Source organism: Leguminivora glycinivorella, chromosome 9, assembly GCF_023078275.1.
Source record: "Leguminivora glycinivorella isolate SPB_JAAS2020 chromosome 9, LegGlyc_1.1, whole genome shotgun sequence".
In the NCBI taxonomy this organism is placed as follows: Eukaryota; Metazoa; Arthropoda; class Insecta; order Lepidoptera; family Tortricidae; genus Leguminivora; species Leguminivora glycinivorella.
This window is the reverse complement of record NC_062979.1, coordinates 12,475,605-12,547,693: the sequence shown is the minus strand read 5'-3', so window position 1 is coordinate 12,547,693 and position 72,089 is coordinate 12,475,605. Positions and strand designations below refer to the sequence as shown.

General features: G+C 38.7%; 2 protein-coding genes and 1 long non-coding RNA gene across 4 annotated transcripts; 1 reads left to right on the top strand and 2 right to left on the bottom strand.

Annotated features, from left to right (window-relative positions):
* Positions 1–27,406: 27,406 nt before the first annotated feature.
* LOC125229851 lies at positions 27,407–30,724 on the bottom strand. The gene is made up of 2 exons (XM_048134790.1): positions 30,235–30,724; positions 27,407–29,133 (listed from the first exon to the last, which is right to left on the bottom strand). Exon 2 carries the CDS (start codon positions 28,808–28,810, stop codon positions 27,407–27,409), a length of 1,404 nt encoding a protein of 467 aa, XP_047990747.1. The 5' UTR covers positions 28,811–29,133; positions 30,235–30,724.
* Positions 30,725–63,226: 32,502 nt separating this feature from the next.
* LOC125229897 lies at positions 63,227–66,408 on the bottom strand. Its single transcript, XR_007177461.1, has 2 exons — positions 65,986–66,408; positions 63,227–63,505 (listed from the first exon to the last, which is right to left on the bottom strand). It is a non-coding gene; the product is annotated as an uncharacterized LOC125229897 (long non-coding RNA).
* A 1,585-nt stretch (positions 66,409–67,993) lies between these two features.
* On the top strand, positions 67,994–69,158 carry LOC125229658 (protein TRACHEARY ELEMENT DIFFERENTIATION-RELATED 7-like). 2 transcript variants are annotated; one of them, XM_048134547.1, is made up of 3 exons: positions 68,036–68,120; positions 68,367–68,442; positions 68,751–69,158. In XM_048134547.1, exons 2-3 carry the CDS (start codon positions 68,424–68,426, stop codon positions 68,996–68,998), a joined length of 267 nt encoding a protein of 88 aa, XP_047990504.1. In that variant the 5' UTR covers positions 68,036–68,120; positions 68,367–68,423; the 3' UTR covers positions 68,999–69,158. The 2 variants fall into 2 exon arrangements, with proteins under 2 accessions (XP_047990505.1, XP_047990504.1); XM_048134548.1 differs by lacking the exon at positions 68,367–68,442 and having other exon boundaries at positions 67,994–68,120.
* Positions 69,159–72,089: the final 2,931 nt, after the last annotated feature.

Here is a 72,089-nt window from a genome sequence, read left to right as displayed (position 1 = left end):
GTAGGTAAAGATGAAAACGAAATTGTAATGATTGAAAAGTAAGGTCTGTTACAAATAACTTACCAATTAGAAAACAAAAAATCCAATTTCACTTGTCTGATCACTTAGAATCAACTTTTATTAACACGCTTTTTAACACGCTTTTTTATTAGGTCGTCGTGTATGTAACTAACTATGTAATGGAATCTGCGGAGGCTAATTTAACCATCTTCCAAGGATCGTAGCGTAATGAAAATTGGCAGCTATATGTAGTTCCGATGACAATACAATAATATGGTACTGTTGAGCTGATCTGATGATGGAGTCGGAAGATATGAACTGGAACTACATGATGGAACATCGTATCATAGCCGTTTTTGGGTTTCTTAGAAAAGTCTTGTAATGAACTTTGACTACAATTAGGTTTCAAGGTCTGATGATGAAGCCGAAAGATATGAACTGGAACTACATGATGGAACATCGTATCATAGCTGTTTTTGGGTTTCTTAGAAAAGTCTTGTAATGAACTTTGACTACGATTAGGTTTCAAGGTCTGATGATGGAGCCGGAAGATATGAACTGGAACTACATGATGGAACATCGTATCATAGCTGTTTTTGGGCTTCTTAGGAAAGTCTTGTAATGAACTTTGACTACAATTAGGTTTCAAGGTCTGATGATGGAGCCGGAAGATATGAGCTGGAACTACATGATGGAACATCGTGTCATAGCTGTTTTTGGGCTTCTTAGAAAAGTCTTGTAATGAACTTTGACTACGATTAGGTTTCAAGGTCTGATGATGGAGCCGGAAGATATGAACTGGAACTACATGATGGAACATCGTATCATAGCTGTTTTTGGGCTTCTTAGAAAAGTCTTGTAATGAACTTTGACTATGATTAGGTTTCAAGGTCTGATGATGGAGCCGGAAGATATGAACTGGAACTACATGATGGAACATCGTATCATAACTGTTTTTGGGCTTCTTAGAAAAGTCTTGTAATGAACTATGACTACGATTAGGTTTCAAGGCCTGATGATGGTGCCGGAAGATAAGAACAGAAAAAGGGGGGGCTCGAGGGGGAAGCATGACAGAAAGATCAACGTAGTATTTAAAAAAAGTTGGGTGAGCGTTTTCTTGTGACCTTTCAGAGCAAAGGGGCTCGGGGGCGAAGCCCCTTCAAGAAAGAAAGATAAACGTTGTATTTAAAATAAGTTGGGTTAAGGTTTTCTTGTGATCCTTAAGAGCAAAGAAAAGGGGGGCTCGGGGGGCGAAGCCCCCCGCATGAAAGAAAGATCAACGTAGTATTCAGAATAAGTAGGGATAGCGTTTTCTTGTGACCTTTCAGATCAAACAAAGGGGGGCTCGGGGGCGAAGCCCCCGCATGAAAGAAATATCAACGTAGTATTTAAGATAAGTTGGGTTAGCGTTTTCTTGTGACCTTTAAGAGCAAACAAAGGGGGCTCGGGGGCGAAGCCCCCGCATAAAAGAAAGATTAACGTAGTATTTAAAATAAGTTGGGATAGCGTTTTCTTGTGACCTTTCAGAGCAAACAAAGGGGGCTCGGGGGCGAAGCCCTCGCATGTAAGAAAGATCAACGTAGTATTTAAGATAAGTTGGGTTAGCGTTTTCTTGTGACCTTTAAGAGCAAACAAAGGGGGGCTCGGGGGGCGAAGCCCACCGCATGAAAGAAAGATCAACGTAGTATTTAAGATAAGTTGGGTTACCGTTTTCTTGTGACCTTTAAGAGCAAACAAAGGGGGGCTCGGGGGGCGAAGCCCCCCGCATAAAAGAAAGATTAACGTAGTATCTAAAATAAGTTGGGATAGCGTTTTCTTGTGACCTTTCAGAGCAAACAAAGGGGGGCTCAGGGGGCGAGGCCCCACGCATAAAAGAAAGATCAACGTTGTATTTAAAATAAGTTGGGTTAAGTTTTCTTGTGATCCTTAAGAGTAAAGAAAAGGGGGCCTCGGGGGGCGAAGCCCCTCGCATGAAAGAAAGATCAACGAAGTATTTAGAATAAGTTGGGTTAGCGTTTTCTTGTGACCTTTAAGAGCAAACAGAATCTAGGAGTGATCATGGATCAAAACTTAAGATTTCATAATCATGTTTGCGATGTTGCTAGGAATTGTTTCTATAGGCTTAAGGTTCTTTATCAAGTTAGAAATTATTTATCCATAGACCTTAGAATCTCACTATGTGAATCACTTATATTATCTAAACTTAATTATGCTGACACGGTTATAGGTTCCTGTCTTTTATCTCACACAAAGAAAGTAATTCAGAGAGTTCAAAATGCCTGTGCTCGTTTTTGTTTCATAATCCCACCAAGAACTCACGTAACCCCGTATCTTAACAGAAGTGATCTGATGAACATGGAATCCAGGCGCTTTCTCCATTTTGCTTGCCTACTATTTGGTGTTGTAAAGTATCAAGCACCTCGATACCTGTATGACAAACTTCGATTCTTTCAGCGCCAAAGGCTTTCTATGCTTCTCATATGTCCTAAACACAAAACAGCAGCATTTCGGGGCAGTTTTGAAATGCTGGAACAACCTACCACCACCTTTTAGGCAACTTGCTTCTTTACTGTCTTTTAAAGTAAAACTAAAACGTTATCTTCTTTCTAAGCAAAAGTCAATGTCAGGGTGATTGAAGTTTTGTAATTTTTATAGCTTTCATCTGCATAGTTTCCAAATTGTTATTTAACTTGACTGTAGTACAAAATTCTTAAAATAAATATAAAACAAGAATAGCCACTTAACTTGTCCTTTCTCTTAATAGACTAATCGTCATAATTAATTGTTAGCGTCAAAAATTTTGTAAAGTATATATATGTATAAAATATAGGTATATAACCCTATATGTAGTAATTATAAATAGCTACGTACAACTACGCTCCCTACAGGTGTTCACGGAAGACCAGCGTCGGGTACTACTCCAGTAGGACCGGGCATTATGCTGAGTGTTCACCTTTTTCAGTGTAATTACCTACAGTGTACATGTTAGTTATAAATCTTCTTTTTTTTTCATCTCATTGTATATGCATTGTATAACTGTGTTTTTATACTGAAATAAATTATATTCTATTCTATTCTATTCTATTCAAACAAAGGGGGCTCGGGGGCTAAGCCCCCGCATAAAAGAAAGATTAACGTAGTATTTAAAATAAGTTGGGTTAGCGTTTTCTTGTGACATTTCAGAGCAAACAAAGGGGGGCTCGGGGGGCGAAGCCCCCCGCATAAAAGAAAGATCAACGTTGTATTTAAGATAAGTTGGGTTAGCGTTTTCTTGTGACCTTTAAGAGCAAACAAAGGAGGGCTCGGGGGGCGAAGCCCCCCGCATAAAAGAAAGATTAACGTAGTATTTAAAATAAGTTGGGTTAGCGTTTTCTTGTGACCTTTCAGAGCAAACAAAGGGGGGCTCGGGGGGCAAAGCCCCCCGCATGGAAGTAAGATCAACGTAGTATTTAAGATAAGTTGGGTTAGCGTTTTCTTGTGACCTTTCAGAGCAAACAAAGGGGGGCTCGGGGGGCGAAGCCCCCGCATGAAAGTAAGATCAACGTAGTATTTAAGATAAGTTGGGTTAGCGTTTTCTTGTGACCTTTAAGAGCAAACAAAGGGGGGCTCGGGGGGCGAAGCCCCCCGCATAAAAGAAAGATCAACGTTGTATTTAAAATAAGTTGGGTTAAGGTTTTCTTGTGATCCTTGAGAGTAAAGAAAAGGGGGCCTCAGGGGGCGAAGCCCCCCGCATGAAAGAAAGATCAACGTAGTATTTAGAATAAGTTGGCATAGCGTTTTCTTGTGACCTTTAAGAGCAAACAAAGGGGGCTCGGGGGGCGAAGCCCCGCGCATAAAAGAAAGATCAACGTTGTATTTAAGATAAGTTGGGTTAGCGTTTTCTTGTGACCTTTAAGAGCAAACAAAGGCGGGCTCGGAGGGCGAAGCCCCCCACATAAAAGAAAGATTAACGTAGTATTTAAAATAAGTTGGGTAAGCGTTTTCTTGTGACCTTTCAGAGTAAACAAAGGGGGCTCGGGGGCGAAGCCCCCGCATAAAAGAAAGATCAACGTTGTATTTAAAATAAGTTGGGTTAGCGTTTTCTTGTGACCTTTAAGAGCAAACAAAGGGGGCTCGGGGGCGAAGCCCCCGCATGAAAGAAAGATCAACGTAGTATTTAAGATAAGTTGGGTTAGCGTTTTCTTGTGACCTTTAAGAGCAAACAAAGGGGGCCTCGGGGGGCGAAGCCCCCCGCATGAAAGAAAGATCAACGTAGTATTTAGAATAAGTTCGGTTAGCGTTTTCTTGTGACCTTTAAGAGCAAACAAAGGGGGGCTCGGGGGGCGAAGCCCCCCGCATGAAAGAAAGATCAACGTAGTATTTAAGATCAGTTGGGTTAGCGTTTTCTTGTGACCTTTAAGAGCAAACAAAGGGAGGTTCGGGGGGCGAAGCCCCCCGCATAAAAGAAAGATTAACGTAGTATTTAAAATAAGTTGGGTTAGCGTTTTCTTGTGACATTTCAGAGCAAACAAAGGGGGGCTCGGGGGGCGAAGCCCCCCGCATGAAAGTAAGATCAACGTAGTATTTAAGATAAGTTGGGTTAGCGTTTTCTTGTGACCTTTAAGAGCAAACAAAGGGGGGCTCGGGGGGCGAAGCCCCCGCATGAAAGAAAGATCAACGTAGTATTTAGAATAAATTGGTTTAGCGTTTTCTTGTCACCTTTAAGAGCAAACAAAGGGGGGCTCGGGGGGCGAAGCCCCCGCATGAAAGAAAGATCAACGTAGTATTTAGAATAAGTTGGGTTAGCGTTTTCTTGTGACCTTTAAGAGCAAACAAAGGGGGGCTCGGAGCCCCCCGCATGAAAGAAAGATCAACGTAGTATTTAAGATCAGTTGGGTTAGCGTTTTCTTGTGAGCTTTAAGAGCAAACAAAGGGGGGCTCGGGGGGCGAAGCCCTCCGCATGAAAGAAAGATCAACGTAGTATTTAGAATAAATTGGTTTAGCGTTTTCTTGTGACCTTTAAGAGCAAACAAAGGGGGGCTCGGGGGCGAAGCCCCCGCATGAAAGAAAGATCAACGTAGTATTTAGAATAAATTGGTTTAGCGTTTTCTTGTGACCTTTAAGAGCAAACAAAGGGGGGCTCGGGGGGCGAAGCCCCCCGCATGAAAGAAAGATCAACGTAGTATTTAGAATAAGTTGGGTTAGCGTTTTCTTGTGACCTTTAAGAGCAAACAAAGGGGGCTCGGGGGCGAAGCCCCCGCATGAAAGAAAGATCAACGTAGTATTTAAGATCAGTTGGGTTAGCGTTTTCTTGTGAGCTTTAAGAGCAAACAAAGGGGGGCTCGGGGGGTGAAGCCCCCCGCATGAAAGAAAGATCAACGTAGTATTTAAGATCAGTTGGGTTAGCGTTTTCTTGTGACCTTTAAGAGCAAACAAAGGGGGTTCGGGGGGCGAAGCCCCCCGCATAAAAGAAAGATTAACGTAGTATTTAAAATAAGTTGGGTTAGCGTTTTCTTGTGACATTTCAGAGCAAACAAAGGGGGGCTCGGGGGGCGAAGCCCCCGCATAAAAGAAAGATCAACGTTGTATTTAAAATAAGTTGGGTTAGCGTTTTCTTGTGACCTTTAAGAGCAAACAAAGGGGGGCTCGGGGGGCGAAGCCCCCCGCATGAAAGAAAGATCAACGTAGTATTTAAGATAAGTTCGGTTAGCGTTTTCTTGTGACCTGTAAGAGCAAACAAAGGGGGGCTCGGGGGGCGAAGCCCCCCGCATAAAAGAAAGATAGCGTTTTCTTGTGACCTTTCAGAGCAAACAAAGGGGGGCTCGGGGGGCGAAGCCCCCCGCATAAAAGAAAGATCAACGTTGTATTTAAAATAAGTTGGGTTAAGGTTTTCTTGTGATGCGTAGGTCGCAGACGTGCCGCTCACGAGCGGAACCTGCCACCCTAAAGACAGCCAGCGGGCGAGGGATGCATGAGAGCGCCCCCGCCCAATAGGCTGGCTCTCGAGTTGGAGAGTGCGACCCTTGTGTCCAGGAAGCGCTCCCACAGTGAGGACCGGTCGGCTCATGGCCCGACCTGCGAGGGATTCTGATCCAGGATGGCCGCTGCGGGGCCGCGGATGCACTTTACAGCTTCCCGGGACCCCGCACACAAAGCGGTGAGAGGACACCGTGGGGTTTAGTGGGTAGGGGGGACTCTTTACAGCCTCGAGCCCCACATAACCGACCGGGTCGCCCACCACCTCAGACCCGGCGGTATGCGTGAACGCATTCCCCACGAAAAAAAAAACAAAAAAAAAAGTTTTCTTGTGATCCTTAAGAGTAAAGAAAAGGGGGCCTCGGGGAGCGAAGCCCCCCGCATAAAAGAAAGATCAACGTTGTATTTAAAATAAGTTGGGTAATGGTTTTCCTGTGACCCTTAAGAGCAAATAAAGGGGGTCTATCTTTTACGGATAACTTACTAGGTATAAACATTTTTATGATAATACCGTAATAAGAAGGTAGCCGCTGGTTATTATTAAGTAGCAATTAGCAATGAGTACACGTTCAGCCACAAATGGCATGTAAAATCCGCCTACTTGAAATAAATTTATGTATAAATGTTAAAAGTATTTCATTATTAATGACTAAAAAGTATAAAATAAATTAATAGTTTAAAAAACACTATAAAACACGCTTTTATAAATGCACGTAAAAGCCAAAAATAAATTATGGATCGTTCAAGTTGTCTCTATTTGTGAGCTGAAGTTTAAAAACTATGTGCTTTTAATTATAATATTTGATTGTAAAAGCGTGGGGCGCTGGAACAGGAAAGACTTTCTTGTAAACAAATACTAATCCGAACTTCCTGGCGAATGAAGTTGCATAAGAACATAACGTTTACATATGCCGCCTAAGGGTTACCAAAGAGAACCAAAGATATCTCGTCCACGAACAAGAACTCTGCATCCTGTCACTGTAGACACTTTCCCCTTTTGTACTTTGATTACCGGAAAAAAGCGGCGTTCTAAGTGTCGGTGACTGTCGCCTCTCCTCGCTACTAGCGCATATTTTGTCTGAGTTCGACAAACTGGTACCTACTTTGAACACTGACTTTTAATTGATTTGACTGTTTAATGTAGAACCTACTAGTCATGCTGCAACTCCAGTTAGCGCGTCAATCTGTGTAACGTCCTTCCCGTAGCATAGCATAATTTGATTTATCAGCAAGTTATACAAAAAGTCTTTCCTGTTCCAGCGCCCCACGCTTTTACAATCAAATATTATAATTAAAAGCACATAGTTTTTAAACTTCAGCTCACAAATAGAGACAACTTGAACGATCCATAATTTATTTTTGGCTTTTACGTGCATTTATAAAAGCGTGTTTTATAGTGTTTTTTAAACTATTAATTTATTTTATTACATAATTAATAAGCAAAAGTAAAGGTAGCTGCCTAAGTCACAGTATGGTAGGTACTTAGATTGTAGTCTGACATTCATATTCCTATAAATACCTCAGATACCAATTGCGTTTTCGCGTTAGAGTAGTAATAACTAATTAGGTAACATAAAATTAAATATTCATGTAATATACTTTATTCATATGACAAGTTGAAAAGTCATGTGCAAAATGGAACTAAAGTTTTTGCCCGTCCCTCGTCGCGACGGGTTACATGTTACATGCAAAGATCTGCTTATGAAAAAAACTGCTGCTCAGCAATGTCGTAAAAAAGGTCAGGGCGTTACTGAAAAAACCGGAATCGCGTGTTGAATTTTTTATCGCTCGCACTATCTTGTAAAAAGAGTGTTAGAGGGTTGTCTTTGCTCTTTACATTTTGAAATCGCACGCTTGGGAGTCGCCTCTTGAATTGAGATGTTTAACTTCTTCAGTTTCGACTTCTAAATCTTTATTTGCTCGGAGCCAGAATGCTTCGGGGCTAAGTGGCTGTCGTCAGCTTTACCTATTACGTTACCCATGACTAGGTAAGTACCGCGGGGTTTCCCGTATACTAAATTATTCCTCGTTTTTGGAAGTAGAAAAATACAATTAAAGGAATATTACCTACTAAAAATTAGAAAAGGGTATGTTCTTCTTGGATAGGTATATTCTTTAAATTAAAGTTCTCCGAATGGCGTTCCCGGGAATATTTGTATTAAGACGATACGGTAGGGGTAAATTTTCCATACAAACGCTCCCGACTATTTCCTCCCTGGTTTTTGAAGATAGAGCAATGATTTTTTCTACACAGATTGTTATTATTTTTATCTGTGTCGGACCGTTTTGATTTTTATGATATTCTGCTATTTAAAGACTCTAGAGCCAATCAAAAATGTCCAAAAACGGCCTTTTTCATTGTGGCCTTTTTCAGGTGTGATACTCAAGATTGGTAACAATTAACCAAAAAAGCTAAACATAGATTATTTCATTGTTATTCAGATTCTCAAATTTCGTTCCGATTGATTAAGTTTTGAAGGAGGAAAGACTCTTTCCGAAAGAGTCGAGAGCGGAACCTCGATTTTAAAGATTTTTTTGAAATATCTTTCTTAATGGACAATTTTTTTTCGATAAATCTTGTTAAATAACACTTGTATATTTAACTAAAATTCCCAAGTTGAAAGGGGGAATCCTTTCCATTTTAGCATTTTCGCTACCGTATCCCCTTGAATGAAGAATGTTCGCGGTAACGCCACATCACTTTTCAGAACACGCCGCTGCCGGAGATTTATCAGTTTCAAATCACCCAAATACACTACGAACACTACTCCCGCCGACGTACAATGTGCGAGAACTAAATTATGATTTCCAGCTTGTTAACCTAAATAACCCTAGGTTTTCCAAATAAACAGAGGTCTCGGCTCGCGGTAATGAGCAATAAATCACCCAATAAGTATGAACATCAAAAGGCGACGATTTCAAAAGGAGTCTGTACGTCAGAAAGCGGAGTGTAGCTAACTGGGGCAACCCAATTTTGTGCTAATTACACGTCAGCTTGTGTGAACGCACCTGTGGAACGTGGAAGTCAAGAAAGCTTTCTTTCTTTTACGACAAGACATTAAGATATCAATATCTGGCGTGGTGTTATTATTGATTGGTGCTTGGAGCGAGCGCATAAAAGTAGGACGTAGGTTTTACGAATGAGATTTTGAGTTACAATCAGCCATATTTTTTTAGTTTCGAAAATACGTAAGTATATAAAGGCAATCATCAAGCGTGAGTTGCGGATATCAGAGTTCAGTAAATAATTAACCGTACAGTAGAGGTAAGTACCTAGTTTTTGACGTTTTACAATATGTCACTCGATAGAAACGTCACGCAAAATGTATATATAATAATAATAAATAATAAATAAATATTATAGGACATTCTTACACAGATTGACTGAGGCCCACGATAAGCTCAAGAAGGCTTGTGTTGTGGGTACCCAGACAACGATATATATAATATATAAATACTTATATACATAGAAAACATCTATGACTCAGGAACAAATATCTGTGCTCATCACACTAATAAATGCCCTTACCGGGATTCAAGCCCGGGACCGCGGCGTAGCAGGCAGGGTCACTATCGGTCGTCGAAATATATTCTTTTCTGATTAATTAATATTGGCGCCATCTCACTTAGTCAATGTAGGTTACTTATTTTCTGCATAGCTGGGCATTAACTCGTTAATCCGTTAATCGTTAATTAACGAAGTTAACATTTCGATTAACGGATTAACTTTTAAGTTAACTTTAAAACATGTTAACGGATTCGTTAACTTCCGTTAAATTTCATCGGGTCCGTTAATCGTTAATCCAGCACCCCAAGCGGCTCGCTGCGCCGCGAAAACCACGTTCTTACTGCTACTGTAAAAGCCCGTAATAGTACGGCAAAACCTAGAATTTATCGGTAAAAGCAGATCCGTCGGTTATAAACAGTCTAAAGACCAATTGGCGACTTTGGATCACTTATTTGAGATCTTCTAAATCTTATTAGGCGTGCTAGATCGATCACTAACCTGGGAATAGGGTGCAATCATCAGGCATGACAGACAAATCGCGCAACCGACGCATCGAGTTAGAGTCCGGCGCGGGCCTTAGATTACTCTACTAAGTTATCGTGTCCCACAGCATCGAGTTCTGAAGATCTCAAATCTCAATCTGAAGAACCGACGCATCACGATCGCGACCGCATGAATGACCCAATAATTACCAATCCGAAGTAAAACCTAGGATTTAGCCAACCAACGGCAGTAGGTAAAAGCCCGAAGAGACCGTAATTATTACATTTCGGTTTTTTTTTACCGATTGGCGTCACAGGTTTTAATGGTTTTTGGTGGATACTTAGTAAATACAAATACATAATACTTACCTACAGTGAAGTCCTATTTTTATGACGTGTTAACGGATTATCGATTAACTTTAACTTCCGTTAAATCTACCGAAATGTATCGCTTTAACGATTAACGAAGTTAACTTTTTAAGTAACGGATTAACGATTATCGAAGTTAACTATTTGATTAACGGTGCCCAGCTATGATTTTCTGTAACCTTTCACTATCAGAAAACTACAAAAACTCATTGCAGATGTTTAGGTCTGATTCTGTCAACCTTGAAAATAGTGTCTTTTTTCCTCAAGGTCAAACCTGAATGCTTAATTCCTCCTCCTTGCATTATCCCGGCATTCGCCACGACTATTACTATTCAAAAATAATTTCCACGCGCTATTTGATTAAAGAGGTCGATATCAAGTAATCAAATTGTTTATTGAAACAGTTCGTTCCGTACGTGTTTTAGTTAATTGAATTTGTTTGTGTAATACATCCGATGCTCTTTCCCAAAACGCAAAGTTCGTTTCATTTGTTAAATCGATGGCTATTCGTAGTCCGGCGGCATAAAACAAAACACTGGAGGAAAAGCGAATGCATGAAGGTCACACAATTCGGTAGAATATAAAGAGAAGCTAGAAAACCATGTTTGTTTCGAATGCTTACCGAGCTCTGATGAAGTGGGTTTAGGCAAATTGGAATAAAGATCCAACTAAGGAACAAAATAGTATTTTATCAAATATTTTCTATTTGTGTCTTTAAGGAGTCACTTTTCTATATTTCAACGGAAAACAAAAAAAACTCATTGTATGTTAGATATTATAGTATTAACATTTCAGATTAGATAATGGTAATCAATCAAAAACTATATTTGTTAGCTTGAGAACTGATGCCGAGCTGGCACTCACGCTCACGCAAACAATTTACGACCAACGGAATGCAGTGTGAACATGCTCTTTGTTTACGAGTCGATTGAGGCAGCTTCAGTGCAACCACCACATCGGACTATCCGTCGACTTATTACTGTCTCTTGCCTTCGGTCGTTTAGAAAAGATCACGTTGTAATTTTTCGTAGAAGGCTTGTGAATGTAGCTCTTGTTATTGAACCCTAAATTAACATAATAAAAGTATCAAAATCAATGGATAGGACAAGTAAAAACCCATTGTTCTTTTACCTTTGAATGGTTCATTAACATTTTGTTTAACACGGTAGAATCTCAGTTAGTTACTAAGTGTTAACAAATATGAGTCGTTTATTAGCAAAACAATGAGGTAGGAAAGAGTTTTCGAATAAATTATTTTACATAAAAAATACGTAGGAGTGGTAATTACTATGGAGGCTCTAGCAGTCAGTCACACTAACACAGGCTACTTAGTATTTTCACTATAAAAACACTTTTGTTTTATAAACTCCTAATGCCTAGTTACATTTTTCCCTAGTTTTAACTAGGTACCCTATTAAAAACTTTTTAGGTCATGCGACATGACATACGAAAGCAAAAAATAACAGCTCACTCGAGTCGCTGTCTTTGTTTGCAGGAGCGCCGACCGACTCTTGCAAGCGAATAGTGACAACATTTCGTCACTACTTTTAAAAAAACTTGTATCTTCGTCTGTCAATGAAAAGAAAATTGTAGTAAGTATGTATGGAATGCATATAGACTTACTGCGTTTTAACTTTGAGGAACAGCGTGAGATACGAGATTTTTTAAAAGTAGTGACGATTTTATAATTCTACGTATTCTAACATTACTCCTTTGACGACAAGTGTGGTTTAAATGCATTCAAAGGAAGTGAAGTGTATAATATCAAACATCTTTGTAACCAACGAATTTCTACTGCTGATTTTTTGTTTAGAAAAACATTTATAAATATAATCCTTGAAAAGAACAGAATAACTAGTATACCTATGTGTAACGTATTTCGCAGATTTTTGTTGTTGAGCCATTCAGAATTTACTTTACGTTGCATATTTTATACCGTTAGCGTTGACATTCAAAAATTGAGGTCCGTAACGTACCAAGCAAGAATTTCTACCTAATTCGTATGTTCCTAATGATTAATTGACATATCATTGAGTTAAATCTTCCTTATTTCATTCAAATTTCGAGTAGTAGAGATTTTTAAAAACTCGTAGTCCTACTAAATAATAAAGTTAAAGGATCCTAAGGCCAGCTGGTGGTCTGGTGAAATGTGAGGCCGCGTGGGCACGAATATAAAGTACCTACCCAGTATCCTACCCTACCCAATGTCAGGGGCGGCTCACTCCGCGATCCTTTCGCCGCGCTACAAGTACATGCCGGCGGCCGCGAGTTCGCGGCCCATTCAGTGGCGACGACCTTCGCGCGGCGCAATAGAATTCAATGTCGTCTGCACGCGTGCGGTCCGTTTGTTAATGTAGGCATAAATTAAATATAACAAGATCATACCATCCCATACATTAAAATGCGACCGCCTAAGACCGCGCTTACACTCCACCACACATAGATGGCGCCACAAAAAAATGTCTTATAGCTTTCGATTATACTTGTAGATGGCGTTAAGTGTCACTTTTGACATAGATTTACGGCTCGGAATTGACACTTAATGCCAATCTACAAATAATCGGTGGCAACAAGGCATTTTGTGTGGCGCCATCTATGTGTGGTGGAGTGTAAGCGCGTTCGTAGGCGGTCGCATTTTAATGTATGGGATGGTATGATCTTGTTATATTTAATTTATGATGTAGGTAAGAATTTAGAATGGCGGCGTTTTGTGAACATCAAAGGAGTGAGCCTTCTGTACTTGTACTATTATATATTCTGTGCCAATGTCTACAAAGCAAGCCCGTACTCACGAATTATAAAATATATGAAATTTTGAAATCGAAAAATTAACGTTGATGTATAATGTCGGTGATCGTATGATCCAGAGGTCTTAAAATGCCTTCGTGAAACGTGGTATCATTTTGTCGTGCCCGGAGTTGAAAAAGTCTCACTGTGGGGGCAAATCATTATGTGTAGTAGCGGTACTGGGTGGCTAGCCGAATGGCACAATCGCTCACGAAACGCTCACGAAACGAAGCGCTAGTAGATATCTATCTCTATCGCGCTTGCGTATTGGCGCGACAGAGCCAGCGGCGTATCGCTTTCGTTTGGCGTCGGAGAAATGCCATTCGGCTACGGGGCCTGGGTGGCTAGCCGAATGGCACAATCGCTCACGAAACGCTCACGAAACGAAGCGCTAGTAGATATCTATCTCTATCGCGCTTGCGTTTTGGCGCGACAGAGCCAGCGGCGTATCGCTTTCGTTTGGCGTCGGAGAAATGCCATTCGGCTACGGGGCCTGATAATTTACGCTAGTTGACGCGTGATTGATGCGTGATTGTCGCTAGATGTCACTTAACAAACTAAACCTATACGAATAACTTGCATTTACTGATGTATGGAGTTCCCTTACTTATTCCTCTATGTACGGATCTAAATCTCGTTATCGCCCGAACGGCGTTGTTTGTTCCCAATAAATTAGGGCTGAATGTGAAAAGAATAAATACCGCGGACCCAACACAACATCAAACGAATGTTGTCGAATAACAAGTTTCCTTTTTCCTTTTACAAAAATTGCATCGCCAGCTAGCTACGAACGACAATTTATTGACACGGCCAGAATTGGAATAACCTTAGCCAATTTTGTGTATTTTTGTATGAAATGCAGTTTTTTATTATTTTGAAAACAAAAGTCACAAAAACAGACCATAATGATTTTAATTAATAATTTAATTTTCTACCTCCATATTGTTTAATCTGAATTTCCTTGATGCGTTGAAAAAGCTTTGCCCCTCACTAGCTCGGAAACACGTGTTTTGTCCTTCAATACCAGCGGGTAAAAACGCATTTTATCCACTAGTGGGTAAAGTAATTTGACCTTGAATAAAGTCAAATTAACTGCTTTAAAATTGATAAAAGCAGGTGAATCTAATAATAAAGATGATTTACCACCTGTGGAACTACTGGAAGCAGTGATAAACGCATTTTTTGCGTTGTAGTTTCCTCGCTATAATGAGGGGAAAAGTTTTGTGTTACACTCGGGTGCAAATGTATTTTACTTCTCGTGTGTTAAAAAACTCGCAAGTTCAGGATTCTATTCTCGAACCACTCGCTTCGCTCGTGGTTCAACTATAGAATCCTTTCACTTGCTCGTTTTTCAATTCCACACTCGGCGTTAAAATACAACTTTGCCCCCTTGTATAACAAATAACTATTCTATATTTTCAACTGGAAGAAATAGTTTTCTATAGCATCTAGGATACAAATGTTTTGGATCGTTTTATACAGTTGTACTTTCCTGTGCTTTAAAGTCCTGAATATTCCAGCATAAAGGAGGGCATTTTAAATATATTTTCTAGTTATACATTTTATACATATATACAAACTAGAGAAGAAACTGTTCAGTGTGCACGACTAGAATGTAAATGCCACTTATTCATGTGTATACAGCGGTCTTCTTCTAAATCCACCTAAAATATTTTCAAAGTTAGCAGACTATGCCTAATGATGATGATATACCACACACACATCAGAACTGCAGTTGAGTGTCCATGTTTTAAATAATAATGTACCAGGAAATTCAACATAAGTAATGGTGGTGCTGGTCATGCGGCGTCTGTGGCCGAAGATCTCAAGCGCTTCAAATATGCTACCCTTGGCAGCAGTTACATTTTTGCGGCGTTTGGTGTGGAAACACTGGGGCCATGGGGGCCAAGCGCGCGTCAGATGTACAAAGAACTAGCGGCGCGCCTTATTGACGTCACAGGTGACCAGAGGGCTGGCCAATATTTTGCTCAACGCATTAGCATTGCCATCCAACGTGGCAATGCGGCCAGCCTTCTGGGCACACTGCCCGGTGGCAGCGACTTTGGGCGAGGTTTTTTATTTATAAGTTATTTTAATTTAATCTAATTTATTTTATTATTCCTTTATTTATCTCTTTTCTTAGATTAGGTTTTTTACAATATGAGTATAAAAGTAAAATAAAATAAAACACTTACAAAACAATATAAAACACATATAAACGCATTATAAAAAACCTAACCTAGGGTGCCGCCAGCAGCGGGGCAGGGCCCAAGCTGCCGGTGGTTAGGGCTGCAGAGAGAGGAACCGTCGAACTATCCGCGCTGTGTCCAAGATCACCGCCTTCTGCATCTGGCCCTTGATCCAGCCACCTAGCGAGAGTCTCTTAAGATGTTGGTCGAGACTCTTCGCTATGAGACCGTTCGCTGAAACGACTATCGGAACAATGATCGTTGATTCAACATCCCACATGGCGGTTATCTCGTGAGCCAAGTCTACACTCTAAAAAAAAATTAGTTACCTACTCCTATCAATATTTTGATAGTCGTAGTCAAGCATTTTGATTCCAAACGAGCCTGATAAGATCTTAGACACATCAAATAAGGTAATTTTGATTGCTCTTACTTTTGCAACGTAACTGAGCCGATTAAGATCTTGTTCAATAATTCCATTAAAAATAATTATGCTAACTAAATTACCTTAGTAAGTTCAACTAAGGATTGAATCAACCAATGTTACATAGTTATGCCTAACAAGTTAATAATTGATTCAAGGTTTACAATGGTTAGGAATAACAAAACACCTAAGTTATTAGTTTAATCATACATTCCCTTATTGTTTTTAGTAATCGGCTTTATTTGAATTATATAAGATCGTAATTGTAATGATTAACTTAACGTCAACTAAGAGAAAACCGCTCTTAGTTGGTCTTCATTTTTTAGAGTGTAGGTACTTACTGGACTTGTCCTTCTCGGCTTTCACGAGATTCTCATCATGGGGGATGGTGATGTCAACGAGCACTGCCCGGCGTTGCAGTCGATCTATTATCACAATGTCAGGCTTATTGGCTACAATAGTCCTGTCAGTGATAATAGATTGATCCCAATAGAGCGTGGCACGACCATTTTCGAGAACTGGCGCAGGTAAGTACTTGTAGTACGGTACTTCGCGGTCCACAAGGCCGTATTGAAGAGCAAGTTGCTGGTGAATAATCCTGGCTACGAGATTATGTCTGTGCAAGTACTCGCCGTTAGCAAGATGAGAACAACCGGAAATAATATGCCTGAGTGACTCTCCGGGACGGCGGCATGCCCGACAAATGTCGACCGTACCGTCCTTCAGGATATATTTCCGGTAGTTGTTCGTCATCATAACTTCGTCCGCAATTGCACAGGCAAAACCCTCGGTTTCTCCGAAGAGGTCCCCGAATCGTAACCAGTTCACCGATGCGAGCAGATCTACATCGGGTCCCGTGAGGGCCTTGTAGAACCGCCCGTGTAGCTGCTTGCTCTCCCATACCGCCTTGCGGTCCGCAGTATTTAGTACCACAGGTTTGCGCCAGTTCTCTTTCGCCAAGGAGAGCGGCGTGAGGTTTCCGTCCACTGCCACCACATCACGATGCATCCCGCACTCGTTGTTAAGGAAGTAATTCCTGAGATTGTACACCTCACGGTTGTGGAGATCTTTGGCGTTTAGGAAGCCTCGACCTCCGCACTTCCGTGGGATGTACAATCTCATAACAGACGAGCGCGGGTGTAACATACGGTGTGTGGTAAGCAGTGAGCGGACCCTCCGATCCAGGGCGTCCAGCTCAGTCTGGGTCCACCGTAGTATGCCAAAGGAGTATGTGAGTAGAGGCATTACCCAGGCGTTAAAGGCGCGCACTTTGTTGCCTCCTGACAAAAGACTGTTAAGGACTTTTGTCAGCCGACTGAAAAAGCGCTCCTTCACCGACCGTCTAATGCCAACATCCTCAATACCCAACGACTGTGACATACCAAGGTACTTATAGGTTTCTGATTCAGAGATAGATCTGAACGACATCGTCTCAGAAAGTTGTAAATTTTCTGAATTTACAACCTCCCCCGCTGTACATGCATGACCGCACACTTATCGACACCAAACTCCATTCTGATGGCGGTACTGAAAACTTCTGCGGTTTTCAATAGCACCATCAGGTCTTGGGTGTTCGGTGCAAATAGTTTGAGATCGTCCATGTACAGAAGGTGAGAGATGACTTCACCCTCTCTCCGAAGCCGGCAACCTAGCCCAGAATCCCTCAGCAGCGTGCTGGGGGGATTCAGAGCTAGGCAGAACCATAATGGACTCAAACTGTCACCCTGGAATATTCCTCGCTCAATCCTTATGAAGTCCTGCGGGCCAGGGGGGCCATTCCTGCCTCCTGGTTGACGAAGGACTGTGGTCCACTGCCTCATACATGCAGCCAGGAAGGATATTAAAGCTGCATCAAGTTTATACAGCTCCAATACCCTTCTCAGCCATGAATGAGGCAGCGAATCATAGGCCTTCTTATAGTCAATCCAAGCGGCCGAAATGGCCCCCTTGTTCCGCCGAACTTGTTGGCAGATGGTCATGTCTATGAGGAGGAGCTCTTTAGTACCACGGGACCCAACCCTACATACATTTTGAGCGGGAGCCAGAATGTTGTTAGCGACAATATGCGCGTTAATTTTTGCTCTCAAAATGGATGTAAGGAGCTTGTAAAGTGTAGGCAAGCACGTGATGGGTCTGTAGTTTTTTGCTTTCGTGGTACTACCGGACTTATAGAGCAGGAAAGTAACACCAGTTGTTAGGGAAGGTGGGAGAGAACCAAGATCGAGGGCTTGTTGAAATTGCGTTGCCAAACGCGAGTGCGAGCATCGAAACCATTTTAGCCAGAAGTTGTGCAATCCGTCCGGTCCAGGACTTTTCCAGTTCTGGGCCGTACGGGTAGCACAACTTACGTCGTCGGGGCTGATGGTGATAGCCCCCATAGGCTCGATGCTCTCGCACTCGCGTTCGACAACGGTCATCCACTCACCCTCCGTGTGTTCGACGGGCACCGACCAGATGCTACGCCAGAAATCAGACATGGCATTAGCATCCGGCAGCCGCACGTCAGACACACGAGGGTCGGTTTCCTCCCACCTTCGGTATACTTTCCTTTGGTCGCTTTGAAAAAGACGATTCTGCTGGAATCGGTCCACACGCTTTCCGTAGCGGCGAATACGGCTTGCCCATGCATAGACTTTCTGCTTCAGGAAGTCGATGCGCTCTGTGACATTGGCCAAATAGTCGCGGGGCCTGATGTCCGTCCCCGCGAACGCCTGGTTCACAAAGCGCGTTACTCGGGGGCGATTATTACCCCCTCTGAAGCAGATCAGCTTTGCAATGAGAGTCCTAAACGAGTTGATACGACGCTCGATCCGTACTTGCCATGCAGGGACACCTTCGGCGGTCCTAGTTGCACGGTCACCGTCCGGAAACTTGACTCGAGCAACACGACACGCCGCGATGGCCCCGCAGTACATGATCGAGTGTGTATCATCTAGATCTTTACTAGTCCGCATATATGGATCTAGTAAAACATTTAAGGCTTCTATTAGCGCTAGATTGCGTCTATTCATGGGCAGACGTGGTAATCGTGGCCTAGGATTGCTTGTGGAGCGATACTGCGTAATCGCTTCTTCCAAAGACCTCCTCAGTTGCTCATTGGCAGGCTCACTCTCGCTCTGACTCGCGAAGTCCCCGCCGTCGTTACCGGAATCAACCCGCGGCGCCTCCGGTGCCAGGTCGGGTTCGGGCATCGGGTCCATGGCGGGCAAATCCCGCCCCGAGGCGGGTCCGCGCGAGTAGCGAGAGCCTCCTGGCGGAGCCGATCAAGTGTGGCGTCATCCAACCGCTTTGACCGCTGAATGACGCGCACCTGATCCGATAGCCGCTGCTCCGATACGGTGGTGGATGGCTCGAGTGCCTGAAACAGAGGCAGCATTCTCGAACGGTACGCGGATAGCCGGGTTCCCCCCTCTGTGGCCCCGTAATAGGCGCGCATGACATTCTCGTTTATTTGTCGAGTCCATGTCATGCGACGTACTACACCACCGGCAGCGGGAGCCGTGGGCGGGGCAGGATGTCCCGCAGGCCCCAAGCGTGCCGGTAGCGGTGGCCGCCCTCGTCGCGCAGGTGGTCGTGGCGGCGGCGGCGGCGGCCCGCTCTCGTCGCTCGACTCGCTGGTGTCGGCCGCGGTGGCGAACTCGTCACTCGACGGCGGTTGCGAGGAGACGGACGAGGCGGGCGAGGGTGGTGGGCGTGCGTTTACTCGTGGTGACGCTTGTAGAGCTCGTGTTTTACTTCTCGTAATCATTTTTAGGGTTCCGTAGTCAACTAGGAACCCTTATAGTTTCGCCATGTCTGTCTGTCCGTCCGTCCGTCCGTCCGTCCGTCCGTCCGTCCGTCCGTCCGCGGATAATCTCAGTAACCGTTAGCACTAGAAAGCTGAAATTTGGTACCAATATGTATATCAATTACGCCAACAAAGTGCAAAAATAAAAAGTGGAAAAAAATGTTTCATTAGGGCACCCCCCCTACATGTAAAGTGGGGGCTGATATTTTTTTCATTCCAACTCCAACGTGTGATATATCGTTGGATAGGTATTAAAAAATGAATAAGGGTTTACTAAGATCGTTTTTTGATAATATTAATATTTTTGGAAATAATCGCTCCTAAAGGAAAAAAAAGTGCGTCCCCCCCCCTCTAACTTTTGAACCATATGTTTAAAAAATATGAAAAAAATCACAAAAGTAGAACTTTATAAATACTTTCTAGGAAAATTGTTTTAAACTTGATAGGTTCAGTAGTTTTTGAGAAAAATACGGAAAACTACGGAACCCTACACTGAGCGTGGCCCGACACGCTCTTGGCCGGTTTTGTTCTATGTACATGTTGAACTTATTTCTTTTGCAGCTTCAAGCCCAATTTCGTGATGGCATCATGTCATGTCCGGGGCAATATTTTCCACATAAATAAGATTAAAAAGCAACATGTAAACATAAAATGTAAGAAATTATAGAAGAGAATTTCGAAAACACGTCTGACGTTGACAGCGTCATTTTTATTTTTATTTTTTTATTATTTATTTTATTTATTATTATTTCTAAGCTTATTTTATAGTTGTTATGTTGTTTGTTTCTCAATAAAAAATTATAATTAACACATAAGTAATTGTAAATCAGCACAGTTTCTGCACATATTAAATTCATACGATTATTCTAAGAACCTGCAGACTCGGAGTAAACAGTAGCTCCCCATATGAAATATGAGTAATAGAAAGACGAGGGAACATAGAAACAGCTTTATATATAACAACTGTCGGCTTAGCCGAGGGGACAATCTGTAGGCGTAGCACATGATTGCCGCGAGAGTATGTCGCCGCGCGATAGATGACATGTCTCCTTCTAACTGTATTAAATGACATAAAGACGGGTAGTCTATCTCGCGGTGACATACTCTCGCAACAATCTTGTGCTAGGACCACTGTCCTGCTGCGTGTCGATCGAAACGCAGTCTGCAGGGTTAGCACATGATTGCCGCGAGAGTATGTCGCCGCGACATAGACTACCCATCCTTATATCATTAAATACAATCAGAAAAAGACGTGTGATCTATCTCGCGGCGACATACTCTCGCGGCAATCATATGCTAGGCCTACTGGGGCGGCTCACTCCGCGATTCTATCGCCGCGCTACAAGCACATGCCGGCGGCCGCGAGTTCGCGGCCCGTTCCGTGGTGACCTTCGCGCGATGCAATAGAATTCAATGTCGGCTGATGACGTGCGGTCCGTTTGTTAATGTAGGCAAGAACGATTTAATACTGGACTGACAAAGCCCATACAAAAAAGCGTACCCCAGAAATGTATGGGCCTTTTAGGCTTAAAACTAGATGGCGCTGTTTCGCAGCCTGAAAGTGGCCAAAATCATATTTTACCCAAATATTTCTGCGTGTTTTTATTTTTTATAAGAACAAGTGACATAATTCTTTATTTTAAAATCATGATATCACGTTAATACACATTTTTGAAAAAAATAAATGTGTAGCATCATCAGTGTAGTTATGATAGTATTTAATAGGTGGCGCTAAAAAATCGAGGTACGATTCTTAGTATACGTACATACATACAATCACGCCTGTGTCCCATGAAGGGGTAGGCAGAGCACATGAAACTACTCAGGTTTCAGTGCCACTCTTGGCAAATAAGGGGTTGAAAGAAAACGAAACTGTGACATTGCAGTGACAGGTTGGGGATTCTTAGTATGAAGTATGTAAATCCTATATATAAATAATCCTTGATGTAGGTAAGAATTTAGAATGGCGGCATTTTGTGAACATCCTTCTGTACTTGTGCTATTATATATTTTGTGGTCTGGCTGCCGCGCTTCGCGTCACTACAGCCAGCCTAGCCGAAATGACAATCGTTGATGCCAGACGCCGATCGAAACGCAGTCTGCCTCTGTCACACCAATACGGAACGATAGAGAAGAGATAGCTACGATTACGATATTATCGTTTGTGCATTTGACTACGTACACAGGAGAACGATAAGATACGATACGCTTACGAAGCGTAACTGATTGTCACGTTGGCTAGTTACCGGGATGCGGATGGATCGAATCGTTTGCGTTTTATTATTTAAATTTCGGTATTTGTATCTCGTTTAATAAACCCTGCCTGCTGCAGAATATACGGATAAATATTGTTGCATTCAGCAAAGGCAAACCTTAGCAGGCTTGATAGACTTATTTTTAATGAGGTTTGAAAAAAAATATAGTGTACTGTGTAAAATATATAAGTATGACTTGAGCGAATTCATTCGAATGACTTTTTAGTCCTATCAAAAATCAACCTATAAAATTAAAAACAGACTAGAGTTTTGCTTATATAGTCAATCAACTTTACTGTTGATATACATAAATAAAAAATGTATTAGAGAATTGGTCGTCCCCTTTCCAATTATCGTAGTTAAACTATTAGGTACCTACTCTTCATATTGTGCCATTTGGGTCATACAAGACAAGCGCGGATCCACCTTGTATGTATGTATGTAAGTTACGAAATTGTTAGTACATACATACATACAATCGCGCCTTTATCCCATGAAGGGGTAGGCAGAGCACATGAAACTACTCGAGTTCCAGTGCCCCTCTTGGCAAATAAGCTTAGGGGTTCAAAGAAAACGAAACTGTGACATTGCAGTGACAGGTTGCCAGCCTCTCGCCTACGCCACAATTTAACTTTTTGATTTAATTTTTTGTTAGTAACTTGTTAATAAATAACACAAATATCAACTTCTGACATCGAGTTCTGTTCTAGTGCACTAAATAATAATAAATATATCCGAATATTTATTCATTAACTGACACTACATCATGACTATCATGAGTAACCTGCTGTTACGTTTCAAACAAAAGCTGTCATTTCACTTCCAATTGTAAACAAAACGTTAATAAAAGCAGAGGAAAATTAATTTACATGCGGCTAATGCCGCGAGAAAATAATTAGTTCGCATTGGAACTTTAATATTTCGAGGCGTCAAGTCTAGCTGAAGCGACAATGGTTGACGCTACGTGGCAATCAAAACGCAGTCTCGCTCTGTCGCGACACTATATAAGAGATAGGGAGAGCTATCTAAGATACTTTTACGAAACGTAAGCGAATGTGACATGGCTAGATTTACCCAGGCGTCGAGCTGCAAGCGATATAACCAGCCATGCCAACTTTAACCCTATCATTTATAAAATATAGTTAAGATTTCTTAAGCGTAATATTTGATTTCCTTTTCGATATAACGATTCTTTACTAATTCTGCTCCGCATGTGGCAATGATGGGAACGGTTTTTACATATTTTGCTATTCTCATTGCCCAGAAATATTAAAATTATAAATATTTAGTATAAATAAAGTACAAAAACACCACCATACGAAATGGACGTACATTTCGTATTTAAAGGAAAGTACTAAGAGGATTTGCACGAATAAAAAAGAAATGAAACAAAATAGGCTTTCACATACAAATCTTTTAAAAAGGTAGAGTTCAAGTGTAGGCTTTAATTTAAATGTAGAAAGTAGGGCCTTCATTGTTGAACAATGTTTAAAAACTACTTACCTGCGAGTAAGTATAACAATTCCGTTTAGCATCGATTTTTGAACTGTGATTGACAACAAACTCCAAATCCTATATTCGTAAAACTCGGACCCACCTATTTCCCCGATTTTTGATTTGAAACCGTCTTTTGTTTGTAAGAGTTCAAAACTCGAAAATCATTGGACGTATTTATGCAAAATGGAACCAATTCACGGATGAATAATTTTGAAAATCGATCTTTATTGATTAAACAAAGAAGTAAACATTTTAATGAAGATTTCATGTGGGTTGGTTCCATTTTGCATAAATACGTCCCATTTGTACCTTGTACAAGTACGCAAGAACTTTACGAGGGTATTTTTTTTGAAAATCAATAAAATTTATAAGGAGGATAATTTAATTATCCTTGTTTCAGAGTAAACTTTTATTCTGAACATAACTACGTTACATGCCCAATTGAACATTTATTATATCTCGCGTAGGTATCAAGCACATTTGAGTCTGAGCTCTGAAATGAAAGAATGTCTGAAAATTCGCAGTATACCGGAAATTGTGCGGAAGCTCGCACCGGAAGTGCCGGTTTGGCTTAAGCACTCGGCCTGGGACTGCCAATTTGTGGCCCTCATCATTGCGCCACTTTTAAACTACACATTGTGACACTAAGTGAAATGAATGTTTTACATTCCAATACTAATTTACACTGATGAGCATTTCTTTTTTTTGCCACTTTTATGAAGAGTGATATTTTTGAAAAAAAAATGCTATTTCTACTCAGAATTATTAGCTTTTTCAATCCTAGTAGTTAAAAAAAATATCCCATACGATTTTTTCTTATTTTGTTACCATTTTCCGTACATGTTGTATGGGGTAACAAAAGAGGAAAGTAACAAAAATGTATGGAAATTCTGGGGCACTTTTTGTCTCCCAGTGAGATTGAAAGTACTCATGATTCTGAGTACAATTGACCTAAAATTCCCTAAAACAATCAAAAAATTTTTATTGGCAAAAAAAAAAAAGAAATGCTCTGATATGATGAGGACATTTTTAACCCCGACGCGGCGGTCTGTCTGTCAAACAGATGAACCGATTTAGATTTCGATTGTTTTTTGTTTGAAAGCTGAATTAGTCGAGAGTGTTATTATTATATTATTATATTTTTTGAAAACCGGTCGAGGGTTATTCCAAAATTTATTTTTTTAAATGATAATGACATTACCTATGTATGTATTGTGGATATCGTGTATTTCGCCCGTGCTTGCCCGTAGCTATATTGGAGCGGGCGAGACGCACGATAACCGAATATCATTTTTAGGGTTCCTTACCAAAAAGTATAAGGAGTGATGGAAGGAGTTATGGTGGTATTCTGCCCGTCCTGTCTTTCTATTTGTCACATTACTAAATGTACAAGCTTGGAGTCTTGTGTGTTAAATAAAAATCCGTGATGTTAGTAAAGCTTCTAATCAAAGTTCCACAATAGGTACTTAAAGTTAAAATGTATGGAAATTTATATAATAAAATAAAAGTGAAGCGCACATGAGCGTATCTCAGAGCTAAGTGGCTCGCTAGGTGAGTAGAGAGGCGCGGGGCGAGGCATTCGGACTAACAGGTTTGGAGGTCCCCGGTCCCCGCTTCCTCTTCTGTGGTAGACGCCGCAACATCCTGGGGGCCCTTGGAGGCGTCAGCCTTCAAGGATTGATGGTCCTCGTCCAAAAGAGGGCAGAGGTATCTTACACCTCGTTTGTAGGTACCCGTGGCAGTAGCAATTTCAGCTACTCGCGCAATCCCGTCTGCGCCAGGAAACAGCTTGGCTATTCGTCCAAGCCGCCAGTGCATTGGAGGGGTATTCTCTTCCTTGAGAAGGACCAGATCACCCAATTGAAGAGGTCGTCCTGGAACACGCCACTTGGCCCGTTGCTGGAGCTCGCAGATGTACTCCATTTGCCAGCGGCGCCAGAAGTGCTGTCTCAATGCCTCGAGCCTCTGAAACCTGTCTAAACGGTTTGGGTTTAGATCCGCGAGGGTCGGCGACGGCAGCGAAGTGAGCGCGCGGCCGATGAGGAAGTGACCAGGGGTCAAAGGTTGGAAGTCGTTTGGAGAGGACGATAAAGGGCATAAAGGACGACTGTTTAGGATAGACTCCACTTGATTAAAGAGAGTTGCCAGCTCTTCGTAAGTTAAATGAGCGTTCCCTAATATGCGCTTGAGGTGAAATTTGGCAGATTTGACTCCTGATTCCCACAAGCCACCAAAGTGAGCTGAGTATGCCGGTTGAAATTTAAATTTGATTCCCTCATTCGCTGCAAAATTGCAAACTGTATCTGAGTTTGATGAGAGATAATCGCTAATTTCTCTGGCCGCTCCTACAAAGTTACGTCCATTATCGCAAAAGATTTCGCGTGGTCGTCCTCTACGAGAGATAAAACGCCTTAGCGAGAGAATAAATGAGTCCGTAGACAGCGAACTAACTGCCTCTAAGTGCAGACATTTGTACCTAAAACAAACAAATATCGCTAAATAACATTTCGTAATTTTGCAACCTCTGCCATGCCTATCTGCAATCATAAAGGGTCCAGCGAAGTCAACGCCGACGCTAATAAAGGGAAAGTCAGGCGTTACGCGCTGAGAAGGCAGAGAGCCCATCAAAGGAGCAAAGGTATTGCCGGCTGCGCGGCGACAGGTGACGCATTGCTGCGACACGGTGCGCGCGAGCGCGCGGCCCGACACGGTCCACACAGACTCGCGAATGGCGACAAGAAGTAGCTGAGGTGGAGCATGCAAGAGACGGACGTGCTCCTGCTGAAACAGCAATTTAGTCAGTCTGTGTTTGGCATGTAAAAGCATTGGATGGCGTTTGTCAAATGCATAAAAAGAGGAAGACAGACGTCCGCCAACTCTGATGAGTTTGTCGTCTTCGTCGTAAAATGGGTTCAACGATAAAATAGGGTTTTTAGGGCCTAGAGGTTGCTTGTCACGCAACAATTTTAATTCTTGAGGAAAACTAGACTGCTGTGACAAAGCGACCAATTTTTTGAAAGAAACATCGAGCTCCTCAGGTTGTAGCACACCCGTAGTTTTGTTGGAAGAAGGGCGGGAATTGTGCGCAAACCTAAGTAAATATGCTACCGAACGTTGTAAGGTTTTTAATTTAGAATACCGATCGAAATCAATTAAATTATGGGGTTCAGAATCGCTCGTTATCGCGACGTTAACCTTTAGTTCGGGTAAATCGAGTTCCGAGTTGAGAGAGAACTGAGGCCAGTTATTCTGTGGCTCATACAAAAAACTTGGCCCGTTCCACCACATTTGCAAATCAGGTAAGCGACCAGCTTCGACTCCTCTAGATGGGTAGTCAGCCGGGTTTAAAGCGGTCGGAACGTGACGAAACTCACTGCCCTCAGTGAGTTCCAAAATGTGAGCGACGCGATTGGCGACAAACGTTTTTAATTTTGTTTGGTTCATTTTGAGCCATGCAATTACAATTGACGAGTCAGTCCAATAAAATTTCTGTGCGATCTGGCAGCGCAACGTCTTGGAAACAGCTGACGCGAGCTGTGCGCCTAGCTGGCAAGCACACAATTCCAAACGCGGCGTAGTTGTGGCCTGGACCGGTGAGACCTTAGCCTTTGCGCACAGCAACCTGACTACACAGTCGCCCTTATCATTAGTCGACCTTAAATAAATACATGCCGCGTATGCTACTGAACTCGCATCACAAAATACGTGCATTTCGATGCGATTAGGCGAGTCGCAAAGGACATGGCGAGGTACTTGGATCGAAGTTAAAGACGCTAAACCGTTAACAAAGAATTGCCAAGACTCGTTTATATGGCTAGGCACGGGAACATCCCAGTCAATTTTTTCAAGCCACAGTTTTTGAATTAAAATTTTAGGTATAATCGTCATTAAACATAAGAGGCCTAACGGATCGAATATTTTACACGAGTCCGATAAAATTGACCGTTTTGTGGGGTGGCCGACCTTGGCAGAATATTGAGTAGGAAAATGAATGATGTCTGCCTCAGAATCCCAGCCTACGCCCAACGTATGTGACGACGAGCTAATAATCAAGCTACCTTTATTATCGTTCGAGCCTTGTGAGTCATTTAAAATTGACGATAAGTTTGAGCGATATTTACGCAAGGGAAAACAGCCAGCGGCCAGCGCACGCTCAACTGAGTCTTTGATGTAACGCAATTCCTCCTCTGTGTGAGCCTGTTAATAAATCATCGACTAGAAAATCATTTTGAATGATAGTTTTAATTTTTTCATCTGCGCATTCCTCACCCAATTGCCATAAACAGCGTGTGCTCAAAAAACTAGCACTCGAGTACCCGTAAGTGACTGTATTGAGTCGTAAAGTTTTTAAAGGTTCAGTCTCATTGGAGCGCCAAAGAATTAATTGTAAATCGCGGTCGCACTCCTGAACCATGACCTGGCGATACATCTTGGCGATATCACCAGTCAAGACATATTTGTAGGTACGAAACCTCAAGAGAATATTAAATAGCGAGTCTTGAATTGTTGGCCCAACCATCTGTAGATTATTTATTGAATAGCCAGATGTGGTGGGGGCACTTCCATTGTAAACAACACGAAGCTTCGTAGATTCGCTGGAGGGCCTTTGCACAGCATGATGCGGCACAAAAAAAGAGGGGTCAGGAATGTCAGAGTCGGACACAGAGAGGTGACCTAATTCGGCATATTCATTAATAAATTGCTCGTAAGCCGATTTTAATTCAGGATTGCGTTTAAATCGCTTTTCTAATGCATAGAACCGTTTTTTAGCGAAGCGATAGGAATCGCCTAAACAGTCGGGTTCCGTAATTAATGGCAAACGCACGTGAAACCTTCCGTTATCATCGCGATATGTGTGAGTGACAAAATGTTGCTCACATTCTGCCTCTAAATCTGTAAACGGTTGGCTAGGTTGGGGCACTTGCTCCAGCTTCCAGAATTTGGTGAGCGAGTCGTCAAGGTCTTCATTGGTCGTGTACAAATGATTGCACTGCAAAGGAGAATTTAAAGACCTATCGTTGAACATCAAAAATGGGTTATATTTACTAACCACTAACCAACCTAGTTTTGATTTGCGCAAAACAAGCGAATCGTGCCCTAAATCAATTTGCTCGCCCCCTACCAAGGTCCAAAAAACATCACCGCCAATTAAAATATCTACGGGACCCGGTCGATTAAACTGAGGATCGGCGAGTTTTTTATTACGCGGCCACTTGATATTGGTGATATCAATAGGCTTTAGCGGCAAACTGCTGTTGATTTTGTCCAGAGCTAAACATGCGATGTCGAATTTTATATTTTGATCATGTTTAGATCGAATTTGAACGAAACAACGCTCGGGACTATTGGCTATAGGAACGTCAGATAATCCGAAAAGATTTTTATCACTGGGCAGCGGTGCCAGTTGCAATTTTTGCTTATAATCTTTTGTGACAATAGAAGTCATACTTCCACAATCTAAAAACGCGCGCGCCGTTACGTAACTATCAGTAGCCGGGCTATATATGTCTACGTACGCGGTAGGTAAAAGTACCTGGTCCGAATGCGATACGGTCATATTAGACGACAACCCGGGAGCGGGCGCGGGCGCGGGTGCCGACTGCGGCAGAGGCGCGTCTACGGGCGAATCTGCAACCTGAGGAGTTTCCCTATGCAGCAATGTATTGTGGCGCTTCTTACATGTTTGACAAGTAGCTACTCTGCAGCGATAAGAAGTGTGCCCCTTCCGAAGACAATTAAGACAAAGGCGTAACCTTGACGCTCCGGAGATCCGGTCTTCAATGGACAGGGACAGGAATGACGAGCAATCGTAAATACGGTGCTCGCCGCCGCAGAACACACAGGCAGGAGGAGAGGCCGCGGCCGAAGTGGAGGGGGTGGCTGAAACCGCAAAACATTTGGTGCTAGACTTCTCACGTTTATTATTAGGCGAGGCAGCAGGTTCGCGTTTATTATTATTATTCGTAATACACTTATCAAATTTATTACGCTGAACCGATTCCAAAACGTCAGCACGTCCCTTTAAAAAACGATTAAAATCGGCCAATGACGGCAAGTCGTCTTTTTGAAACGAATTATTTTTAAATTCCTCCCATTTTAAACTGGTGTTGCTGTCAAGTTTACTTACGACCATATGAATGAGAAGCGTGTCCCATTTATCAGTAGGCTGGCCCAACGTATTTAAAGCCCTTAGGTTTTTAGACACATGATCCACTAAATAACGCAGGGACTTGGCCGATTCACGACCTATCGCTTGCAAATTAAACAGGGAGTTCAAATGGTTGCTAATCAGCTGTTTTTTGTTGTCATATCTCTCGCATAGGAGACGCCAGGCCTCAGCGTAATTACCGTCCGACACTTCTAAATTACTTATTACTTGAGCCGCTTCACCTTCTAAATAAGAGTTTAGGTAGTGAAACTTGTGAATCGGCTTGACGTTGTCGGAACTGTGAATGAGAGAATCGAATGTGTCTCTGAACTCGAGCCACTTAAAATACGAACCATCGAAACTAGCGATTTTAATCACAGGCAAACGAAAATTTAAACCATTACATGTGTTATCGTGTCCACAGTTACTTTGAACCTCAGACTTTACGCTGGCGAAATCAGATCTTTCAGCTGTCCTATCAATGATCTTCTGGGCCGTGGCAATAAGAGAAATAAAATCATTTTCCATCTCTTCTCTTATGTCAATTTCGGCCTGCATATCTGATGTAGTCGAAATCTCTATTTGGGTTTGGACCTGGTCAAACTGTGTGAACATAGCGCGAAAACGATCCAACTTCAAAGAAAGTTCGTCTACATCCTTTGAGGAAATATTTTCCTGAGAATTTAATTCAGTGATGTAATTTTTAAATTTGGTGATACGTCCTTTAATTGACGTTCTAGTAGGGATCAGAGTAGACATTTTAATTGTTGAGATCTGATTTCAATTAAAACAGCGAATGAGAAAATCAAAAATAAATAAAATTGTATAAATACGTAAATTTGGCCTAAGTTCGCAGTCACAGTGGTTGGCTCGGGCGGCAACAGTGCTGTGCGGAATGCAGGAGTCAGCGGAAAGCGCGGCGCAGCTGTGCGGAGTAGTTGTTGTTGCCGGGCAGATGCGGCCGGGCCTTATCTGTAACACGATTGCACAAACACTTGTATTTTTTGTGTTTAGATTTAACTGCGCGTAATAAGTTAAACCGCTGTACACTACTCGTAGTAGGTAACTTAAAATTATAATAAGCGCATGAAATGAAGAAATGCTTTAGGTATAATTTATGATACCTAAGTAGGTATAGCGTAATTTTTAATTAAGATTTATGAAATGAACTAATAAGAAGGTCACTCAAATAAGCGTTTTTATGCTTCTTAAATAGTTTTAAATGCTTAATTTAGCTCAATAGGCTTTAAATGTGGCTCTAAAGCAGCGACTAGCAATTAAAGAGAATACGTGGCTAAAAAATGATTGCGTCACTTGTGCAAAAAAAAACATACAATTAACTTGAAGAATGGCAAAGCTAATTAATCAAGATGGGGGGAAAATACGACGGAAAAATAGGAAAATGAAGGAATGGTGCACTTCCCTTGCTAAACCTTGGCTGCGGCGTAATTTGACCGGCGGGCTTGAAGTAAGGGGGTCTGCAACTTCCACAAAATGGCGTCGTAAATGTCCGTTGTCTCTATGCAGTCCCACTGGCGTCGTAGATAACTGTAGTCCAAAGGGCGTCGTGGAAGAATACTGCGTAGACACTGGCTCATTCAAATATTTCCGCGTTGATGCTGTTGCCTTCTCCAAAGTAAAATTCCGTGACTCGGGCAGAAGCTTTCTTAGCGTGTTTAATCAATCTAGATCACGTCGTAGGGTCACCATGTACAAGCTTGGAGTCTTGTGTGTTAAATAAAAATCCGTGATCTTAGTAAAGCTTCTAATCAAGGTTCCACAATAGGTACTTAAAGTTAAAATGTATGGAAATTTATATAATAAAATAAAAGTGAAGCGCACATGAGCGTATCTCAGAGCTAAGTGGCTCGCTAGGTGAGTAGAGAGGCGCGGGGCGAGGCATTCGGACTAACAGGTTTGGAGGTCCCCGGTCCCCGCTTCCTCTTCTGTGGTAGACGCCGCAACACTAAATATCTCGTAAACTAATTTGGAATAGGTTAGTTATGAACATTATTATATGGATATCGTTCTGATGTAGGTTCGTTTGAATTGTCCTAATATACTTACATTGTGTTTTTTATACCACTGGGATTAGCCTCGCGTGAGACCTTGAGTTAATTCCACACGTGTGTTTAATAATGTTACATTTTGCCCCCAAGGGCGCTGTTAGGGAAAATGGACGCTTCATGTCTTGTTAGTGTCTTGTTTAAAGTTGTTCCATTGTTAATTATTAAAAATTACATATACAGAATGACCCAAAATTACGTTGAAAAGGAATAGGGAAATGTTTAAATAAACCTAAACCAAAATATCGAAGCTACCGAAAATATTTTACCGAATAAATACCGAAAGTATATCGAGGCTTTACTGGTGAATATATATATATATATATATATATATATATATATATATATATATATATATATATATTATTTGCTATTTGTATAGTTATTTATTATGTATTTATTAGTATATATTGCATGTTAGTGTAAGTTATAATTTATTATTACCTAGAATCCGTTTTCTGCGCCGTTTGTACTGTATGCCTACCATCTCCAATTCTCCTTCAACTGCTCAAAGGTTAACTGGAAGAGATCCCTTAAAGGGATAAGTTCGCCTTTGTACTAGTGATAAGCTCTTTTTCTTGTGTGTTGTATTATTTTCTGGTACAATAAAGTGTTTTACTACTACTACTACTACGTACTATATTTTATATTTCTACATTCACCATGGATATTTCAACAGCATTCATGTCCGTTTCGCAAGGTTTGCAATGTAGACCAATTCGAGGGCTTAGTGGTCAAACCCAATAAGTTGAGCAACTTTGTTTTTGCATTTCGATCTATGTGCAATTTCCGCAACGTTCTTATTTCTATGAAAAAAATATCTCGAATTATCGGGTTTCACCTCTAACCCACAATTGTGTAAAGACATTTTTTCCAGATTCATAAGCTTATAACGTTTCAGGCTACTTACGTAAATTCACCTAACTTAAAGCTATAAATTATAGTTTGTAATCAATCTTAAAACCCTAGCCCGTTTATTGATTAAAAAAATTAGGATATTTTAAAAGCTATACGTTACACGAAAGTCATACTAGAGGTGCAGCGGCATATTAATTTGTTGTCCTAATAATTGCGTTTGTACTTCAAAGCCAATAGACGATATTTTGAAGACGATTCGATTTATTTGGTCAAAAATTCGTGACAATCATTCGTGTGAGGACAGAAAAATAATTATACATACAAACGTTTGTCAACGTATTTTTGGGCCACCCTGTACCTAGGTGTCCTTGGTAGGTATATTAACTTATTTGAGCTGTCCCTTTAAAATGCTACGGCTTGTATGTATCTAAGCTACCATAATCTCGCAATATTAGAGGAGAAATATTTGTTTAGTGTTCACATAGTTTTCTGACGTAAATAACGAATGACTCGTGGTAAGACCACTTGTCATAAATTCGATTATATTCTTAATTTACAGCACAATAACCTTAATTTACATATATAGACAAACAATTAGTTATATTTTCTGAATATAGATAAAGACGGAAATACCTTAATAACAGTACGATGGGTCTGGAAAACAGCTGATAAAACCTTATTGTTACACGTATTCGAGTTCTGTTTTTTTATTCTATTTTTAAAGCCTTCACAATTACAACAAATGGGAAAGTTTTTAAGGATTTAGCCGGCATGCAACCAATTCCAAAGTTAATGAAAACATCGTCCGCTGTCTGAAAAGTTGGACTCCCGTAAAACATACCTGATTCTTTCTCGCTTTGTACCTTGCTCTTGTTGATCCTATTTCCGGAGCTTCCTTGTGTACTCTTAATTGAAAAATTGATTTATGTTTTCCTTCATGGAGCCAATACTTGTTTAAGTGTGAAAATATTACTCTTACGCTCTCCTTAGTTTATGTTTGTTCTTAAGTCGGCATGTTTTCATGTTTAGTATTTGTTTTAATAATATTTTCTTTTACAAGTCAGGGGGCCGATTTTTGAGTCTCACTGTCACTAAAATACCGGTTGAAAACGGTGAATTGCCTATTATTTTCAGTGACAATTTTCTGAATTCGAACGCCGTTAGACTCAAAAATCGGCCCCCAGATCAATGAATTATCTGTAATGATCAAATTCATACAGGTAACTAAATCCCACATTTTATTACTGGAATAACGGATAAAATAATATATTACGAAAAGATTCCTAGAAATAACTCAACAAAACATATCGTCATTGGCCTACGTATCATGGTCGGGTAATTTGACACAAAACGCAGGGTAATTTAATTTCAGACGGGGTAATTCGGCGGACGGAGGCTGGCAACATCACGTAATTCATAATTCAAAACAGGTGGGAAGGTTCCGTTGCCTAGCAACAGCATATGGCGGGAAAGGGTGAGCCGGCGGGAGACATTCATTCGTTCATATTTAAGCGGTTGACGTTTTCGGATATAATTTGACATTAATAATTTCTTGTAATTTATGCGGGTATTGCGGGTATTTTATCTTTTATTTGTATCTGCGTACGTGCTATGAGTAGTCAAAATGTTTTTCCTTCGTGTTTTCACTGAAACTTACGATCGTGGGATGTTATTTCAGTCAGTTTCAGTACATAAAGTACTAACGTTGTTCAAACTAGCACGACTAAGACGAACGTTTCCGGGAAAATACGATGGAAAAGATTAGGTACGCACTACATCTGTAAAATGTGACTGCAACGAATAGCTTAAACAGGTGAACTGAGAATAATTGGCCACTTTAATAAAAAAAATCGTTTGATTTGTGAAAGAAAAGAAGTTTAGATAGAATGTATTAATTTTTGAATAAATTATATAGATACAGGTAGGTAGGGAGGTTAGGTTGTTGATTAACAAAATCACACAAGCTTAAAGCGCATTTTCAGTCGTGCACAAGTACTCTATTGTATCTATCTCGTATGAAAATTTAATTTCAAATTATAAGAGATTTATCAAAGATTAGTATTGGAAATTTTACAAGCGTGAACTTCGAATAGGTCAACAAAAATTCCCAAAGTGGCAAGCGTACATGAATGAACATAGAACACACACGCGGAGCAAGCACGACAAACACATAACTCTTCTGTTTTAAACAGTAAGTTCGCGAACTAGCTTATTCCTGAGCACAACCTTAAAGAACCAGTTTAGAAAAAGATCTCCGATATACACCTGTATCTTGTATCTACCTAGATACGAGATGTTTATTCAGAAGGTTCCTATAATTTACGGGGTAATTGGTCATATTGAGCAATGTTGTACTATGTAACCAACTCAAAAACTAAATTACTTCTTTTATACAAAGTAAGTGAATCTTAATAAGAAAGGAAGAATATTTATATGAATGTTTCGCTAGTTAAATCTGTGAGGTATATTATTATCCATTTTATCCTAAACAAGAATTTAAAAAATAAATGAAAATCGGAACTGTTTACGCGTATTTTTTTGTAAAGACATTTTATCATTTTAACGATCTCTTAGAGTATGCCTTCGGAAATATGCATAGTATTATTTGTGTGTTAAATTGCTCTCCATTCAAATGTTTAAAAATTCTAAATAAAAAAACTCCGCATTTGCTAGAGGTCCCTCTGTGCTAACATTAACCTTTTAAGATTTTTTTAGGATATGCATGTGCTTATGCTATCGGATATACCTACAGTATAAATTATATACATAAATTCATATAATATTTAACACATGTAATCATGTGTAAATAATCAAAATAAAAACAGCGATGTCGCTGAAGCTCTTTCTATGAGTGATAGATGTGTTTAGCTTGGTATGTAATAGGAATGTGCAAGTCGGTGTTTGTGTTGGCGGTGCATGGTTAGTTCGGCCGCGCGCTGCGATAACACGGGGATAAAGAACTTTAACACTGTGTTATGCAAAACTGCTACATCATTTGAAATTACTTATTACATTTTTTATCAAATAATTTTGAAATTTTTCATTAAATTAAACAGGAGTTGACCTGGATACCAAAAAGACCAGGAGGCAAAACTCCTAAAATTATGTCATGTAAAATTGTGTCCAGAAATTGACCCTATTTTGATTGCTATAGGTACTAAAACCATTAAAATGCTTAGGCTCAATAGTATGCACGTTATCTTGCAGGATAATACCTAATTTAACAGGTCGACCGTTGCGTATGTATCTACCGGCATAATTACTTGTGTGGCGTCGAAATAGGGTTCATTATTGGAAACAGATGTACTGTCTGTAGGTAGTGTATATCTAATAGGTGGATTGTTATTTAGATATTAGAATATTAGATAAGATGGAGCGCATCGCCAGCAAACTGTTTTACAGTTTGGCGAAACTTTAATGATATGCTTGTGTACATTGTCTTTTTTGTAAAAAAAAAAAAAATAGCACCACGCATACGCTCTCACACACAAATCCATAGAATTCGCGATAGGAAATAAATTATGCATAAGCCCTGATTTCATTTAGTTTGCAATTTATGTACGAGTAGAATTGTATTTTTCTACTGAAAAATCACAAATTAGATAATTTTCATACCCATCATCATCCTCATCATCATCCTTGCGTTATCTCGGCATTTTCCACGGCTCATGGCCTGGGGTCCGCTTTGACTAATTTTTAACTTTAATTTTCAAACAAATATAATTTGATTTGTTCCTAATAGACGGCGATTTTATATATTGTACCATAATGAAATCACAGAAGTAATAATAATGATTTTTTCCCCTCACTAGCTCGGAAACACGTGTTTTGTCCTTTAATACCAGCGGGTAAAACGCATTTTATCCACTAGTGGGTAAAGTAATTTGACCTTGAATAAAGTCAAATTAACTGCTTTAAAATTGATAAAAGTAGGTGAATCTAGTAATAAAGATGATTTACCACCTGTGGAACTACTGGAAGCAGTGATTTATAAACGCATTTTTTGCGTTGTAGTTTCCTCGCTATAGTGTAAGGGGAAAAGTTTTGTGTTACACTCGGGTGCAAATGTATTTTACTTCTCGCGTGTTAAAAAACTCGCAAGTTCAGGATTCTATTCTCGAACCACTCGCTTCGCTCGTGGTTCAACTATAGAATCCTTTCACTTGCTCGTTTTTCAATTCCACACTCGGCGTTAAAATACAACTTTGCCCCCTTGTATAACAAATAACTATAATATGCGAATGTTTCTTCCAAAACCACTTCGAAAGTCTATTTTCCCCTCACTAGCTCGGAAACACGTGTTTTGTCCTTTAATACCAGCGGGTAAAAACGCATTTTATCCACTAGTGGGTAAAGTAATTTGACCTTGAATTTGAATTTGACTCTTAAAGTCAAATTAACTGCTTTAAAATTGATAAAAGTAGGTGAATCTAGTAATAAAGATGATTTACCACTTACCAGCTATGGAACTACTGGAAGCAGTGATAAACGCATATTTTGCGTTGCAGTTTCCTCGCTATAGTGAGGGGAAAAGTTTTGTGTTACACTCGGGTGCAAATGTAATTTACTTCTCGTGTGTTAAAAAACTCGCAAGTTCAGGATTCTATTCTCGAACCACTCGCTTCGCTCGTGGTTCAACTATAGACTCCTTTCACTTGCTCGTTTTTCAATTCCACACTCGGCGTTAAAATACAACTTTGCCCCCTTGTATAACAAATAACTATTATGAGCTTGTTAAATGTCACGAGAAACCTACTATGTTATTTACTTGAAGATATTTTAGGTAGTGAGCTCCACAATATTTCTTTGCCTTATTATTAAGAACGTAGCGGGACTTCTCACATTTATTACATTCGCAGCAAAATGAATCCCAGGCGTCTTGGAAAATGAAAATTTTTCAAATATCATTCCTGGAATGTGTGCAATGAGCAACACGGCCATTACGGGATGTGATTCAATTGGAAGGAAAGGCATTCGGACCTCACTCATAACCAGGTGCTCGGATTTATATCCGGACAATATGTTGTAAAAATCCGGCCCATTCTGTTTTAGGGACCGTCTAGCGTTACGGTTTTTATTTCGCGCTATCTGATGGTAATAAGTATTGTCACAGTATTGTAAAAAAATAAACGGACTCGCTCACACGATATATTTTTTTTTTACATTTTCCTTCAAAAAACATTTTTTTCCACAACCAAAAACTTATAGAAAATAGTTTTGATATGTACTTACAGTTTGAGCTCTTTCTAACGATTCCCCACTTGACCTAGTTACTTGAAATTTACAGTTTTGCCCCCCTTTCAATTTGGCCATTTTCTGTAATTAATATTAATAAATTAAAAAAATAATACTTTCAATTTGTAGCGGTTAACGATGTTCATAAGAATTCCAAATTTCAAAGCGATAGCATAAGTAGTTCTCGAGATATTTAATAATGTGACAGACAATTAGTTGAAATACGGTTGTACTCACGTTATTATATCGCTATTGCTGCGACATGTTTCGGGCCAATTCGGAGGCCCCTCTTCAGGCGTATAGGAGTTCACGCGACGGCTAGACTCCGCAAACACTCAGTTTACGGAGTCAGTGTGCGGAGTCTAGCCGTCGCGTGAACTCCTATACGCCTGAAGAGGGGCCTCCGAATTGGCCCGAAACATGTCGCAGCAATAGCGATATAATAACGTGAGTACAACCGTATTTCAACTAATTATTTGAATATGTCTCACGGAAGTTAACGTGTATAATGTGACAGACAGACAGACAGACAGACAGACGGACAGAGCGGCGCCATAAGGGTTCCTTTTGTACCTTTTTGGTACGGAACCCTAAAAATTAAGTAGCCATATGAAGTTAGAGATATTTTATTTATTGAGAAGTTCAACAGCGTTTACAATAAAAAAGTACAATTAGATATATACTTATAAGTATAGCCAATAACATGATAATTATGTAAACTAAAAGAGGGAAAAATCACTGTTTTGTGTGTGACTTGAACTTACCACCTCTAGCCCCGTAGCCGAATGGCATTTCTCCGACGCCAAACGAAAGCGATACGCCGCTGGCTCTGTCGCGCCAATATGCAAGCGCGATAGGGATAGATTAGCGCTTCGTTTCGTGAGCGTTTCGTGAGCGATTGTGCCATTCGGCTAGCCACCCTGGTCTGATCTGATTGCTAGCCCAAAGTAATGCTCTTCCATCTGAGTTATCAAAACACCAACCAACTAGTAGCAGCAGTTTTTTGTAGAAACAGAGGTCGTGGGTCCTACCAGAGACCACTTGATTGTATTCACTTTTAATTACACAAAACAATAATCGTACAAAATAAATTTTGTAATAAGTTAGTCTCTATATGTGAATAAATTAAAAATATGTTGAGATTAGATTTCGCATAGGCATAATTTATAAAACGACCCTTACTACGCATTAATATTTAAATATTTTTGATCCGTATAACCGGAAAGCTTTAAATCACCGACACTTGGTAATAAATTACGACCGGCTCTTATCCCGGTTACCCGGGTAAGTGCCATAGCATAAATTAAATTACTTATCGAACAGTATTCAATTAACCATTTAATTATTTTAAGTCCGATGCTGCCCTTGTTCAAATACTTGAAATGGATGAGTAACAAATGATTAAACTTTGTGAGTAAATCTTCATTAGATGAACTTGATCATCAATACCTGTATTATCTGTTAAGTTTAGAGTCATCATCTGAGGTATATTTCACCGAGATGAGAATTGGCGCTTTACACTGACAAGACTTTTACAACAGGTAAGCAAAGGCGATTGTGTAAAAACCAGAACAGTCGGCCAAGAAAGTGGTCAACCAGTTTTTACAAAAGTTTCTGTGAGCTCTAAGTCTAACGATCGCTAAGGTTGACTTGACACATGGCATGACGTAAACATCATATAATTATAGACAGAGCGATTGTCACTGACATAATATTATTGCAAGCGGAAATCGACCTTGTTGTCTCATGACGTTTAAACGAATCTCACCTGTAGGGTGGTAAACCACATTTTTGGTCGACTGTACCTATACTTAAGTAGAATACACAGCAGCAATGTCATTATCACTCCCATTTTCACTATTATGAGAATTTAGTCCCGATAATGCGTAGTCAAATGTGAAGCGCCAGGTGAACATTTTTATACAGTAGTGAAACAGTGGTCAGGTCAGACGTACTTATGTGAACAAAGAAAGAGTTTATAAGACACAAATATTCGATGGTCTGATTCTAATATATCCCAGTCTAATAAGTGTTTCTTTAAACATAATCGGTACCGTATCTAAGGTAAAATAGAAAGACTTTATTGAAAATCACATTACAGTATTAAAATTCGAATAAAAGCTCGGCCACACATGCGCGTTTTGAGAGCGTAGGCAGAGCGTTAGTGGAGCGCAATGATAGCGGTGCGCCGGACGAACGCTGGCGTTGCGCCCAGCGGACGCCGGCGGGAACTAACGAGCACGGATTGCGAGCGGAACGCCAGCGTTCGTCCGGCGCGCCGCTATCATTGCGCTCCGCTGACGCTCCGCTATCAAAACGCTTTATGTGTGGCAGAGGCTTAAGTGAAGCAAACAGCGTGATATTAAAAAGGGGCACGACTCAGCATAAGACCTCAGTGACATCGCTGTTATTTCTTAAAATCATTGATGGAATACGTCCGTGAATATGTTGTAATTTGTGAATGAAACACTGCCTTCTCATTCAGTGCATAATCTGTCGCACTTGATATAGTGTTTAATTGAAGATGCTGGAAAATTTAGTTAAACTCCCATCTAATACGCCAACGTCACAGTGGCGCCCAACGTGGGGCAACAATGTAGCCTAGCCATTTTAGTCCATTTTTAAGGTACTTTATTATGGAACTAACCTATATTATAATCATTATTTTTATACTAATAAACGTTTTACCTTTAACGACCTTAAATAAAATATAATTTCCTTGGTATAATTAGTAAATGTTTACAGGTCAATCGTTTCATAGCGTGCGGCGCTCGCAATCCATCATAGTTCGTTTTACTTTACCCTTGCTTTTTTATAGGGCCTCGGGTTAAGGATGTCGGTACGTTACACCGTATCAAGCCCAGACCTCACCTTGAAATCACGATTAGCACTGCAGCACACTTTAATTAATTAATTATGCCACTCGAAGTATTTAAGTTATACTTTAATTATTTATTAATTGCCAACCACTATGGTAGTATTAAGTAGAAGCCTAGATATTATATGACATAATTATAGAGTGCAAATTGGAGTGTTAAGGCGCGACAAATCTTACTTTATACAAATGTGGTGCAAAATGATTTGCCTTCGTACTGTTTCGGAAACGTACGACCGTGTCATGCTATTTCAGTCAGTCTCAAGATGTACTGACATTGACTAAACTAGCATAAAACCCTTTTCGCACTACATCTGTACTTCTTTTAGTGGCGTCCACAGTCATTATTTTCTAGCCATGTTTGGAACTCGAATTTTCGAATCGGGCGGGTCAAAACTCGCGCATTTTTGGTTCAGCGAAGTGTGAGTCATCCTTTATTTGTGTAATATTTCATCATTAGCCTTTTGGCTACATCACAAAAGGTTAAAGTTGAGGTCTGGTGTATATTATTCCTAGCTTTTCATAAAATAACGCTGTTTCGTCCCCTGAATACAGCCTTTATTGATGAAAAGACCTTTGGACTGATTTTCATAGCGGTTCATTGAGACAGAGTATTGAGTATTCCTACGACCTTTATAAACGAATATTATTTTCTTTTATGATAGTGTAGAATTGTAGATACTTGTACAGTCACCGGTATAAATTAGTGATGATTTTTGTACCTTGTCACATTAAAATCTTATTTGAAATGTCATACGAAGTTGTCAAATGATTAAAAGCGACAAGGTACAGAAATCATCACTTATTTTTGACGGTGACTGTACTCGTACTCATGTAGTACTGTTGGTGGAAGTGAAATTGAATATTTAGACCTACTCAAAACTGTTATTAATATAAGATAACACTATTTAATTTAGTTACTAGAGATCTATTGTGTTACACTCTTTATTTAGATTAGTTAACAACAACAATAATAAAATGAAATATAAAATATTGACAACTACAAAAACAAGCACGTAGTCTGGAACGTTAAATTAACAAGTGGCAATACTCGATTGATTGTTAAAAGATGAAAATCACTTATTCTCGCTAAGGCCGTTTCTTCGGAATCCTTGTTTAGTACAGGATCCCTGCTCCGTCCTCACATTCGAAGGCCCTGATAAGTCTCCGGGTGCCTCTCACTCTTATTGAAACTGCTCGAATAAGGAAAATTTGGACCTTTACCTTTAACCAAAACATTATTTGCGAGAATGTTTTTCCCCACTCGCAATTTAGTTACTAGTTTATTATAGATATGTAAGATAAAGTAAAGTAGAAATAGTAAGTAAAGCTGCAATCAAGCCAAATTGAATGTACGAGTATATTAAAATTTTAAAATATTTAAAATATTAAAATAAATTTTAAATCAATTATTTAAGAATGATTTACCTATACATTTTAAATATTCTCTGAGAGGGAAGGTAGAGCCCATAAAACTATTTTTTAGGTAAATCCTTATTACTTTTCAGATTAAAAATCGCATTAAATAAAATAACAAGAAAACGCCGTCACAGTGACGTTTTGCGATAAAATTTCAGGATAAACGTTATTTACGACTTGTTTTCTTAGCTACAGAAAAAAATATCGTCTTTCCATGACTAATTCTCTGATTATCTTGTAGAATTTGTGTAAGCTAAAAAGTATCTTTAGGAATGTATCTTCTAACGTTTAATAGGGAGCTTGACTGTAGTAAAAATAAAATATTTTATACCATGCACGAAATAAAGCATCAGATAATTATAAAAAAAACATGGACAGAAGTTATTTCATGGACAGAAGTTATTTCATGGACAGAAGTCAGGTAGAAATATATAAAGTTACTGAGTTGACCGTGACGTCACTCAATTGGATTTCATATAAATTCCATACTAACAAGTTATTCAAATTCGTTTTGACAGTTCTTAAAAAGAAGCTGATTTGACTCGGAGGCAAGTAGCCTATACCTAAGTATTATACATTGATTGAAAAGGATAATGACATGACCTTCCTAAAAAAATAATGTATATCGTAAAATGCCACAATTTATAGAATATGATGTAGATCTGGCCTGATGTTTTATCATTTATCGCGCGACCATGCTTGCCTGCCTGAATTACATTACATATGGATCGAATATCCTGTAATTTAAAACAATAGGACTTATTATTATATTACCACATCAGTTAAGCTTACTGTCCACGTACCATATTAGTTATGCTTATTGATTTCATAAGTCAACGTAGTTCCTGTATCGTACTTTACCTACTGCTTGTATTATTGTTTGTTTATAATATTTCACTACTTATCTACTTACTTCTGAAACAGAAATTCGGGGAATAACTTCAGAAGCAGACATTTTTACCTTTACCTGTCCTAAAAGGGTATACATCACTACATAGTATAAAACAAAGTCGCTTTCTCTGTCCCTATGTCCCTATGTATGCTTAAATCTTTAAAACTACGCAACGGATTTTGATGCGGTTTTTTTAATAGATATAATGATTCTAGAGGAAGGTTTACATGTAGGTATAGTACCCGTGCGAAGTCGGGGCGGGTCGCTAGTAATAGATATGTCTCAAATTATCTCCAAACTTTCCAATAATAAATATGGGCTTTCCTTGTACACAAAACGGTTGAAATATTTATTCGGTTTCTTCACTGTAGGGCCATCTATGGGAATTTGTGAGAAACTTTTTAATTAGACAATGTTAGTTTGGTATGTCGAACTTCATTGTGTGTTTAACCGTCGAAGTGGCTAAACTGGAATTCAATCGTATATTGATCCATATACTCATATGATGAGTTTACATACTTACCTAAATATTTAAGGGTACCTATCTATTGACTGAATCCTTAGCGAAAAGTTTGTTTCTTTTTAAGTTTTTTTTTGTTATAAATTCTTAAGTATTTATAGATATGTGTCTTACAGCTCAGTTCACAAAATCACTTATAAGTGCCTATGCAAATGCATTGAACGTTAAGAATAAATACATTATCTATGTAGTGACTTATGTGAAACGTAAAGTCCTATACACTAAGGGGCAAAAGAAAAATCTAGTAATTTCAGGCCCCGTAGCCGAATGGCATTTCTCCGACGCCAAACGAAAACGAAACGTAGTCTGGCTCTGTCGCGCCAATACGCAAGAGCGATAGGGATAGATATCTACTAGCGTTTCGTTTCGTGAGCGTTTCGTGAGCGTTTGTGCCATTCGGCTACGCACCCAGCTGACTTATTTGGCGGTATAATTCTGCAGCGAGCGAAAAACGTGCAACCTACGAAACTTCACTTCACATTTTTGCCAAATGGCATCATCACACGCGTTAGGATACACTGGCGACGTATGTCGCGCTGTTGCCAATCATGTTCATTGAAATCCAGTAACGTATTTAACAAGTAACGCAAAGATTTTTTCCTGTGTATCCCTAGCTTAATTCTCACATAATACGCGATGGCGTACGGCTACCACCCGCCGCGTGAGGGAAACGCGGTTAGGGGTGTCGCGATTCATTTAATAAGCAGGCGGACATTCCGCAAATATTGTTACAATGTGACCCACAACCCTGAATTATTGGCTTTTAGTCATGTGCTGAGTTCGTATTATTTTTAACGACGGCAGAACGGAAGAAGTGGTGTGTATAGAATTAGGTTGTGTGCTGGTATCGGTAAATATCGTCACAATAAATTCATATTTAGATATCTAATTATTAGGAGTACTATTTACACACCGTGTATGAGTAATATCATGAATTACAAATTATAGACTTCAGTACCGGGATGAGACACTCTTTAGATACTTGCGCAATTGATATAACAAGGAAACCCATACCTGATTAATAAATATGTTAACGTTCGTACTTCATACCTGTAGGTCACATGGATTTTCATAGACACATATTTACTTCCATAAATACTACCTTACATAATTTCGAACTGCAATGCTTATTAAAATGTTTAAGTATTATTTACGGTTATGAATATTCGAGGAAGTGAGTGCCTTCATGTAATTACTTTAGTGAACGTTTAATGTAAATAATTTTAGTGAATTAACATCAGTGACTGCCTACTAACCGAGAATTTTAAGCGTCCACATCTAGCGCCTCGCGAGCGTAGCGTCGGGCCAACTGTATGAAAAAAGACGTCGCGTCGACGTCGCGCCGACGCAGCGTCAGGCTTTGCCATACAGTTGGCCCGACGCTACGCTCGCGAGACGCTAGATGTGGAGGGACCCTAAGGTTCCAAGAAAATATATTTACGTGTTATTTTACGTGTCTTCCGAAGAGGCCTTTCACCGTTACCTACTACCTACTAGTTTCATTATCATTAATAAGGTGGTGGTAAAAATGTGATATATTATGAGCCTAACAAGGCGTACCTTTTCATTAAGGGGCACATGACACTGCCATTGCATGTCGTTGCGAGGTACGACAACGGTAGGTATGATGATGTTGCGGTTTTGTCTGTATCTTCGTCCGAAGCTGAGATGCGTGACGAATCGCGGCTACGTACAAAAATCCGTACGAAACTAAGGAGCTCGGTGTGATGTGTGAGACCTAATGTTTTTTTTTTTTTTTGATAAACATTACAAACTTTAACGTGCACTTAACTTTTCGCCATGATTTTCTGAATAGCTTATCGCTAGGCACCAGAACCCGTAAACAATAAAAACTTAGTTGGTTGCAGCCCTCCGGTCGGCTCTTACATTGCCCTGTCCATATCATATGACTAAAAATGTCATCTGTGTCTGGTGATAAATATAATAATATCATGAACTTTAAAATTATCCCCATCGGCATAATTTCACTCAGACCTGCGTTGTTGGTGCCATATTACAAGCTGATTTTAAATTCAATTTTGTTGGAGTTTTATGACTCTTTGCTACAGTATATTATAATAAGTAGGTAATACCTCACGTAACGTAAAACCAAAGGTGTTAAAATTTTGCTGCATTAATAGCAGTCATTATGTATAAATAACTTAAAAGAACATCTATACAAAATTCAGAAAATGCCAGTCACAGGTTCATTAGCTCCTGACATTATTTAAAGTACAAATCCTGTGATTTATTGATACACGAAATTGCAACTTATTTGGGCGTTCTCGTAAAAATAAAATATACGATTGTAGTTATATATTAAAAAAAAAAATAACGAATAGGTAACAAGTTAACAACATAAATTTAAACTATAAACTGAAATACACTAAAGAAAAAGCGATCAAGCCCACTGGTGGCGAAGCCGGGAATCGATCCCGGGTCTCCAGCTAACGCGGCTGACGTGATAAACCGCTACACCACCTCGACCGCCGAGGTACCTTCGCCACCAGTGGGCTTGATCGCTTTTTCTTTAGTGTATGGTATCTATTTCAGTTTATAATTTATATATAGTAGTGTTACTACTTAAAAAAGAACAAATCAGAAAATATTTAATAAAATAATTTGATTTGTTCCCTACATCGATAAATTTAAACAATAAAAAACAAGACCTTCAGGCAAGAATATGGTCGCACGATAAATGATAAAACATCAGGCCGTCCCCATCGCACTATTTGTAAATTCGAACAGATTAGACTTTATGAACAGCGATGGCGTCTTGTCCGTAAGCATTACCTATAAGACATAAATATTATGTTAAAATTAGCAGTATTTTGGCAGGGAAGCAAAAACGCTGCACTGCCTCGAGCGGCTGAATTTTATTGAGCAAATATTGCCCGAACGTGACTCCGACCTACCGCGACCTCGACATTCATTTTGTGTGCAGCTGTGTATATTTTTATGGGTAGGATAGGAATAGTTCTGGTGGTATTTAATATAATTTTACCTCCATGGAAGATTATTTAAATCAGAATTTTCAACTGCTACTAAAAAACATAGAATAGATAAAAAATAGATAAATACTATTACCCGTATAATATCTAATTGGACAATTTTTTTTCTAATGTTTTGAACACCTCTAAGATCTCCCTGTGTCCCTGTGTTCATTATATCATTCGTTTATAAGTGTAAAGCAACAGATCCTAAAATATCTAGTTATTATAAACTGAAATAGATACCATACACTAGAGAAAAAGCGATATTAATAAAATAATTTGATTTGTTCCCTACATATCTGGTTATTTGTAATTGTTACTTTGTGATAGGTACAGTATATTATAGATTCTAAAATGTTTAATATCGAATACTTTTTAATGCTCTGATCGAATAGTACTATTTCACGTTAAATACCTGTTCTGGCTCGTTGACAAATTATGTAGCTACCAAAATCAATATTTAAAACAGAAGGACCAAAAACGAAGTAGGACAAATTTAAAATGAGGGGTTCGCGACTAGCTTCAGGTTAAAGACAAATATTTGCTAGCAAAGCAAACCTCTCGCGTGACAGCATCCTCCGCTTCAGACCGCGTTTGCAGCAGCCTGCGTAAAGGCCGTTTCATAAAAAATTCACCCACATCCTATTCGTACGTTAAACCAGCATTCTCCACATAGAAAATACATACGGACCTAAATTTTTAGTACGGAGCATAGAAAGAAAAGAAAGAACGTCTTTATTCATGAGAAGTCCATATATGAAACTACAAATAGGTGGCGCTGCAAACCTCTCGTGGGCAAATTTCAAATCGCTAACAACGTACTTCACGCCATCAATATCGTCTAATTTCATGTCATTCATTCCCTTAATGGCTCCCTAGCGCCTTCGGAGAGATTTTGAACTACAATTTAAAGTTTCTTTTTTATTTCTATACTCCGTAACTTTTAGAGACCAAATAAAAAAAACATCCGATATGCAGTGCGGCCTTAATATTTTAACAGCCGACCACAGTTTCTCATGTTTTTCCTCGGCGGTACGTTGTAACATATTATTCATGAACCCGGTGACCGGGTGCGGGATCGCTTTACGATCGTCGATTTGGAAAGTGTCTGGTTCGATTCTCGATGCAAATTTGTTCTTTTTACTGCCACACAATAAAACCGTCCGGTTTCATATATTTCTTATAAGCCCGCTCGTACCAGTATACGTATACCTTGGTGTGTATACGCAGTGAAATTGTTGTTAAATGGAGCGTCACAACAGTGGATTACGGAACTTAAGTCTTTAACGTCAAGTATCCGGTGTTCCAAAATAAATATTTTAGGTACATAAATATGTACCTCAAGATTATCAGATATCGAAAACTTGTATGAATAATATTAAAATACTCGTAAACATAGCTATGCAACCCAAAATAATTAAATTCCAAGCAGATGTTCGGCGTTCGCTCGGCGGAAACAGAAGCCAGCTGCATCGTATTTTAGGCAAATGTAATCTGCCCCACGTTGGGCGCCACTTTTTTACTTACTAATAAGCACCGCGCTGTTTTAACGCGGTTGTGTTCTAATAAATAAAGTTCTTTATGAATGAAACAGAGAACCTGGGAAGGGAAATGGGTTAGGTGCATGTTACTCGGCTTTAGAAACACGACAACAGTAATGTACCTTTGTACATTCAGTCTAATGGTGATGGAAATTTAAATGTAAGATGAAAAACGCTCTTAATAGCTCGTACGGGAGTCCTGCATGGATGACGACTGCAACAGCGCTCGAAACGGAATGAAAAAGATAGACAGAAATAGCAAGTATTTTATTCACGAGCCGCCAGTAAAGCTATCAGACATGTCCAAACTTCGCTGAGTGCAGCTTGCTTTATTTCCGTTTGACCTGTCCCGTTCGACGCTATTCCTGGAGCCACGACCCAGACGTGTTCATTTCACCGACAAGCCAAATGCAAGTCCTGACAGCATGAGAGCTCTCGCAACTGCAGCGACACGGTACTGCACTTCCAAATCTGAATATTTAATGGCGGTTATTTTAGCGTGAAACTTGACTAATTAATATGGATAATTGACAGCACGTCGTCGCACTTCGCTAAGTGGCGGATAGATTTTTTCAGCCAGTGTTCAGATTTAAACAAAGTGAATTCGTGGACTTTTTCGCTGCAGGTTGTTTTACGATTGCACTGCGGGTATCGTATTCTTTGTTCAGTGTTTTATTTCGTGCATTTTCAAGGCAGGTAGTGTACGTGATATGAGCTCGACACAACTCGTGCCCTCCTCTTTTCATGAAATATTTTCCAGTTGACATTTTTACTCTTTCTATTCAATAGTTCACATGTGGTGTGGTGCAAAGCTTGTGTCCATTGATTTCCATTAACTATTTACTCGCTTCGTTTCTGTATTTTCTATGTTTACTAAACTTTATAGGTTCTCGGAAATGATCACTAATGGATACAGTGCTTTGATAAAACAAACATCCATACTAATATTATAAATGGGAAAGTGTGTGTGTCTGTTTGTTTGTCCGTCTTTCACGGCAAAACGGAGCGACGAATTGACGTGATTTTTTAGGTGGAGATAGTTGAAGGGATGGAGAGTGACATAGGCTTCTTTTTGTCTCTTTCTAACGCGAGCGAAGCCGCGAGCAAAAGCTAGTTTGGTTATATTTTAGAGAGAGTCAAGTAATGTATATTGAATAGCTTACTCGCCAGTATAAACAATTCATAATTATGATTACAGAGCAGTGGTCCGAAAATCTACACATGAAATTTTAACAATGTATTTGGACTCCACCTCTTAGAATGCGCCACTAGAGGCTCTTTGTGCCTGAGCCATCTCTAAGTTAACCGTAACTTAGATCTAGAGTCTCCAGAGAGTGGCGCTGAAAGCCCAGGGTTCACATTACAGAACGCGAAATATATTCATGCGAAGCGTGTAACATTTTTGCTGTATTAGAAATACTTATATTTATTTTATCGCTATAATCCACATGTACTATAAAAGTCGATATACTCGTACCACAATTAGTAATTCACAATATTATAAATGCGAAAGTATGTGTGTGTACTCTTTACGCTAAAACCACTGAACGGTAACTTAGAGAATTACAAAATTGAAATCGAGTGTCTTGAGGTCGTAATACATTTTCCTGACGATGACCTCAGGTATTTAGCTGTACCTATATTATAGAACGTAAATTGTGATATTTATATACGATGAATAAATAATGTTTGCGAGCGTCGGAGCCTGTACCATGAGTCTTTGACGTCTTAGAATATGCTACTCGATATCACGGAAAACGACACTTAAAGTATAAATATTGTTTGTTGAGAGCAAACAGCATCCAGAAACGATTACTTAGGTACAAGTAACCGAAATGCATGTTATCCTCCAAAAATATGCATTTTCCGTATTCTGAAACTCACGGTAGGATCTCGGGTCCAGTCGACGTCAGACGTTTGGAAGTCAGCAAGTAAACGCAGACGATATGAAGTCGACTCAAACTCGAACGCTTTCATAAAGCTTTTCGAGTGACGGGGAAATTAAACTTTTACCATGTTGTTTAGTCATTGTTAAATATATATTTAGTTATTTTTATTATTATTGTAAACTTCAGACAGTGAATTATATGGACTTAAATCCAGTAAAAATAAAATGAGTTCGGGGTTGGTTTTAGTTATTATTAAAAAGCGTGAAATATTAATGGGTTATTTAAACACCCATCAAATACTATATCTAATATAGACTACGGTTGGAAAGAGAAGAGTCGTGGAATGTTTAGGGTCATGTAATTTTTCCGCCTTTTCAGCTTGTACTCCAATTTGGAATTGCACTAAGCGCCTTATCTTGTAAGGTACAGCGGGGCAAATCTCGACTGGGGGGCAATAGTAACTAATCCATTTTTTTCCATTATTACGCTATGATGCTGAGTTCTACATGTATCCACTGAACACGCCTACCATATATAACCGATAGACACTCTATTTAATAATGCATACATTGTAAAACATGGAAAACATGGGTCAGTTATATTTGCCCCCCAGTCGAGATTTGCCCCGCTATACCTTACTGTTTGTGAAGTATTAACATTCAGACAAATACGACTATTTCGCCACTTTTCTTTAACATACAGTACCTACTTACCTGTTCCATTAAAAAAATTGCAGTTACAATTTAATGAATATAGTAATTTAACTGCATGCAACAGAACATTCGTGTCAACATGAAATTGCCCAGCGGCGTGTAAATAAAGTCCTTAAATAAAAGTCAGGCTTTATATTTCAAAGCAAAATAAAGTCAAATTAACAGTCATTTTTTAAGCGTATTCAATAATTGCGCTGTCTGCGAATCTGGTGCGTTTAGATCCGAATCCTAAAAGTGACGTGTATTCTATTTTATTATTTATTGTATAATTATTTTAATATATAACAGATATGTACCAGAGTAATTGAATATAATAAGTACTAGTCAAATTGGAATCAGGTTCCAAGATTAACTACAACGTACAACAACCCCGCACTTAGCTTTCTATGAAAATATTGGTAGTATAGCTCCCCTTAAATTTATGTGAGTAAAAATACTCGTATGTAACCGTTGAATTATGCGTGAGTAAATAGTTTCGCTGAATCCATGTAGCTACCATGCATTTTTAATACATAACTCGAAAGAAAACATCACAGAAAATGAAGAGGGAGAAAGTGCCTCAAATTGTTACTTACTTTAAGCCAAAATAGTTTTACTTGTTAATTTCAAAAAGCGTTAAAAACTTAATTAAGCCAGTATCATTTTATCCATATTAATATTATAAATGGGAAAGTGTGTGTGTCTGTTTGTTTGTCCGTCTTTCACGGCAAAACGGAGCGACGAATTGACGTGATTTTTTAAGTGGAAATAGTTTAAGGGACGAAGAGTGACATAGGCTACTTTTTGTCTCTTTCTAACGCGAGCGAAGCCGCGGGCAAAAGCTAGTCATTATAAACGGCAAAATTGTTTATTTGCAGCACAGGATGTGAGGTTACCTATCAGTAATGTATGTGGTGAACTCTAATACCAGTTCATTCATCGACAGCCAGTGGAGCATAAAAAAGAGCTGAATGTGTGCTCGGTCGAATAACCGCCGCGAATGAAAACGGTCCGATTGAAATGTTTCAACAACACAATGGAATGTGTGGATTAAACTTTGACTTTTGTTAAGTGAAGTGCATGGATAGGTGCAAGTGTTTAATGTTTGTTATCGGGAAACTTTTTGGTAGGTTTTTTTTATTGTGTAAGTAGTACATGTGTACTACACAATAAAAAAAAACCTTAGGTATGTACCTAAGTTAGTATAATGTGGGTCATAATTAAAATATCGTTTTTTTATGTAAGTTTTATGTCATCAACTGATCTACAGAAGATATTTTTAGAGCGTGGATTCTTAAGATGATCCGACTGCGCCATGTTTCGTATGGATGACTGACGTTATTATTACTTTTTTTTATAATCATTCGTAATTTGTTATATTGGTTCATTCATATTGTTACTAGAACTCACTAATAAGTTATTTTGAACAACACAATGGAATGTGTGGATTAAACTTTGACTTTTGTTAAGTGAAGTGCAAGGGGAATGTGCAAGTGTTTAATGTTTGTTATAGGGAAACATTTTGGTAGGTTTTTTTTTATTGTGTGACACTTATTTTAACTATTAGATATTGTACATAGTATCATAATCAAAATGGCCTTTTAAACTTCATTTTTAATTTTTAACGAGATGAAATTCGAATTTAATCCCAGTTTTAATACAAAATCAACGAATATATATATTTAGAGGGGTATCGGTTTATGACATCGCCCTTAGTTGCCAAGAGTAGCACTGAAACTTGAGTAGACCTTGGATACAGGCATGATTGTACATGTATGTATGTGTCGGTTTGGACCCGACTGAATGCGCTTATGTTTAAAAACTTTCAAATAAACAGAATAGGCTACTTGACTCTTTTTTAAAGTTTGTCCTATATTATTACTTACTGTCCAATTAACCGAAAAAAAAATCACTATATTTTATTATGATTTAAAAACCGCAAAAAATATTTTTAAAGAATACTTTTACGTCATCAGGCAAAAACAACATCAGCCATGTCGTCTATAGATTTTCTGTGAATGAAGTCATTCAATGCGAAAACAACACTTTGTGACATTCTAAGTACGAGGCATAAAGGTCAATATGTTAGTGATTGATTTGACATGAATTTTATGACGTCACTACACGGCCGACAGCGATTTCGGTGGCCAAATTTAAAAAAAATACTTAAATTTTTAAATTAAAAATACGTGGTCATCGTACACATTCAATACCCAAAATCATTAAATATTGGTTTCTTACGTCAAATATTACAGAAGACAATCATTCCTTGTGCCAAATTAGATATGAGTCTAGTAGCCTATTCCTAATTTACAAATGTTACTAATTAAGTTCAATTATTGTTTGAAAGAAACTTTCAAATTCATTAAAGTCCTTATTTTACGAATCAGCCACTCAACCTTCATCATATTTATTGAAAAGAGAGCCATAAGTGACGGCACTGAGTCAACTGGCTAACTATTTAATTTCAGAGACACCAAAGACGAACAAAGAGGAAATTAGGATGTTCTTCAGAGCTTTCCGACCGGAGTGTACTTATTGACCATAGACCACCACCAGCTAGATGGAGCATTCAAGCCAACTCAAAGTCACCACACATAATGTTCTGCCGAATTAATTCAGTTTGGAAAACTAAATGCAACTGGTTGATTCAATTATGTCAACTTTTACTAGTGTAATTCTGGAACATCTGTTGTAGTATGAGTAGGTACACCTTACCCACACACGTGCATAACTATGCATTACTATATCTATACTATAATATGTAACGACATGTACTTGTTATTTAAGACAGAATAAACGTATACTCAATTCGAAGTAGTTCTCATTTACTCTCCACATCACATGACGACCCTGCCAGAAATATTTTTTAGGATTGAAGCGAGGCTGTTATAGTGGGTACTGGTGTAAGATGCTACTCAATTGTGCTGCCCAAATCGTGGTATTTTATCAGTTAAATTCAAGTACAGTCAAGGTATTAAATATGCGAACAAAGTGTCAAAAAATATATACACAATCTTAACGTATAAACAATAAACTCGCGTATAGGGTGGCTCATTCAATTCGGTCAGTATGGGAAAGTCTGAAACTATAAGACATACGAAGATCTGTTCTTAGACCCTGTCATCGATGATAATAAAAAGAAAAAAAACTACCCAGCTGGGGAAATTGAACCCGGTTGTTTTGAAAAAATAAACTTACACTTTTTCTGATGTCTAAAATGAATAAAATGCAGTGTTTTCACATAATTTTTCGTGGCGCCATCTATGTGTGGTGTGGTGTAGTGTATGCTCGTTCTGAGGCGGTCGCATTTTAATGTATAAGATGGTATGATCTTCTTATATTTAATCTATGATATGGCTAATAGTGACCGCGCGGTCTTTGCAAACGCTTCATAATGCTTATAGGGATAAGTTCGCCTTTGTACACCATAACTATGCTGTATTTCTATGTCCTAAATTGTCTTATGTACAATAAAGTGTTTACATACACATAGTGTAGTTATGTACAATATAGTGTTTGCATTATATATATATATATATATATATATATATATATATATATATATATATATAATGCGGCGTCTGTAGTCTGCGATATTGACCGAACCGGCAGAACGCTGGAGACAACTTTACTTTTCATTAACACAGGTTTCCGGCTTTTCTTTTGTTCGCTTGACTTGCGAACTTGTTGAGATCGCGATATAACATTTTGAGTCGCGAAACGAGTCATTTAGTGACAAGCTTAAATTGAAACGAGAAACCCGAATCAAAAGTCATAAAAAAACTTCAATCTTTATGCTCTTTACGGGATACCCCCATTTGCCACGACATAGTGATACTGAAAACAATTATTGAACATCTTGTAACTTACCTATGTTGAACAAATAAATCTTTGAATCTTTGAATCTTTGAATCTTTGCCAGAATTTCATTTGCCATAATTTTATTTGCCACCCTATTCAACAATCATAATATTGTTTTTCATAACATCATATGCCATAATCATTGTTTACTATATTAATCAAGTGCCAGAAACTTTGTTTCCCATAAAGTCAGTTTCCATAATGTCATTTGTCAGAATCATCGAAATCAGTAATTACCACATTCCATATCATCATTTGTCATACAAATTAGCGACCAGAAAAATCCATTTCCATAATGTAATTTGACAGAATCATCGAAATGCGTAATTATCACAGAGGCGACACTACTAGAATTACTAGAGAATGAAACTGCTATCAGAAAGTAGGTTAGGTTAGAACTGTGACCCCCTGAAAAATAAAACTGCTATCAGAAAGTAGGTTAGGTTAGGTTAGAACTGTGACCCCTTGGAAAATGAAACTGCTATCAGAAAGTAGGTTAGGTTAGGTTAGAACTGTGACCCCTTGGAAAATGAAACTGCTTGAAAAGTAGGTCAGGTTAGGTTAGAACTGTGACCCGCTGGAAAATGAAAATGCTATCAGAAAGTAGGTTAGGTTAGGTTAGAACTGCGACCCCCTGGAAAATGAAACTGCTTGAAAAGTAGGTTAGGTTAGTTTAGAACTGTGACCCCTGGAAAATTAAAATGCTATCAGAAAGTAGGTTAGGTTAGGTTAGAACTGCGACCCCCTGGAAAATGAAACTGCTATCAGAAAGTAGGTTAGGTTAGAACTGTGACCCCCTGGAAAAGGTAACAGCTTGAAAAGTAGGTTAGGTTAGGTTAGAACTGTGACCCCCTGGAAAATGAAACTGCTCTCAAAAAGTAGGTTAGGTAATAATAAGGGCAACAATTAATATGGCAATAATTGCTTATGGCGTTTGGATATTATATTAAACCATATTATTGCACTTAATAATATGGCTAACAAATAGTATGGCATTGTATGATTATGGAAGGTAATGTTCGGATAAACAACCAGTATGTCATACAATATTTATGATAAACAAATCATTCGGGCAAATGAAATTCAGGCAAGTTAGATTCGGGCATATGAATATTATGTTAAATGACTGTCGGGCAAACAATAGACAACCGCTCTTTACTTACCTAATTCCTATAAATAATCTTCAGCTGAAAACTGTACTTGTGTATTTACTTATTATACATATTTTGAGCGCTGGGTGGCCTAGCGGTAAGAGCGTGCGACTTTCGATCCGGAGGTCGCGGGTTCGAATCCGGCTCGTACCAATGAGTTTTTCTGAACTTATGTGCGAAATGTCATTTGATATTTGCCAGTCGCTTTTCGGTGAAGGAAAACATCGTGAGGAAACCGGACTAATTCCAAAAAGGCCTAGTTACCCTTCGGGTTGGAAGGTCAGATGGCAGTCGCTTTCGTAAAAACTAGTGCCTACGCCAAATCTTGGGATTAGTTGTCAAAGCGGACCCCAGGCTCCCATGAGCCGTGGCAAATGCCGGGATAACGCGAGGAGGATGATGACATATTTTGAGCAAATTAAGTTACTCTATGTATGTCAGTCTTAAGCACATCTTAAAAATCTCAAAAATACAAATTAAGGTAAATAATGAAAGCGAATCTCCAGCAGGAGACGGCACTACAAAATTAATTAGATTTAATACACATATTTAGTAGGTAAGCAGACTCAGATGCTTTTTTATGACCATAATATTTCCAAACAATTTAAATTAGCCCCTCTTTCACTAAATCTTGCAAACTAATCCGACATAATTTCATAAATATGCAATCCGTCAATCATGAACAAGGCGGTCGCTACACTCGTTCATAATCTAGAGGCCGTTATTGTCAACGCTCTACCGTGGGTTAGATGTGTAATAAATAATAAAGCCCAAGGAAACAACGGCGAAGCACAGACTGAATGAAATATAGACCGAGGATTATATTTACTCTAAATGGGCTTACTCATACTCAATTAACTCATGGCCAAAGTCTAACCTAGGCGAAGACATGAGCTACGATGGAGCCCAGATCGCCCAGAAGGTGCTTGTTCACCTTTGCTTTGAAGATTGCCGGGTTATATAAGCTGGGAAATATAGATAGTAGTAGAATGGGGACGGTGGAATAAGATCTTTAGCACACTCCCCGAAGTGCAACCTGTAAAATACTTTGCAGCCTACCAAATAATAAATACCCAAAACAAGATCTAAATTACCTTATATCATCCTGTACATACTCATGAAGCATACTATATAAGAAAGTAGACTGAATCTTCAATCAGTACTGTAAATTAGTATGTATCGTTTTTTTCTCTCCGACTTTATGAAAATTATTAATTATTATGTTTTTTATTTCCGCTACCCAAAGGTTGTCTTGTAGAGATCGCTCTTTAGCGATAAGACCGCCTGTTGTCTGCCTCTATTTATAATCATTTGTTTTGTCTCCACTGTATCTTTTGCTGAGGTGTGCCAATAAAGAGTATTCTATCTATCTATCTATCTATCTATCTATCTATTACATGATTTGTTACATATTGTCGTAATGGAAAATGGTGCCATGATGACGTCACATACACGCCATCTAGGGGTTTCTACGATCAATGTGAAGGAATATCCGAGAAGAAAGAATAACGAAACGCCGAGAGGCACCGATCCGTAAAATAGTCTTACGTCCGGCTCCGGCGATAGTCCACGAAAATGGACAGTTTTGTAGGTTTTCTCACAATGATATACTTGTTTTAGAGAGCGTTTGTGGCTGAATTCGATCTTCTGTCTCTCATTTTCAAGCACATTTAGTTTGGGGAAAAAACATGGCGTCATCAAAATGGTATACATCATAGAACACTGTCGACAAAATTTTTATTCCGGTTAACGACTCGGCTTTTACTTCTACAAAACTAGCATTACGGGCTAGGACTTCTCTTTCACCATTCAATTTTTTCACGTAATATGTTTCCTCGTGATGTTTTCCGTTACAAAGTATATTACAAAATATAATATCAGCCAATCTAATTTTTATTTCATACACAACAACCTTATATCTAACTTTTATTTCATAACTTTGTAGAAACGCCAGCATTTAATTTCAACTGAGTTAACTCCAAGCGATTTCATGGAATTTCCCTTAAACAATGGTCATGCGCTTCGAAATATTATTTTATTCCAGAGAGCTAGGTGATTCTCAAATTGCCCCCGCATGTTCGAAGAATGCGTTGTTTCACTCATGGATCGACGCTTGTCCCGGTTCAACTGGAATTCTCTGGAAGGTGACAAAAGCAACGCCAGCGTCCCTGTCGGACATTCGCGTAATTTTAAAATTCCAGCTATATATGATAAAAATGCATGCCAGGGAAATGAAAAAACGAAACAGGCTGTTCTAAGTTGTATTTTTTTTTAGTACATAATATCGAAAATTTACAGGAGAAATATACATGTAGACGAAATCCGGGTAATCTGACCAGGCGGGATACTTGTACCATTTTATTAAAACTAGTGCTAAAATCCAAATATTTATTTTATTAAGAGATAGGCCCAGGCCTTGTCGTTTTTTCTTTCGTGTATGATATCTATTTAAATTTATAATTTATATAATAGTAGTGTGACTACTTGAAAAAAGAACAAATCAAAGAATATTCTATAAAATAATTTGATTTGTTCCCTAGTTGTATTTATTTTATCATCAATCCAATATCCTCTTACGACATGACACCACATAAGAGGAATAATCTAGGTTGGCTTACCGGGTTCTGCGAGTTGAGCTTGCTGGCAGAAGCGTCGGTAGTTCTTCTGCTAATTTGGGCACTGTATTTCTGGTTACGCTGTTATTAAATCCTTCACAGTGTTACTCGTATTTGGCTGTTGCTTAAACAGACTTTGAGATGACACTGATTTCATTTTAAAGTTTGACATTTATATAATTTTTACTAGCAGGCCAGTAGCTGCGCTTTAGCCAATGATTAGTATATCTTTACCAAAGAAAAAAGGTTATAAACTAAACAGTACTTTCTCAATGAGGAGGCAAAGATTATGACAGATGGCGCCACCTTATTAGTCCATTGTACAGATACATAATTTCATACGTGAGAGCGAGAAGATGATATGTTTTTCTCTCTCTCACATATGATATGACAGTGACATGGGTAGACACTTGCACAGGCGCCGCCTGGCGGGATAAAATATCAGTGTGCAACAGTAAGCAACAATTTCAATCCAAGGGCACACCAATACGCAACGGGCCACCTCACCTATTAAAGTAATTCCACTTCATCGCAAACAATAGCAATCCATTAAAATTGTTTGCGGCGCTCGTTTGAAGCGGGCTCATGAAAATGCTATTTACTTATTGCGCTGTTTACTTACAAGGCATTTAGGTTTGTGTCGTCTGTTCTCCGTCGTTTTGAAAATGGAATTTTCCTGTTGAGAAACAAAGGGCGTATTCCCAATCGGTCTGTCTGTGTATTAACTTCGGGTAAAGGTATTCTTTAGTCTGAATTGCTTCTCGAAGATGAAACGCCTGTGCCACCTTTTTGAGTTTGACAGGGCCAGTGTGTATAAAATATTTACAATTACCGTTTATATATGGTAGGCGTGTTCAGTGGATACATGTATGTAGAACTCAACATCAGTGTAATAATGAAAAAAAAAAAAATTTGTTACAATCATCGCTGTACAGTCAACCAATTGGAACCCTAGGCCACTCTACAACCATGTCAAATTGACAAGCAGCAAGAGATTTCTTACAATGTGATTTATAGCGTCACTATGACATAGTTCTACAGTGGCCTAGGGTTCCAATTGGTTGACTGTACCTTATCGACGTTAGATAAGTAGGTACGTATAACGCCCAATAGTACTCAATAATTATGATTAAACAGTTATATACTTACATCTGATTATTTCATAATAACGTTTGATATGATAACAAGATAAAATTATACTGCTGTTTAATTACATAAGTACCTAAGTATGTAATCAAACAGCAATACAAAATTAGTTCATGCATGAATTTCATAAAGATGGCAATCGAACCTACTTCCCGTGAGAATCAGTTGGATTCAAAATATGGCGTTTACTTAATCGTTGAAGAGACAACGCTATCAAAATCGTTGCTAATTTATCTTGGTCACTTGCGTAATTATTTATTATTAAGGTAATAATTAATATTCTTACATAGTTACTTAAATCATTTAAAATAGACTGATTAGTAGGCAGTATACCTACAATAGGCACCTATACCTACAATAGGTACATAAAACATTTAAGAATAAAATTGATAATAAATGGGTATAATAATTTTAAAAATATTTGAGAAAATCACAGATGTCATATATATCATAGATCAATCAAACGTATCTACTTAGCGTGTCAAATGAACTCAGTGAAATCCACTGAGTTGTCCGTCTTTAATCGCAGCTTGCAGCTTTCGGGCGTCAATTTTTGTAAGTTGAAGTCAATCAAAACATAAAAAATGCCTCGTTACGTGATATTCAATTGCAACAACACAAAAATTATGAATAATCAAGAGCCTGAGACATATTTAAAATTACAGGCAAGAAACAACTTCAGTACAAAATTTGACACGCTCGGCCCCTATACAAATAGATGAACTTGTTTCTTCTATATAAATAAAGTTCTGTGGAGTAAATCAATTTTAATAGGTACTATTATTTAAGAATAAATTTAAAAGTGGAAAATGTCTGCCTTGGGTGAGACTTGACCTCACGGGCCTCACGGCCTCTGGATTCAAGTCTCACCCAAGGCAGACATTTTCCACTTTAAAATTTATTCTAAGCCTAGTGGCATCGATTGCAGACGTTTCTGCTAATCAGAAGTTAAAATTTATTATTTAAGAGATAAGGTCATTGATTAAATTTTCATCATATCACTAATATTGTGAAATGTAAAATTAATGAATTTAAACAATTACTTATTCTTTATCACGTATTTTAATTCTTCAATCAGATTTCCTGAATTAATGTATAAAACATTATTAAGTACTATCAATTAGCGAGGTCCCGGGTGTCCAGGAGGTCCAAAGTGTCCAGGACCATGGGGCCCTGGAGGTCCCGGTGGACCGTGGGGGCCAGGATGATGGTGCGAAGGCGGGCCGTGGAAATGAGGGCCTGGAGGCCCATGGTGGGGGCCTGGGGGCCCATGATGTGGACCTGGGGGTCCGTGATGAGGGCCTGGAGGCCCATGATGAGGACCTGGGGGACCGTGATGATGGCCTGGGGGCCCGTGATGGTGCGGAGGACCGGGCGGTCCGGGCGGACCTGGGGGACCATGACCAGGGAACATTTCTGTAAATAAAAAAAAATCAGTTGTTCCGTTTACTGCATTAATATTATATTATGTCAAATCACACTCGACTTTGTACTTTTTTTTTATGTTTTGTGCAAAAAAATATTTAATATAAAGAACAGCGGAGCAAATCGCGACTGAGGGCAATTGTAACTAATCATTTTTTCCATTATTACACTATTTTTGATGTTGAGTTCTAATACATGTATCCACTTAACACGCCTATTACCATGTACGAGTATAACCGGTGGACACTCTATTTAATAATTTAAACATTTTAAAACATTAAAAAAATGGACCAGTTACATTTGCCTCCAGTCGAGATTTGCCCCGCTGTACCTTAGGTAAGACGGTCGTGAGACGGTCAGTCAAGAATACGTAACACAACAAATACCGAAAACATATCTTCTACGATCCTTTGTCACATATTTTTGCGACTTTCGAGTAACATTATCTATTGATGCACAAATAGCTACAAAATTTATCAAAAAGACTGAATTCACTCCATTGAATGGAAGCGCACTGTAACGATAATACTATGAGTTATTCGAACATAAAATTCTTTTTCTACTCTCGAATTGTTATTCGTCATTTACAGGGTCGTATATAGATCTTTAAAACCCTACATAAAAGTCTGTTCCCTAAAGCCAACGTCCACCGGCTTTCCGCGCATGCGCGCAGTATCGAAAACACTGAAAACGCATTGTTTGGCTCCGTAACCATGGCAACGCATTGTTATAACGATACTGCGCGCGTGCGTGGTAAGGCTTTGGGCAGCTGAGCTGACAGTGCAAACCTTTGCGTCAAAATATCATTCGATCATTGTGAATTTCACGAAAGTTATTCAGGAAATCTATTAAAAACTAAGTGCATGGTCATAGATAAAGTATTGTATGCAACGGTGTTTAACTGAGTCAAAAAATACTCGTGGCATCTTAATAACAATTTTCGGCTTCGCCTCAGATTGTTACCCACGCCACTCGTCTTTTTTGACCTCCTTTAAACGCATGTTGCATAAAATAGGTACTATAAAAGTAAAAATTAAAAACATTAAAAGTTTAATATTATTACAGTACCTTCAATAATTAATCCTCAATTGCGATAAAGCTGTGTGATATACACAGCGTTTGTACCTGAACTGATAACCGCCAGATATTCGCAGTGGCACCCAACGCCATTTTTCACCGCCTTATCTGTTAAGCTCGTATCGTTCCGGCAAACCTATTCGGTGTTTCAACTATCGGTGCCAGCCCAGCACAATGAATCATAGTGTTATTTTTGTAGTCTTTTTGTATCTTATTTGTGTAGAAAATTCAGTCAAACCAGGTCAAACTTAGTTGACATAGTTGAAAGGACACCTTACACAGATCAACCTAGCCCCAAACTAAGCAGGCGACGACATACATACTTATATACATAGGAAACATACATGACTCTGAAACAAATATTTGTGCCCATCACACAAATAAATTCCCTTACCGGGATCCAAACCCAGGACCGCGGCTTAGCAGGCAGGGTCACTGCCGACTAGGTCAGTCTGTTTAAAGCACAGAACTAGATTTAGATAGAAGAAACAAGTTCATCTATTTGCATGGCGGCCGAGCGTGTCAGATTTTGTACTGAAGTTGTTACTTACCTGTGATTTTAAATATGTCTCAGGTACTTGAGTTTTTATAATTTTTCTGTTGTTGCAATTAAATATCACGTAACGAGGCATTTTTAATGTTTTTGTTGACTTCAGTTTACAAAAATTGACGCCCGAAATCTGCAAGCTGCGATTAAGGACGGACAACTCAGTGGATAGTACTGAGTTCATTTGACACGCTAAGTAAATATACGTTTACTTAATCTGTGATGTATCTCGTTTTCTTTTCTATACTTGAGTGAAAAGCTACCTGTTATGTTGCACTCTTATAGGCATAGGTTATTAATGTAAGTTAAAAACATTATCTGCAGCTTGAGGTCGTATGGACCTCAAAAATTATTAATTGAGTTATTGTGGCGTTAGCTTGCCTCAAAGTGGTTGGACACAACAGAATATTTATGTATGTGACTGGTGCATAATGTCTTATTATGTACAGTTGCATACATAACATTATCTACATCCATATACATATAATTATATCTAATTAGTATCCTACTATGTGTGGTGCTGTACAGATATAGTCTAAATTCTGTTAATCTAGTTATTGCCTGTCAGTTCAGTTTTAATACGTTCGATATTTATTACTAAACGAAACAAATTACTGATCGATGTATTCCATCATCGAAAACATAAAAAATGAATCTATAAGAAGGAGAACTCCATAGTGATGATCGAAAATATGATTTTTGTTGTAACATACTGTTTTCAATTTAAATGTAATTAGAGTATCGATTGGCGATACCGTAAAGTGGAAATTACGATGCTCTAGCAAATGCAGAGTTTCTTAATATAAGTCATTTGTTTATCGCTCTTAAACATATTATAGAGACCCTATGTTATGGATGTAGATAACTTATACATAATTATGTATACGTATGACACGCGACAGGCCGACGACGTAAAAATTCCTATGTAAATTTACTCGTAAAACTTGAATTCTTAAAGAACCCGGCTTTCTCAGTCAAGGGCTCGAGTTGTTCAAGGTCTATAAAATCATACAAAATAGGTATTTTTAAATTATTTATTTTAGCATAAATATTCTAATAAATTATTAAAGCATTTATTCTGCATAATCAATTAGGTAATCATGCACAAGGACCTATGTTAATGTTAATTTTAATGAGGATGCGGCGGTGGGTGGTGAGGTCCATGAGGTCCTGGGCCCCCGGGACCTCCTGGGCCTCCTGGGCCCCCAGGGCCTCCGGGTCCTCCGGGCCCTTCGGGGCCTCCTGGGCCCCCTGGGCCATGTGGCGGATGATGTGGTCCGGGTGGTGGAGGTGGCATTGCTGAAAACAAAAATAAAATAAGGTCATTATGAGATGATACATTGGTAGGTACAGTGCAATAACCTAGTCTGAGAAATCACACCTACCAGAAATGAAGGGCGGCATAGTAAAAATGTGTGTTTATTTAAGCAGCATGATATTATTGGGTGAAAAATATGTAAGGAAAATGCACCACTTTTTTGGAATCTCATGAAAATAATTTTTAATTATACATTATAATAAGTCTGTCCAAGTTAATCATAATGGTAAAGCTATAATATATTATTAGGGTACAAACTAAAATTACCCTAAAAATAAACATAAGTACATACTAAAATTTCATAAAAAAAACCTTAAAGTATATTGCTGTTTAATAAATCTTAAGTATTATTACTTATAGCTCTATAGAGGTCTCCCATACAACCATTTCAGTCGCAAAATCTTCAAATCAGTAACTAACTGTCAAATGTGACATAACGCGTGGTAACGGCGTGCAAACAATGCGACCGTATTGATACAATAACAAAATGTAGTCGTCGTGTGCACTCGTTACGGTAACAAAATGTGTACGAATTTGTGGCTGTCAATGTCACTGTCAGAATGACTTTTAACGACACTTTATTAGTCGACGTTTGCACACATAACGGTAACAACATGTGGACGAATTTGTGGCTGTCATTGTCACTGTCAGAACGGTTTCTGACAGTGACATTGACAGAATTTGTACACACATGTGTAGGTCTGATTACCGAACTGCTCCTAAACCACTGTATCCGCAAATGACAATCTGAAATACGAAGGTTTCTCAAACTGTCTTGTGAAGTTGTGGACTGGTTGCTTTGAATCATTTAAATATGAGCGAATTAAATAATAATAAACGACGACGACCATTTAAGCACTCTTCGACATTTTATAGAAATGTGGGAAAGTTAAGAAAAGTGCAGAATGATAATACAAATAGATAAGCACTTTATAGTTACTTAATGTATTAAATATATAATTTTTAATTCTTATTGATAAAAATGAAGTGTAGTGTTGCTTTACACAATAAAAGTAGGAATCAAATGAAATAGAGTATTTACTGTGATATTAATAGAATTTCTGTTGCGCAATGATAGTTTTTTTCAGTACAGATGCTGCTTTTTTAACGCAGTAGTGCGAGCAAATCAAGCAATGATTCATTTCTTGTCTGGTCGAAACTCTTAGCTTAGATTTAGGTACTGAAAATCGTCGTACGATACACGTGCGAAAAGGACATTCACAACTCGTGTCGATTTAAAACACTCCCTTCGTTCGTGTATTAATTTATTGCTACTCGTATCGATTTTCCTCTTTTCCGCACTCGTATCTACAAGTATTTTGTTTAGGTTACAAAAAAAACACATTATTTATTCTACTACGTTTTATTTATGTCTCTTTAACATTACAAATTTGTAGACACTTATCTATACAAAAATCTTGACAAAAGAAGTACAGATCGCTGAAATGAATGTTGATAGTAATATTAATGAAGACTACTTCAACAAGTGTCAATTGTGAAATGCCGCACAATACTAGTTGCTCTATAGAAGACCATAATAATATGATCCCCGATCCTTTACAACCCAGCAGCTCGGTACGCACGTTACAATTTTTTTTTAATCTTCTTTAGTGAAGTACGACGGCATATTTAATTGTTTATAAAGTTTGAGGATACCTGAAAAAAATGAATACAAGAAGCCATTCTGCTTTCGGTCACGCGTGTACGCTGCGACCATTTTGCGACCGTTTATTGACCGTTTGGCGACTGTTTTTTACATGGAATATTACCGTCTTAATCCATATATTAACAACTTTATTGGTTTTCTAGGCATTATTTTTATTATTTCAGTATAGTATATGCACCAGAGCACTAAAACTTCACCAATCAATATACATAACACGCAAACACCGAGTAGTCAATAATATTATTACTGGTTAAACTGAGGTAAATTGATGGCGCGTTGATAAATTTAGACTTATTTTATGAAATCACTCGAGCAATTTAATTGGCCATGGTAATTAGCCCACATTATATTACAAATGCAAACAATATTTATCTTTAACAAATTCTTACGCCATTACATTTTAATGTCAAATGATTTTATTTCTTTTTTACTTTGACGTCTCTGACAGTCGCCATTTGAAAAGAATGAAATGAACGAATGATTTTGGGAAAGTAGTCGCCAAACGGTAACAATGTGTGCACGCGTAGTGCACACTTCTGTGACCATTTGTGCCTGTTACCAATCGTCCCCATTTGGGTCGCCGCGACTAAACGTCGACCGTACTGCGACTAAGCATTGAGACCCGAAGACCTGTGTGTACACAAAATAGGAGGATTTGCGTAGGAACGGCGACCGATTATGGTTATATGGGCTATACATTCAGCAATACCCTTCTCTTAGATTCTTTGCACATACCTACATATTTATATACCTCTCTACATGTGGGTCAGTCTAAAAATTAAATTTGTCACTTACCGAATAAAAATACAAAAAGTGTTCAGTCAGTAAACAGAAATTGGCCTCTGAACAAAGTTTTTGATTTCACCGTCTCTTATACCATAGGCTTATCATTTGCTTTATGTGTTGATAACTGATCGCGATAAAGGAAAATTTATCGATTTTGTGATATAACACTATTATGATATAACAGCTGTGTGACATAAACAAATACAGACTTATTCTTCTAAACAATTGTACAGATCCAGAACGCGCGACGTTTTTGGCGGTCGGAGCTCGGAAAACCGGTTAATGGCTACATGCCCATCACCTAACCCTGGCCTGGTACTTTCATGAATCCAACTTCCCCTAGAAGGTATTTGACTATAGCCAAAACTACTATGTATGAACATGTAGATGAGTTAATATAATTATTTGTGAGAGTGCACGGAAAACGTCCCACTTTGTCGATTGCTGTAAAGTGGCTTTGTCAGTTTATTCATATAAAGATAAAATTAAATCTCACCTTAATTGTTACCGACAAAGTGGGACGTTTTACTAAACACACTTGTGGGTGTGTCATAAACCTTAGTAGAATAAAATTAGTATGATATATTTGCGAGCATGTCCATAAATATTGCACACCCTTTGTCTTAGTCACTTTACAGACTTCACACCTACATCAACTTATCAGTGGTTTTACTCGAGTATAATAAACAAAGTCGATGAATCATTGTGAATTACCCAAATATATCCGTATCGATTATACATACTTTGTTAACAGACATAATGATTAATTACAAGACCAATAACTTATAGCTGTGGCAGATCTAGAAAGATAAACACCAGGTATATACGTACCTACATTTGAATGTTGTTTAAGCAAAAAATGGCCGTCGGGGCGAATTAGCAGCAAGGGCGAACGCAGACATTAATCGCCGGTCCCAAGTAACACTGTCGGATTTGCGAAATGACTACTTTCCAGCAGAGCCAATCAAAGTTTTGCAAACAGGTTTTTGCTCTATAAAATTGTCAAATTATGATATTAAGTTATAAAATTTAGGAATAGTTACTATTTTTAGATACCCTTAAAATGTGCATAAGTAAAAAAAAGGAAAATACTTGAGGAAACCTCAGAAATAGTACAACCGACATTCTTGCCAGGAGATTATTAAACGATTTTGTCGGATCTGTCACATACTACTTTTTTGTTTGGACATGGTTCATATAAAATGGTCGTATGTGTCACTAACGCCTTTTTTATTGGACAATAGGTAATAATATGCGCATGTGTCATTTACGACTAAATTACCTGTGTTGTGCATTTCTTCTAGTGGTGAAATATGACAGCTAGATGTTGTGGTTTGTGTTTAGAGTGTGTGAGCTCGCGAAGTCGGCGGTTATCCATACAATATTGTGGGTAGTGGCACAAACGACCGCGTCGCCCTACCCGCGCTCCCGCTAACATTGTTACAACGCGACATCCGACATTGTAAACTGTAAGCTGTGTAAGATACGACGTTCTTGTGACATATTATTTCGGAAAATAGAGAGAAATGTAAAATTCTGAAAATGTCATATTATAAATTTGGATGTTTCCAGATCATTAATGCAATAAAATGAAAATGACGATTTTGTAGATCCGACAGTGTTACTTGGGACCGTCGAACGTCGATACGAACTCTACATGTATTATCCCAAAGTTTCATCCTTGAGAAAATGAGGAAGGTATATAGTGGCTCTGAGCTCTTAGTCTATAAATATGTATAAATATATAAAACAAGTTAAATTCTTGTCAGTTTATAATTATCTCAACCGTTGACCTGAATACCGTAAAGGATTCCAAATGTCTGAGAGTACTTATTACAAGATTCCTTATAGGTATTTATATACTAGATAATAGATATAATGCTTTTACCTATATAATTCATATTAGGATTATTTTTACAAGTTTTGTTTTGTTTTCACTAAGCATAGTCATACGTATTATAGCGATAAGCGTTATCATTTCCACGAAGTGCTAGGGTACGTGGTGATATGTTATCAATATAACGATAAATAAAGAAAATCGATATCCTGGCTATCATTCAGCGACTAAACGTTCGCGTTTATTATACACGTCATTTGTTTTCGTGAAATTTATTATTTGTGAGTTTGTGACTAATCGAAGAAAGGTATATCATTATTTTTTATTCTTTGCGAATTGTGATAATTTATTTATAGTTTTATTTTTCCTATTTTTAATTTTACAATAGTTCTTGTTATCTAATTTAAGTATACATACTTAATTACTTTTATACTTATTCGATTCAGTCAGGATATAAGCTTTGTTTTTTCTGAAATGTTATTATTTAATGTGTCAGTATTTTTCTTTTGCATTAAATGAACTTATCTAATATAAACTACTGTCATGTAAATAGGAACTGAAACGAGTCATCAAAAGACCAACACCCAGCTACACTGAGTCGCATTTAACGATGGGGTTGAATATTTCACGTACGTGTTTTATTTAAAATTTTAGTACTATTTGGTACCGAAGCTATTTAAAGTAATAAAACTTTATTCGTTGTAAAAGCTATGTCGCTGAAGGAATAGGATATAAGATAAGATACCGATGTATGGTAAACATAAATCCAATACGTGAACAAGTTGACAATATAAAACCTAAAACTAAGTACTAAACTTATAGCCGGCTAAAATCTAATATAAGCCCTAAAGGCATTGTACCGATGTGTATTCATTTGAACCTTATTCTAGCTTGAGTTTTGCAATGGTAATAATCTGTCCTTATATTTTGTTCACAGCGATGCCACCCCCTCACGGAAACTGTGGTCCGCATTGCGGTACTTACTGCGCGCCGCACTGTTACCACCGCCGACCGCCACCGCCGCCGCCGTTTCACCACCATCCACCACCGCCGTTTCACCATCACCCGCCACCGCCGCCACATCACCTGCCACCCCCGCATCACCACCACCCGCCGCCACCGCCATTCCACCCTGGACCTCACCTGCCTCATCATCACGGACCGCCGCCGCCGCACTGGCGATAGACTGTTTTGAAAAGATCTTGAGGCTGTGATAAATTATTAATTGTTAATTGTAAGGATCTGGATGCACCGTGATTTTATACTGTTTTATCGTGCTTCTTGAATATTGAAGCTGATGTGATTTCTGGTTTTACGTTGTTTTATTAAAGTATTTTACATAAAAGGCTGTTTGATTTTTTCGGGTAGTAATAAGGTCGTGTGATTTCCGATGATGTACCTACAGTACCTACAAATAGTAAAATGTACCTAACCTATAATGATAATTATGACAATACGCCTGGTTTGGTAACCAGGCGTCTTCGTGATTGACACGATATGTATGGTGAAAAGTGTTTGCTGCCTAGAGCTAGAATTTAACTAGAGTGAACAAAATATAATTACTTGGCAGACAACCTGTGACCAAGAACGTAATATAATATCACTCTTTTTTATTTGTCACGTAGGTGACCTAAGCATTACGCGAGTAAGTCCTGTTTCAAATCAAAAAAGTGATTGAAAATCGTGTTAGTTCGAATCAATATATCGAAATTATTTTCGAATAATTTCATCAGCAGCAGTCCAGTAATTATTAGATCGTTTACCCTTAAACCGTCGGAAGAAATAACTGCGAGCCAAACAGCGTTCTTATTAAGAAAGTTTTTCCTTATAACACGATTACGTACGCCAGATGTGTTGGATAGTGTTTGGCGCAAATATCATGAACGGGCGGTAAATCCAACTTTGCGCGCATGTGAATAATGGAGTGAGTTTCGGATTCTTTCATAATCCGGCTGGTGCAAATGTGCCAAGAGATCACTCACTTACTGGAATCGTATTAAGACTTAGCCTTCATTATCAAATGCGTACTAATTTCTTATCTGTAGGTAGGTAATGTTTTTTTTGTTTCCTCATGGCTGATTTCTTAATTACATACCGATGCTAATTTTATTACGATAGGTAGGTTTTTCATTAATGGTAAAGTAGCTAAAAACGGAAGTAAATAAATGAAATGGTTAAAATATCAATTAGGTATTACTATCAAGGGATATTATTAATCTTACTACTACATAAGTACATATAATTATTTTAAAGGCTTTTTTTATAAAACAGAAGGCAAGAACCTAATTTATTCAGTGCGCATTATAATTTTAATACCTACTTTACGTTATCATTATTAAATGTATATTTGTATAATCAAAGGTCCTTATCAAACAAAAACAATCTGTTGTCGAGGTAATTCTGATAAGCTAGACGATTTGTATTCAGTAAAAAATCGATAGATGTTTACGAATATTTGTATTCAATACAAGCACTGCAGCCAGTTTTGAGAAAGTAATCAAGAGTTCAAGAGCCCACTTCGGGTTCCCATACACCGATATTTGAAAAAAGAACACTCACACAAGTAGCCAACTCATACACACTTGTACCTTTCCTTCATTGGCCGGCATTCGGCATCGGCATATAACCATAGATAGTAGAAACCCCTAGATGACGGGTATGTGACGTCATCATGGCACCACTTTCCATTATTACAGTACATATATTTATAAAATAATTATGACCATTGTTCACCAATTTTTTTTAATATTTTTATAATGTTGCGAGAAATGAGCGGTACCAGCGGTGCTGATTGAAGATGGAGAATTTATTGGAGAAGAATAGTTATAAGTATCTGCCTCTTTCAATATATGGTATACTTCATGACTGTGTATAGGATGACATAAGGTTATTTAGATCCTGCTTAAGACGGTACAGGAGGGGTCAATTTTCCATACAAACGCTCTCGACTATTTCCTCCCTGGTTTTGGAAGATAGAGCAATGATTTTTTCAACACAGATTATTATTATTTTTATCTGTGTTAGACCGTTTTGATTTTTTTGATATTCTTGTTTTTAAAGACCCGATCAAAAATTTCCAAAAACGGCGTTATTGATTATGGCGCAAAAAAGGTGTGGTATTCAAAATTGGTAACAATCAGCCAAAAAGACTAAACGGCAGTGGCGGGGCGTCGATGGCGGGGCGTGGATACAACTCGATTCCCTATGGGTTCCCTAAAATTATCCAGTATCTGTAGAAGTTCATACAAAACAGATCCCGAAAACTCCTCCGGCTTTATCAACGAAAATTTTCACGCCGCGCCACTGCTAAACGGTCCTACACAGATTATTTCATTGTCATTCAGTTTCTCAAATTTCGTTACGGTTGATTAAGTTTTGAAGGAGGAAACAGTCGAGAGCAGAACCTCGATTTTAAAGATTTTTTCGAAATATCTTTTAACTGAGTTGTTCTGAATGGACAAATTTTTTTTCGATAAATTTAGTTAATAAAACTAGTATATTTAACAAAAATTGCCAAATTGAAAGGGGGACTCCCATCCATTTTAGCATTTTCGCTCCTGTATCTATATTTTTTCCTATGTCTATGACATACGTTCTTAAGAGGGAAGTTGCCAAATGGCCCTAATTGAAAAAAGTAACCTTTATCATTGGAGTACCCACGTCCTTTTCCCGGTTTCCTCAAGTTAGATAGCAATGTTACTTAAGAGTTCCTTCCCAGTGTCTAATGCTACAAAACATTTCAATCGAGACCCACTCGTAGAACTAGTTTCTACGGAACTTTATTTAATTTAGAGAGCGTTTTTCAATTACTTAAGTACTTTGTTGAAATGAAATTTTGTGTTGTTTTGGCAACGATTGATGGAATGATGTGTTTATTCTGGGGTCATATCATTTCAGTAAATTGTAATACATATTAGCACATGATTAGCGCAACAATATATCGACGTGACATAGATGACACGTCGCTTTCTAATTAATGTTTTAATACTATTAGTAACAGCTCAATTAAAAACAATAACACTAATCCCATTTGAAAAGTCATCCGCAACGCAGGCTTCGTCAGGTGGCCACAAATGCAAAGCACCATGCTTTGTCACAACCAAACCAATGATGATATCAGCAACAGGCTTCGTCATATGTATATAATAATTTATGCTTTAAGTGAAACAGTCTCAAATCGTACCTGGTTCAAATGGCACACTGGCAGCGTTACCGCGTTGAATAGCCAATGAGATCTGTTGGACCAGGTACGATGCGGACCGAGGGTCGCTCCCCT

Excerpts from the sequence above, each read along its gene's own strand:
- LOC125229851 (XM_048134790.1), bottom strand. The coding sequence starts at position 28,810 with ATGACCGTATCGCATTCGGACCAGGTACTTTTACCTACCGCGTACGTA.